This window comes from Tyto alba, unplaced genomic scaffold (assembly GCF_018691265.1).
Source record: "Tyto alba isolate M040663 unplaced genomic scaffold, T.alba_DEE_v4.0 Super-Scaffold_10, whole genome shotgun sequence".
NCBI classification, from domain to species: Eukaryota; Metazoa; Chordata; class Aves; order Strigiformes; family Tytonidae; genus Tyto; species Tyto alba.
In genome coordinates this window covers 4,268,776-4,326,076 of record NW_024881262.1, presented here as the reverse complement: position 1 = coordinate 4,326,076, position 57,301 = coordinate 4,268,776, and the positions used below count along the sequence as shown (strand labels likewise).

Below are 57,301 nucleotides of genomic sequence, written 5' to 3'. Positions count from 1 at the left end.
AATAAAATAAGATTGCTTTAAAAATTGCAGAGAAGAAAAGATGACAATTTAACTTCAAGAATGGCCGAACAACTTTATGATCACCCTCCCACCCTGAAGCTAAATATGCAGATTTCATGACATTCAGCATCAGATCAAATTCACTCCTAAATTCAATTGCATTAAGCACCTGGTTTTCAGACCCCGACCACAGTGGTCTATGGTGCAAATATAGGGAAAGGAGTCAGAGGGATAAGACTTTCTATGAAAATGGTTTCCCACTCCACATTTCTCTCTTACAGTTCTAGAAACCTCATTAAATGTGAAATAAAATGTCAAAATGTTAAAAAAAAAAATTGCATGTATTATTTATTTCTCACATAGTTGATTGCATCTTCATAAAAATGTGTGGAAAGGGTAAACAAAATTTCCATGCAAATATCCTTTTCCATTTTTGCAGGTACCACTAAAAATGGCAATGGTGAAACATCGGCATTACTGATGTCAGAGAATCTTTCTAGTGACTGGGTCCAGGATCTTTACTCAAGTTAAATGTCTCTGTTTCCATAACACGTTTTTATTTTCAGGAAGAGAAAACCACTGGAAGACAGTAATAATTCTATTAAAATAAGATTTTTAAGATAAAGAAACTATATATAAAATTTTAACTGTATTTAAGAAGGAATTGTACCACTGATATTAGTTTGAGAGCTGAGCTATACTGGCAAGGATTTTACCGCTAACACTTAGAGAAGTAAATAGAAAAATTACTTTTTATCTTTATTTGTCTATAATTGTGCTCAGACGAACAAAAGCCCCAGGGTTATAAGCATTTTTTGCATTGCCTATAATGTCCTCAGTGGATAATCTTCTGCTGTTGAACTGCAGATTTTCAGTATCTATTAGTTTTTAAGCAGACTTTTGTCTGATTTTGCGAAAGAATGGGCAAAACCTGAACTGTCAGTTGTTCATTTCTGTACCATGATATTACAACTAGAATGTTAACAAATATAATTTAAACTTTTTTTTTCTTGTTTAGATTGTACTAAAATAGCACCGAAATTCAGGAGCACCTGTTTTATTTATGGACTGGTGAACACCTTCCATTTTCTTCAGCAATTACCTTCACCATGATACTACAGCATCCAATACATCTTAAAAAGAAAAATCTTCTCTTGACTTTCATGTGTGTTTACACAAGTTAATGGCGATATGCTCACCAAACAAAGCATCAAAGTACAAATTGCTGCTTAAATACAGAGAAGCCTTTGATTAGAGAGAAGTCCATGCAAGAGGACAATTTCCTTCTCTCTCTTGTGGGAGTTTTCCACTTTTAGTTTAATGGTGTTTTCAACTGGAAAAGGAGGAGGAAAAAAATCATTCCACTGCTGTCCCTTAATAACTGCCGAGCACTGGCTAAGCAGTAGGCTGCCTTGAGATACTCTAGCCCTTTCTCACTTTTCCAAATAACTTCTACAGAGTTAATAAATAACTACAAACGTCAGTGACCACTAAAAATAGGAAAGAAAAAAGCCACACACAAGCCCACCAAACAATAACAAACCCCAACAGGTTTCACGTATTATTGAAGAACAGCTTCAAGTCCCCTACGTACACGAGTGAGGACCTGAGCTCAGCCCTCATAGCAAAATCCATCACACAGCCTGGTTGTCCTCAGGCATTTCTAATATGTGCAGGTAGATATTGATAAAACATCATGGGGAGTGATGAAGACCCTCCGCCAATTCCCCATAACTCCTGCAGAAAGGCTTCCTGGTCCATCACTGGTATGAAGAGTTAAGCAGTTCTCCTGGCCTGTTGGTGAGGAGCAAGTCAGCAGCCGAGCCGTGCAAGTGGGCTAGAAAATCAGTGGACAAGTTAGTAATATAAATCTAAAATTGAGCTCACAAAAAAGCTGAACTTGCAGTTTGAAAAAGCATCACAAAAAGAAATGCAGGACTTGGAGCACACATCTACTTACAGGGACACTGGGTTATGTGATCAAGAGATCTGCGCAGGTTTATTATGCTGACTCGTTGGTTTTGGTAGTAACAAACCCTACTGCTTTTCTTCTAAATATGGTAATTTTTATTTTCTCACTATTGTGAAATCATCAAGTATTTGATACGTTTGCTACAGAATTCTTTAATCTTTCCACCATTATAGCTTCCAAAAGTTTTTGTCTTCCATAAATGACACGAAGTTTGAAAAATATTGGGTATTTTATCAACCCTCTTCTAACGCATTCGCTATGCAATCATGAAACAGCTTTCAGTTTTATATGCTACACTAGAAATTTTGGCTAAAATCAGATTAAAAGAAATTTAAGATTAAAGGCAGCTTCCTGCTAGCTATTCTTAAATAATAAAGACAAAATACATGGAAGAGTTGACCCTACATAGATACTAAATCTGAGAAAAAAAATAACTTTTTTTACAAGTAAATTTGAATTTTTATGCAAACTACAGACCTTATAGGTACAAAACCTGTCACCAGGCTGCTTCATGAGGACAATTTTGTGTTCCTGCTCTGCTGCCTGACTTGCTTTTGCCACGAAATCATCAGATCAGTTTGGAAATCAAGAGTTTTTGCTGATGGCTGAAAAAATTCTCCTGGAGAAAGGCTCAATGTTTATCAGTCCGAGTGGGGTAAATCTACAAGAGAAAAGCTATTTTCTGAGCAGGAAAGCTGCGCAAGTTGTGATATTACTCCATCGATGGCAATAGGGACTTTTCCTCCCAGCCTCTCGCCACTGAGCAGTGACATGTTTGCACGGACCTGCATACAGACCTTTCTGAATCAGGTTGTATTTTCTGCTCTAACCTTTTGCATTTTCACCCTTCAGACTTTTTAATGAGGTAGATTTGTACAACTTTATATTACAAGTAAATGTCCTTGTGCTCTTCTAGTTGTTTTTCTTGACCCTAACAGTAATTCCTTGTCTATCTGTATCAAGAGGGCTCTTAAAAATTGTGCCTTTTACAAGCAAGAACACTGGTCTGGTGTTTTTGGTTTTTTTTTTTTTTTTTTCACATTTTTATTTCTCTTTATGATAAATCCAATCCTCCATGAAGTTATCACTACTGAAGAAAATAACAGAAAACAAAATGCACTGATGGAAACTTTAGTGCTAAGTTTCAAGCTACAACCAACCCTTATGGCTACATTAGAAATGCTATGAAACGTACCTTGCTTATGGGAAAGCTGACACATTCTTTTTGTGCCTGTATTCTCTCTAGACCACAGCTGCACTGAGTAATTTTGATGATTTTGCCATAAGAGTTATAACAAACTTCAAGGAAAAGGCCACCAGATCATATATTTTGCATCCAAAAATTATGTATGGAGTGTTCAAGTTTGCCATGTACATTAATTGCTACAGTGATCACACAATTAAATAAATTATTAAAGATGAAGACAATTACATAACAAGTTCTGGGCATTTCCTTTGCAGGCTCAGCTATTACGCATTATATTTTATTTTGCAGAGAATTTTTTTTGGTCTACTGCGGAAATATTATGATCAAATATTAATAGTTTTTCCCTATTCATAGTCATAATGTGATAAGTGTTTGACTCTTTTCCATCATTCTAAGAAAATATTCTGAAAGAAAAGAATTATGAATTGTCTTAGATGATAAAGCAATATTACACTAGCAGTCAAAAACTAAGTTCCATTTCTGAAAAGCACAATAGAGAGCAAGTCTATATGACTGATGGAAGAAATGTTAGGGCTCTCAATGTATAAATGCAATTTGTCAGTCTTTTTTTTTTTTTTTTTTTTTTTTTTTTTTTTTAATACCAGAACACTTCAGATATTCTTCTAGTTTCTTCAAACAATTCAAAACCCACTTGAACTTCTGTGGGATGCAATTAACAATAATGAAAGCTAACTTCAGTTTTGAGTACATTGTTTTTAAATGCCACCCACAGAAGTTCAGGTAGATCTTTATTACTTTAGGTGAAGAAAAACATCTCTTTCAAAAGGAAGATGGACAGAATCTATCATACACCAAAAACTTCTGTTTGTCTTCATTGAAAATTTAAAAACTTGCTCTCATAACAGAAGTCATGGTTGACTTTGAGAAGGTGAACACAACAGGTAGAGACTCATTTCACTTACAAAGACTAACCATAACATGGATAAGAAGGAACTCAACCTCCGGGTTCACCTCAAATTGAGGATATCTATCTACACCACATCTAGATTTCATGGCTGCTTTTCTTTTTCACTTGGATTCATCTAAAGACAACCAATGGAATGAAGTTTTCTTTTGCAGAGTGAAGTTTAAACAGATCTAATGTCTCATAAATGTGTATTTCTTTTTGAAATTCCTTTAATCAAAAGCTGCCTACAGAAAAAAAAAAAAAAAAAAGAGACTGTCAAAATGAAGACATTATTTCTATAATATTTTAGATCAAATTCATGAATCAGTAAGTGTGACTATTGTTGCTATTATGCTTCTACAGCATTTCATAAAAAGTTGATGTCTAGAAAAAATATGAAGATTTATTGATAACGAAGATGCGGTGTAACACATTTAAAGCTCTTGCCAACTACAAAAATAATAAAATTTGAAGAAGATAATACAACAAACTTAATGGTTCGCTTTTCATCTTAGACAGATAATGAAGCAATGAGATACAATATATCCAGCGGTTAATACACTTAGTACTACATAAATAACAGGTTACTGCGGTATTATTTAGTATGCTATTAAAGCTAACAGATGACCAAATTACACTCTTTCACTCACACCGTTGGATCCACTGGGTGACATTCTCCCACTGAAGCTAGTGGAGTTACTCCCATTAATAAGACAACCGCAAACTTTAGACGACGAGGTGGAGACAAACGGTCGTCTTAACGGCGGCAGTCAAGGCTGAGGCTGAAATTAAACAATCTTGTACCTAAACACTCTCTTCCCGTTCACACTAAGAAAATCCTCTTGACATAATTTAATTACACCTAAGAGGACATTATACCACAGCATAAGCAAGAAATTCTGAGAACACTGTCATAGCTGATGACATTATCTGAGTCACTTTTGATGGGATTAATGTTGTTTAAGTAAGCTGAAGAGAATTTCACTGCACAAGATAGAACAGCAACAGAACAACAGGTCCAGAGGGTGAACAATGCTGTTATAGGCAAAGGTGGATAATTATGAAATGTAATTACACTTTGAGTTTCTCAGGGAAAAGAGCAAGACTTGATAAACATTCTAGCACATTCTTGCTGTTAGGAAAAAAGGACATTTCAAGGAAATTAAAAACATAAGGCAGCAGTTTCTGCAGCAAGAATTTGAAATGCTGAATCCTGGGAATAGACAGGTCATTTAAATATAGAAAGATTATTATTTCATGTAACCTATAGCTGTACAAAAAAAAAAAAAGCAAGCAAGATGTAACATGCATATCAAAAATATATGTACATACGCGCGTATGATGAGAATTTTATAATCTAGTCATTGGCTAAACCTAACATGGAGACCCCTCTCTTTGCTGGTGGCTTTTCTTCTCCACCTCACTCAGGCAGTCCCACCGCTTCTCCAGCAGCAGTAGGTATGGAGACGATCTAGCCTGGATGGAATTTCCTAAAGTTTGCATAATATTCTGTACAAAATTATGTGAAAAAGCTCATCAGAGAAAGGAATAGAGGTAAGGAATCCCATTTATTCTATTTCACTGTACCTTTACTCTAAAGCGTGTGACATTGAGTAGTTCACACTGACATTGTCCAACACAGGCTGAAATGGATTTAACATGTCTTTTCTATTAGAAATTGTGAAAGAGTATAATAGGATGACAGTGGCTATGATGGCCAAAATAACCAAACACACATTACTGGATAAAGCAACAAAGCTTTTGTTCACTCCTTACCATTTGTTGTGAATTAAAATTTTGCACATAGAAAATCATATATAAAATTAATGATCTGCATTTCTGCATGCATGAAAAGTGGGATGTGCTTTGCTGAGGACCTTGAAAGTACAAAGAAGTTGTGAACATATATATTTAAATGGAAATATTTGTAAATAACTCTACTATTTGGGTAACATAGTTGGATTCCAAGAAATTTGATTCGTCAAAATTGTTGCAAGACATGGCCTCAGCTGAACTAAAATTTTGCTATTTGGTGTCGCTTGTACAAAACTGTCACTCTACCTTATGTTTATCCAATTTAGGACAGGTATTATAGGGCCAGAAATGCATGATGGCTGCAGAAACAGATGTGCTACAAATGGGAAAAGCTGTAGATGCTTTAACTGGGGTTCCTTGCCTTTTATCAGTTCAAATCAAGATTTGTGTGTGTATTTCTGCATGGTTTTGGCTATTTTGATGAATCTATTTTTTCAAATCATTTTGCATATTTTGAAAAGAAATCCAGCAGATCAAAATCTTCTAATACAATCAGTGACAGATTAAAAATATGTTTTATAAGGTTAAGAGAGAGTGACCAGAAGATACATCTGAGTGTGTATTTTTGTCATTTGGTGTCCCCCTTAACAATAAAACCCCGTAAATTGTCAAAATGTCAAAGTGTGTTGACTTCACAACAAGCAAGAAAAGGAAAAACCTTATGAAATAGCACAAGAATAGAAATGTTATAAGAGAAAATAAAACTTTGGCTTAGTGTTACTATTTTTCAACATTTACACAGGTGAAGTATCTAAAAATAAAAATGTCTGCCTTTTATACTAAATTAGTTTCAGCCAGAGTATGTTGTCAGATACATGAATTATATAAAAACAAAAGAAAAAGGGTATTAAAAATAGAAGTAAACAAATAAATCAAAAAATAGAAAGCAAGCAAATATCTTGCTTTGAAATAAGAGATTTGCTTTCATATGCATAAATACAAATGATTCTTCTATCATGACATATGTATCTTTAATTAGAGGTGTATGTACAGGTTTTTCCAAAAACTACAGAAGATCTATCAATATAGTTCACAATATATATTTGAGTAGTCACGCTGCACAGAACTACTGTGTGCAGCAATTTATTTTGCAGAAAAATGTGGAGGTTTGTTTGCAGCAATATATTTATAAATGTTGTTTTTAAAAACAAATAAAAAAAATTAAAACCCAATCAATTCTGCACTAAGTATTGCTTAAAGAGACCATCTAAAATGAGTACATTCACTATTTGATAATTTTTTTTTTCCATAAACTTATTTCTGTATCTACCTAAAATAATTTTGAAACTTATTTGATTTAGAGCAGCATCTAAGTGGAAGAAACTTTTACCATCCTGGTAGACTTGTATCTTCTGGTACACTCATATCCTCATTATCCATGAAGCTAGTTGGTTCTTTTGACCTGGGAAAACTCGTGCACGTATTGCACAGCTTGGCACCAATCTCCCAGAGGGACTGGCAGAAGGATAGGGAGAAAAAGACACACAGAAAAAAGGAAGGACAGACGGACAAAAGCATTGCTACATGTCTTGATTTAAGAACTTGGTCCTTTCAGAAAAGAGGTCACAACCAGCAGACTCGCAGAGTACTGCAGAACACACGGAGATGTAACATCTTTAATTTCAGCTACAGTGCAATTTTAGAGGATACAGAAAAAAAAAAATGAAAAAAAAAAAAAAAAAAAAAAAAAAGGAAAAGAAAGGAAACCAAGCACCCTGGATTACATAGAGCTCCCTTGATTTCCAACTGATAAGGTTAAAAGCACTGGCTGATTAAGTCAGTGGGGAAACCACAGGAGGAGAAAAGCCATACGTTTGACCTAATTATTTTCCTTGTTTTCCTGCCTTCCTGACACATTTCTTCAGGTAAAACTGGACATCTCAAACTGCACATCCACTGACTTCTTTAAAAACTCAGGATTAAATCTAATGATCATTTAGTGATCAGTGACTAATATAACTATGAACATATGAGGTATTTCAATATAAAATCACAAAGTATTGCCATCAGAGCTCAGTGGGTGGCTTTGCAAGAAATTAAACAAAATCAGGTAAGAAAGGAAATCACTCGCAGTGAGAAGAAAATATTTGGGCACAAAATATGATGGAAAAATAATTTTTTGGAAGTACTGTATCAGAAATTCAACAGTTTGCTTGTATTAATTAAAAAGTAATGTAAAAATGGAATTACTTTCCACACTGATGTTGGGAATGAATAATATTTTTTGGGCATTCAGAAATTTTCAGGATTTTATTTGCCTATTGAGATGTGTCTGAATTACTTCTGAGGTAAAGGAAACAGAAATAGTAGCAAACCAGTTCACTAGCAGTGAATGTGAAGATTTAGTGGTTCAGACAACTATTAAAAGGTCTGATCATTTAACAGCAATATGCATGGTCTTATAAACTTATGTGCCATTCTGTCTGTGCTAGATGGTATTCTTCATGCTACTAACGATGGACAAAGTGTTAGTCTAAGAAAGTATTTGTGGAAAAATGCAGATTCAGGTCAACAGAACTATTTATATCTCATCTAAAGAAAAAAGTTTTAGTAGACATCAAAGTGTTATATTTTGTTTCAACATTTCAAAGCAGAATTGTTTCTATTTTTTACCTTCAATATTTCATTTCAAATTACTTCTTTTTTAAAAGAGTAAAACATAAAGACATTTTTAAGATTTTTGTTTTGTTAGAGAAGATAATGAAAATAGTTTAGACTAACATAAAACAAGCCACTAGCTCTCTGAGGTGGTTTTGGCTCACCTAGCAAAAGAAGTATCAGTTAACCATATCATTTAATATCTTCACAATTCAACTGAAATAAGAAACTATGAGAAATTATATCCCATCACTTGATAAAAAACCCCACAATTGAATAAAGGTCATATCCTATTATAATGTGTGTATATGTCCATTCCTCAAAGTATACTTTTAATAAAGTTTCATTTGGTACCAAACAACTCAAGTGAGCAGGACTCAATGCAAACAGCAGCCTGCTGGTATATTCTGAAAGTTCAGAGCTTCTGGTGTTCTTGTGTGTGTGCGCAATTGCATGTGGTGCTTGTCCAATGTGTATTTCTTATTACGCATGTGTATTATAATTATATAGATATATCTTTACATATATATCTTTACATATAATTCATACAAACCTTTTTATATAAGGACACTGAAGTATTGAGAGTGAATATGCATTTTTTAAGCTTCTGCTTCCTTGTCTGGCTTAGTCACAGAAAAGTAGCTAGCATAGTTTAAGAGCTAAAATGTTGTCTGTGTGAGTTTTTTTTTTTTTGTTTTTGTTTTTTTTTTTTTTTTTTTTGTTTGGTTGTTTTTTTTTTTTTTATTTTATTTAATTTCCTTTGTAAGACTGTGTGACCTATTTGCTAAGGAAAGATCTTACCTGTTTGTTGGGAAGGAGTCTGCCTGCTTGTCTGACTCGAACAAAGCCATCAGCTTGATCATAGGAGATGCAGCTGTTTTCCCGAGCTAGACAGCACACAAGAAACGCTATGTCACATCATTTCTAAATATTTACTTTAGATGTACAAAACCCATCATTCTTTATTTCTAAGCCACACACCACAAACCAAATGTATCAGATTTTAGCATTATTCTTTTTCACACAAGAGAAACAAACTATTCAATCAGTCATCTTCCTTAAGAGAATTTTTCAAGCAACGTTATAAGAATTTGTAGGGTAGTACTAACAACTTTTTTTTTTTTTTTTTTTCCCATCCTGATCACAATTTCGGCATGCAGAGTTTTGAAGAGTTCACAAACCCTTTAAAAGACTGGGACAAAACCTGGAAGAAGATGTTGCTTCGCCTGCACTCTAGCTAGCGATCAGAAGAGAAACTACTTGAGAAAAACCTCTGGTTTCAACAGCTGTTTTTAAATTCGAACAAACATATCATCAGCCAGATTCATCCTCATGGCTTCTGCCTACTGATAGATATAATCCCAAGCCACCTCTCCAAACCTCAAAAAGTTAGTTCATTAGCATATTTATTCTTTGAAAAAAGTCTGAGAACAAAACCACACACAAAGGATGCTCTTGTGTTTGCAGAGCTAGGTTGGGAACTAAGAGCAACTTTTTGTAACAAACTCTCCTTTTAATGGGCCACCAATCAAACAGTAATAAAAAGGCATTCCTGCTTCTCATTGGTAGAGGAATTAAGGAGTGAGAACTCAATTCTAAGAAAAAAAAAAAAAACACAACAACAAACCTCATAAAGGATAAATAGATTAATATCTTCCCCAAAATCTAGGAAACAGAAAACAATTTCCAGAGTGGTATGATTACTTTAAAAACACAAAATTAAATAAAACCAAAATTCCCAGCAGAGTGCATTAGAAAAGAAAAATTAAGTAACAGACTTTCCTTCAATTCCATAAAATTAAGCCTAATATGTGAATTCGACCTTAAAAAAAATAATTGGGTCTTAACAATAGGTCAAAGCCTGAAACCATAATTCAGACATTTGTTCGGAGAGTTCCTTAAAGCTCATTGGAAAAAGCAGCACTTCAACAAAAAAAATAGAAAAAAGGACTAAAACTGAAGGTCTCAATCGTATTTACATCGAGAACAGGAAACCAGACCAACAAGAGAGCTCCCTGGGAAGGACGTGTTTCCATAGAGCTACTAACTTCTCAAGGCAACACAATAAATCCTGTAACAGGTCATAATTGGATTTCCATAGCAGAATCTCCACATTCTGATATTATTCTGATTCAATTTCTCAAGACACTGGGACATATTTCTCTGAGGGTCTCACAAAGACCATTTTTCTTAACTGCTGTGGGACTCCAGCAGACAGAAGAGTGCTGGGTAACAGATGGCATGCTTACTGCTTTGTAATATCACAAGAACGCTTGCTATGGTTTTGTTTTCCAATTTGTTTAACTTTACAGATCTGTGGATATGCAAAATTAAATAAAACCTTCTCTTCCCTCTGTCTAATACATAGTTAAGATTTATGTTCTAAATAGCCGCTCAAAATGTTCAAGGACTCCATTACAGGAGCAACTGCTCAAACATACAACGAATGACAGTCTTTGTTCCAAGTAGTTCGTAATCTGAACAGTAGAAAAAAAGATTAAATACTGGAATTGCTATTTTCTCATTCTAAAAGTGGCAAAAAAATGCTCTCAGTTGAGCAAAAGATGAAATTGTGTTGAATATGGGTCTGCCAGCTCAATGAAGCGATCCGTTTCCCTTTCTTTCAGACACTTTACATAGAGGTAGCTGTAGAAAATATTTAAATAACAGAGAACTAATTGTACACAGCTGATTGCATATTTAAGCCTAAGGGGGGTAAAAAAATCCAGAAAATCTGCAAGCCTCTCGCAACCCCATTGCCTCCAATCTATGGAGGTGGATGGGGCAGGCAGAGCTGTGGGGCTCTCAGGGATGCCCAAGAGCTGGGTGGGCAGAGAAAGACCTTGACGAAATCCCAGTGCTGCCCCTCCTGAAATCTGGCTCCACCGTGCAAAAAAGTGGAGATTTGAGTAAAGCCTCAGAATACGCCGGTTGTAACCAATATCCATTAATCCCTCTCTGAAATGCTTAACAGCAGGCACTGGCCTCGAGGTTTGCAGTATTGCCCTTGCTGACCACTGTTTTGCAACAAAATAGTTTGGTGGAGGAGGTTAGTGAGAAGTTTAAAATCTCTTTGTTGAGATGCAGTTTCCCATTTATAACCCACGCTTTTCTATTTTGGGTTAATGTAAAGGAACATCTCCTTTCTGAATCACAATCGCCATTAGGCTTTTGCTCCTCCCAGTCACCGTGGATGAAGAGACACACTTCACTCATAAGAAAGAAGTAGAAAAATGTTAACTGATATAAAACAATGATTTAACAAAGTTTGATAGTAAACGTGACAGTGGTTTAACAAGATTTGATTGCAAGGTTCATTTGATATTTACTTCATGTAGGACAGAGTCAGACAAAACTGTCAGGAAGACCCTCCCGTTGAGTCATGAGGTTGAGAAAGGACCCCCTTGTGTTCTAAACTCCTTTTCAGAGAGGAGTCTAGGTGTGACTGACATAGTCCCAGACTTGGTCAATGATTTATGTCTAAAGGACTAAATATGTGCAGAATCAATCTTCTACAACACTTAGGATCTCAAAGTTTAGCATTCTGTTAGTCACTTACCAAGAATCTGTTGTGGCAAGGACTCTTTATAACTCAATGAGTAACCTTGAGAGGTGTCCTTACTCAAAGGGAGATCCTGGCGTGCAGCCCGCTGCTCTGCAGGAGCCCAACGGGCCCTGGGCTGCCCAGTATTTATGGAGTAAGATAATTGATTATAGTCATATTTACATACCAACTACAGAAGTTTCTTTCAAATTTAACTTAATTCAGACATTGACCAGCACCGTAGCTAGGCGGGCGCATTGTTAAAATTAGCCCTCAGCTATTGTGCTGTTATCTGTCTCCCCCCAAACCACTTTGAGGGGTGTGTGATTTGAGTGATTTGAGATGCAGCCATAGCGACCAGACGCACCCATTACGACCACTACTGGTTGGTATCACTTCAACTGGGGGGGGTTAGAGGAAATACAGGTCAGGTTTGGGGGCAGGGGGGAGCACACCACCACACCAACCCTACAATAAATGTGCCAGGGATGGCAGCGCTCTGCTGCTGCGGTGCAGTTCGGGAGGGAAGCGGCGCCTCGTGAAGAGGCAGAGGTACTGCAGGCACATGAATATATCAGCCAGTGCCTCTCTGAGTGTCACTGGATGCATCTTTGTACTGCCTCCAGCTGATACTCTTAGTTTATTGGTATTTGTTATTGGTCCAAGGGAGCAGCAAGGCAGACTCGCTGGCTGCTTTGCTCTCTACTAAGCAGGCGGATGGGACAAGGTCAGTGCCGTCAGCTGCATCCGTGTAGTTGAGGAACCACAACTCCCAGTGCAAGAGTTGGAGAGTAATGACCAGAACAAACTAAGCACAGATGATTTTTGTAGTAAAGCAAGACAGCTTATCAGTTGATCTTACCTAGACGCCTGTCTGAATGTCAAAGCCATGGTTTGGCGTGGTGTTCGGTGCTCTGCAATATCTGGGAAACAGAGGTGACCACTTTGCTTGATCAGGTATCCCATCCTCCAACATCTAAACCAGTGAGAGCACTGCAAAGATCCAGAATTCCTGGAAAACATTGGCCTTAGCAACACAGAGAAAACTTTGTGGATATGGGAATTCAGGACCCCGATGCTACTGTGGTGTGAACTTTCGGTGCTCTGCAAGCAGACACAAGTGAACCTTGGCTGTCAGAGGAGTCGTTCCACCAGCTTTCAGAACAGACCAGAATCAGCTCAAATGAACTTTTTTTTACTGTTTTATACCATATGATGCAGATGAATGATACCAAAAATTGAAGAGGCTAGATTATATTTACGTGAATGTATGTGTGCATATATATGTGTATATATATAAGTATCACACTTCAGCTGTCTCCCAAATGCTGTGAGAACTGAAATAATTACGCTGTTCACAACTTTAATTAAAAGGCTCTGGTTTTGCTACTTTTCAGGAGCATTTTATTTTTTAAATGTTGGGTGAAAAGTATAGCATCTGATGTAATGAACTTCTGTGACTTATGCCGTTCTGGAAATTTCAAAAATATATTTGAATTTGCTATTTATGTTTTCTCTAAGTTTCTTTAAATCATGATTGGACTTGTAATGAAAATCTAGACCATGCATTTCACAGTAACCATTTACTGAAACCTCCTGCTCCCCTGCCTTGGCAGTAAATCACACTTCTTGTGTAGAACTACAAGGAATTTTTCCCTTTTCAATACCTACCCAGGAAAGCCAGCTAATTTTTTTCTGCAAAAGTCAGTCCCTCAACTTTTAAACTTCTCTCAGAGATACACCATGATACCATGAGTCATCCAGAAGACTATTTGGATTTAGAAAATGAATTCTGCTTGGTCTGCCCTCAAATCCAGGCAATCCACATTAGGTTTAAGGACTATCTGCTCTGTGGAAAGCACAGAATTATATTTACCACACAGATTATTCTTCTTGCCAGGTTGAAGAAAACAGAAACAAAACAGAAATTGTTCAAAAGAAATGTCTTTATAGCTACAGTCTCTTCACAACTTATTCTTACAATTAAAACAAAAGACTCTTACAGTAACCATGTTCATGGGGGGAAACTACTTTCCTGATTATCAGATTCTTTATGTACCAGTGACATCAGGAGTCATTTTGTGTTAGCTTACAGTTGTACATATTTGCAAAGGAAATGGCAAATTTCTAATCAGGATTCACCTGCTGTCAGACTCAGTGTGAGAATATACCAGTGACTGTCAACAAAGTGTCAAATGAAATTATGCAGTGTGTAAAGTAAATGTAGGGAAAGATCATTTGGGAGACATTACTAATCATGTTAAATACACATAGCAACACTAAAAGCCTGGATTTCAAAGGCCTAGAGATACCTAATGAGATTTTTAAATCTGCCTTTTTAACAGTACCGAAACATGGCAGGAAGTGCCTCGCTGCACCTATGTACCTTTGAAACGATCGCTTTATGTTTCTGTCTTCCAACTGAAAAATGACCTTCTGAAGCTGCAGAATGAACCAAGGCAACTCCAAGGAGCAATGCCATCTCCGTGTATTTGAGATTAAAGTAGCATTTAAAGGAGATCTCCTCTGACTTCAGCTGCCTTCAGACCAGGCCTAAAAAGAGGCAGAACTGGAATTTCTACGTATCCACCTGCACCCCCACTTTGTGCTGGCTCCTGGCACACATAGTTTCCAGGCTAAGATAAGACACGTCATGCCACATCATTCATCTATTGCCTTATTTCCCACTCAAAATAAGAGCAGCGAAATAACTTCAGCAACATGTTAATGGGCATCTGCATTAAATACACAAAGGTTTCTGCTCCAGGCAGCTGTCGGTGGCCAGCAAGCAGGAGAGCAGGAGGACTCAGAGGTGATCTCTTCTGAAGCCGTCTGCCATATCACAGCCCGTGACTCAGGCCATTTCTAAGGCTCACATATTCCCCCTGTGTTTCTTAGAAAAAGGTTCTGTAATTTTTAAGCTTGCTGTACACCTGAAACGAGGGGACTGGGCTTCAGCCTGGCAGAGTGGCTCAAAACATGGGTCAAACAGCACAGAGTGTCACCAGGGAGCCTTGGGCAGATTTGGTGCACTATGCAGATCAGTCAATTAAAAAAACAGAAGGGAAAAAATCACGGAATTTATTTTACTTTGAAACAAGCTAAGCCTTGCTGAGCAAAAACACAAGTATGAACAGAAAAGTGTGGAGGATTGGCGCTTGGGACCAAACCAGGGAGCTAAGTTTTTGACAGCACAGATATACTTGCAATTTCAAACAACTCTATTTTTTTTCCTTTTAAATTTTCTGTTTCCCTCTTGGTTTATAACAGAGATATATCCTCTTAAAGATGAAGGGTAAACATTGCATTTGAAAAATGCAATAAAAATCCATTTTCCATTTTTCCCCCCCAACAAAAAGCAAACTATTTGCATAGCAATGCCCAGGCCATCCTTTTCCTCCCCACAGGCAGGCTCTGATGCTTCAGAAACACAAAGAACAGAATACAAATCAGTTCCTACTTCCATGACATCCCATGATTTCAGCTGAGAGCAATTTACTTAAGATATATTTCTTCGTCTGGGAATACGCAGCACCAGTTCTCCTTATTGTCCTGGACATTTCACCCACTAAACCATTAGTTTCCTCTGAGGACAGAAGTAAATAGCACAATTTGTTCTCACAGAATGCTAGCTGTTTCTGAAATGTGAAGAAGCTCATGGCAAATGGGCAGAATGTTAGAAATAAATAAGAAAAATGGGGCAGCAGAAATAAATCTTCTACGATGACTTCTCTCATTCATTTAAATTGGAAACAGTCTTTGCTGTTGTTTGCAGGAATCAAGGCACAGCAAAGTTTGCAAGTTCATTGGTAATTTTCTGTGCAGATTTGAAATATAAACTTTAAAAAAAAATGTGAAGACACAGTCTTCCAAAACTAGCTAGCAATTTAAGAAAATTATATTAGCAAGGGGAGAAAAGATGTGTATTATAGTAATTTAAACAATAAATTGCTTTAAACATGTAAGTAAACCAATAAAACCACTAAATGTTACCCTATTTTTCAGAAGGCTACTGCTACACCAAGGCAGGTATTAAATGGTACATATTGTACCTGATTTTACAAAAAAGTTTACTCTCAGTCCCACTTCATAAGTATCTGAAACTCCATCTGCCAAAAGATTCACCTTTTCCAGGTACTATTTCATGTTTTCCCCCTGTAGTTTAATCCAAGTCTCTTCAGATGCTCAAGAGACTTAGAAGAAAATGGTAAGTCAACTGTCTTGATGCTTCTCAAATTATCAGGAAGAATCAGCACAAGTGAAAACCTGCCCCAGTTAGATTTTGTTGGGAATTGCCTGAGCAAAATCAGAAGAAAGATATCTCAATTCTCTGAATTCTTCTTGAATTTTCAGGTGATACGGTGATCTACACACTAGATCTAGATCTAGTCTTCTTTTCCCAAAAGACTTTCAAATGATCATATTTACTGGGGCAACACGAAGAGGGGTTATCATCAAAGCTGCACAATCAGAGCAAAAAGGAAGTATTAGGCAAACAAAACTTTGGTTGGAAACATTGGTTTCTAAGTATTTCTGGATTTTAGCTGATGCCAGGTAGAAGATGGCTCAGATCAATTGACACTGGAAGATGTTAAACATGAAAGATGTTAAACCCCAATCTCCCACCCCAGCTGAAAAGCTCTAACACCCTCCCCTGCGCATGGGGGCTGCTCCTTCCTGTCACCCCCAGCAGATGCCTCACCCTTGTGAGCAGCAAACATAGGGGGACCTGCAACATATATCTTTGATGTCTAAAGTGAATGTCTTATCCAAAGGGGTCTTTTAATTCAGTTTTTTCCGATCCTTTTGGGTCAGAGAGGAATTAAAAGAAACTTTCATAACCAAATGTGTCCAAAGAAGGTGGTTCTTCAAACATTTTATTTCAATAACAAAAATCCATGGGTTTGTTGAATAATTTCTAATTTTTTCTCCTCAATATACACTGTGATTTCACTTCCCAAACAGCATCTTTATCCCCAGCCTGACAAACTGATTGATGATTCTTGTTATCTGTCTCAAGATTCTTCATTGAATTCCTAAGAGAAGTTATAGGGTGAAATAAATTCAGAAGATAAAGTGGTTGAAATTAGAAACCTTCAGATTTAAGACCAATTTACAACACTTCACCTTTTTCTCTAACTTTAAACCAGCAGAGACGTGAGCATTACACAGGTGCTAAAGTGTCATTACTTGTAAGGTGCAGATCAGAGCAATGCAGAAGTTACATTAAAAATAACCAATTTAAATTTTCAAAACATTTTGCACTCAAATACCTTAGCAACTATACACCTTCCTTTTATATTCAAGAAGAGTTAGATTTAGATTCTTTTAGCATACGAGGACAAAATAGGTGACTGTAAATATGATTATGTGTTAGGGGGAGTGAGTCCACACCTATCTATGAAAATGGAAGCTGACACCTCACATGCACAAGGGGATTAGCGAAAAGCACAAGTTATGAGATATTTCTATTTAGATTCCCCTTGAACATGGACACTTTTAGGAATTTGGCCCATAAACTTTAATGATTATTCATTTAATTTTTCCATTCAAGTGTGTGCCCAGCACGAGAGCCATTAAACCTTTTGTCTGTAATCATGTCACCAGCCAGCCACAAGAAAACTCACCCGGCGAGTCTCTGCAGATAACACGTAGCTATTTTTGTGACAATGACTGTCACAGGAAAAGAAACGTCACGTCACAACTGCAGCTTTTCAAAGTGCATTAAAATGCAACCTCGTCACTAACAGACTTTTACAAACCTACAGAATCCTACAGAAGGAAGACTGAAGATTTTCCTACCTCTGAATATGCAGAAGCTGCCTTTCCAGAGTTTTATAGCCAATAAAATGTCACTGAGTAAAGGATGCCCAGTGCCAGTACTGGTACCAATACACAGGAGACCTATGCATCAGGCATGATGGTAGGGCGTAGCACACACCTTAGCAACAGGTTGCTCACCCACAGTCGCAGACCTGGACAACAACACTGCAAGGAAGCCCTCGGACAACTCTGGGAAAAGACAAAGCAAGAGTGATTGAGATAATTTGGTCGTTAAATGTGAATAAACACAGTTTTCAAGAAGCTGCAGGCAGAGAAATATAGGAGACATTTCACTTGTGTCTCTATCAAATCTTAACACTGGTAAGAGGAAAGCAAAGTATCTCTGCAATGTCATCCTGGCAGAAGATGTAAGACACGTGAGGCTGGTCTAGGCTGAAGCTCAGATGAGCCATTTCAATCGAAATGCCCAGTGCCGCAGCGAGTTTTGTGGTGGTGCTCATCACAGTGTTTGTGTGGAGCCCGTGGGATCAGATTCGGTAAAAATCTGAGAAACTATCCACAGAAATAGCTTTAGACGTGTTTACCAGCCCACACATCAAAATTTCCCACGTAATTACCAAGAAAGGTTGGTCTCACACTCAGCCTTGGGGCTGAACAGTAAACTGGGCTTTCTCCCTCCTCTGCTGCTGGAGGTGCTGCTGTTCTGCTTACATTTAATTCTGTTATTCTCATAGAGATGTGCTAGTACAAAAATATTAACAGAATCATAATTTTTAAAAGAAGCAGTAAAAATACCTTTGGCCAGTGAAACAGTAAATCAGGTTGTTGAAACACAGGGGAGAACCCCTTTTAAATTTGAGTGTTTCTCTACCAAACAAAAAAGCATTGAAGAAAAGACATACCAGGCAAATGCAAGATGAACTAAGCTTTATAATAATTTTTTCTCCATATTAACAAAAATTCTGTCTACACAGAATGTTGGTAGTGTTATACACTAACTTGCTGCACTTGGAGCTAACAAACTTGGCAAGCTCAAAAATAGGTGCATGTAGAGTATAATCTCCTTTCTAAATATATGTTTTAATTAGGATACTGTGGTTTCCAAAGCAGATGTCATGTAGCCAAACAGGAATAGATTTTATTCAGGACTTTTATTCAGGAATTCATGCTGCAAATAGTTTAATATAAATGTCAGCTAGGGAGAGGATTTCACCTTAGCAATATGCAAAGGTTAGGACAACATGTCAATGAAGATACTTTGTTAATGCCAGTACAGTGGTTATATAAACACCTGCAACAGAGAATCATGAAAAGCAACTTTAATAAACTGAAAACTCAGCTAGAAGATGTTTATTAAATGCATTAAATTTCTCTGTAAGTTATTCAGCAAAGAGAGGGAATCTGTTGTTGGAGTGCAAAGACCATTAAGTTGTTGAAAACAGCTATTTTGAAATCACAGCCAACACCCAGGCTCCATGCAAAGACTCAGCTATAGTGAATTTCTGTCTTGATCATTAATTTTCATGCTTGAAAGTAGTCTTGCATATTTTATTCTCATTTAGAATACCTGAGAACAATAAATGCTGAAAAAAGGAATGGATGCTTTGTAAGTTCACACAAAGTGATTAATACCTCTTAACTTCAGTGCAACAATAGGACATGTCTGACCTACACCACTGAAAGAAATGTTGAACAGACATGTAAATCTTCCTTAATTACCTCTCTTTGTAACATGGAAAAAAATGGGTGGTAACTTGAAGAAGAAGTAATCAGTCAGTCAAATCACAGAGTTCTGGAAAGGTCAGATTCTTACAGCCTAAACATCATGAATTACAAGAAATATAAAGCATTAAAATTCCAAACAGCTTCTTTTTGACAGAGGTTTTAATGAGAAAGGAAAAGAAGAAAGTAATCTGTCCTCATGACAAAAGCAGTAATAAGAATATTTTCCTCCTCTTTAAAATCTCTTCAATGAGGGAAAATATGCTTCTGTACCAGGACCATGAAGGATTCGATTCGTGTTTACACATTAAAAACATTTACATGATCAATTGATTTGCCTGTCAGTTCTCCATTTGAAAACAACTGTGCTGAATCATCTGGCGTGGCTTCCAGCTGCCCTCTGCCATGACTCCTGTCTCCCACTTGGTTTGTAAAACACACTTTCAAAATCTCTGGTGGGCAAGGAGTAATTAGGAAAGAAGCATGAACAGTTACAAATAAAAGCTAAGCAAGCCTATCTAAATTACAAGATTTTAAATCCCCCATTAAACGTATGTTCTTTAGAAAAACTGTCAGAAGAGCAAGACTGTATTTTTCTTCTGTAACGCTCCAAAACCCAGCTTGTCCTTGGACAAAGATGCCCGGAGCCCAGTGCCACAGGCACCGTGCAGGGGCTCCATCCTGCTCCAGCAGTGCCCCACAAGCTCCAAAGGGACTTCTCCAGCCTCCTTGCCCAGCTTCCAACAAGCTCCACTGAGGACTTCCCGAGTCCCAGAGGGCATTTCTGTACTTAATGACACTTGTTAGAAATGTGCCTAATGATTTTTATTCCATGTGAAAAGCAACAATTTTAAAGCTTCCCGTTTCCTTACTAAGGTACCTCAAATATGCCCAGGAGAACAGTGGCTCCTGAGTGTGAAAGTGTCTTATGCTGTTCTTGGCTTCTCTATTGAACATTTCATCAAGGATGTAAAAGTAAGTTTGGTTCTCTGTAAAAACTAAAAAATAGACTTCATTGTTTTAGGGGTTTTGGGGTTGTTTGTTTGTTTTGGTTTGGTTTGGTTTTTTTTTGTTTTTTTTTTTTTTTTTTTTTTTTTATATATCACTAATCATTATCAGTTTTGGCAAGTGGCAGACAAATTCCATTAATTACTTCAAGGTGATTACATTTGAGGCTGTCTTTAAAGGAGCCTCATACTGATACCATCACTGCTACTACAAGTGGGTATAACAAGTCCTCCTTTCTATGTTCAAAAAATAATCACAGTATCATGGTGTTTTACCACTGCACTTCCTTTTTCTCTTGCTCTCTTACTACATCAAACCCCATAGGAAGCAATCATTTCTATGCAAATGCTGTGTAATAGAAATATAACTTCTCCATAACCTGGCTTTCCTTGGGGAAACCAATCTGCTGTCTGTGTTTGGATACATACAAAATAAAACCACTGTGATTTCCAAGCAAAGCACTAAGCTGCAAAATTTTATGATATTAATGGCCTTCTACATCATTTACATATTCATGTATCGCTTCTGACTTGTACACACTTTATTATTTTTGGAGGAACAATAATAATGTAATTTACACAGTAACTGACATTGGCTAGATTCAATAACCTGAGGTAACTGGTACAAACACCACACAGACCTTATCAGCAATGCCATCCCCTGTAGTATTATTTCATAAACCACTCAGACAAAAATGTTTAAAAGATAATGACAGCTAGGAGGGAAACCGTCGGTAGGAACAATTAATTGCAAAGTGCTTCCTATTCCCTGATCCCAACAGGGAACGTCAAGGTTGTAGTACTCAGTGACCATTTTGGGTCTGCTTGTCCCCTCCTGTTCAGAAGTGAAAAGATGGCAGGTATGGATAATAATGGACAGGAATTATTAGCAGAGAGTACTTCTGTCATCTTCGTCAATGTGCAAAGCAGCTCATAATCTCTTGAGTAGACATAGTCTTGCTGATGAAGCAAATAACCCACTCCCTCTGGGTTGTAGGACACACTGCAGCAAGGTTGGGGCTAAAAGGGTCAGATTTGTCTTTTTTGCCTGGGGTCCAAAATGTCATGCTGGGGGTCTCACTGTGGGAGAGAGGAAGAGTCTCTGCCCAGCATCGCACAAAGCCTGCAACCTCCTCCTGAATGCACAAGCTGTGCTACATTAATTTCAGTCCAGCCATCAAAAATCTCTGTCTTTCTAAAAGAATTGAACTTCCAGGGAAAATTATAAGCATGCAGGAAATTTATTACTGAGAATCTTTGAATTAATACATGGAGTCCTCAGTGCTGATCTCAGCAATACTGCTGATGCTCTCCAGAGTGTAAGACACTAAATGTGAGTTGTGCTATGCAGCCTTTTCATATTTGTGCCCAATTACCTAAAGCAAATAAGCAAACAAACAACATGAACTCTCTGCATGTGTAACACCCAGAACAAATGTATTAATAGCTATTCCCAGTGAGCCTGCACTCTTTGCTTTTGCACATCTTACAGTCATATGGTGGATTTGATCTATCCCAATCTTAAAAGGTTTCCATATTAAGAAAGCAGGACCCTAACATCTTCTCTCTAAACATCAGTAGCATGTATAACATCACCGATGCGACTTTCTTTGCCTTTCATGACTGTCCAAGGATGTGGGAGTTAGTCTTCATCGCAATTGCTGCAAGCAGATGTAGAGCACATTCTCAAGCAGATGTAGAGCACGTTCTCAAGCGTATTTGTGGAGCAGGTATTTGGGTATATTCACTGGCATTTGGAGGCATCACAAATTGCCACGCTGCTTTACTGCATATTCTTTTTGTACTTTGGATAAAATAATGCCTGGGGAAAGGATTTCTTCATGTAAGAAGCCGTGGCTCCAAAGTAGGCTCTAAATGGAGAGAGGTGCTGGAGTACACATCAGTGAAATAACCTCTGTATAGCAAAGGTTAATCCAGAGAGGAATTTATGCTGTGAAACCTTAGTTAGACAATTGCCAGCTCACTTCCTGATATGGAAGATATTTTTTGAACACAGTCAGAATATCAGATTTCCTTTCTGGCCAGAAGTTGCAGCTGCTGCTAGACACACACTTTCAAAACAAGAGATCCAATTAATGTTCATACCAAACAGATACTGAGAAGACCATTTGTACTCACAATTACTGTGGATATCTCAGGCAAGCACACACATTTCCATACTTACCTCCAGTGACAGAGTTCAGCATCCCGAACACCCATCTCCTTATCTCAGTGGTTAGGGACCCAACCGCTTCTGATCACCAGTATCTCTCATACCTCAATTCTCTGTCTGAAAAAAAAAAAAATTAAAATAGCTGTGCTTTCCTATGTAACATGGCAGTTTGGAGAGAAAGTGCAGGGGAAGGTATGAAACCTTGCAGACGAGTAGATATAAGGGCTATGTAGGATTAAATATAGTTACAAAACAAGCACTAGACACAGATACTATGGCAGATTCTGAGCATCAAGTTGTTCTAAATGTAAGAGGAACACATGATGAATTGCTAAGAAATAAAACAATTAAATCTTCCACTTTTTAAGAAAATGCATACAATTATAAAAAGTCTGGAATAAAAAATTTCTTTCAAACAAGAACTGTCCAAAGGTAGTTGCATAGAAATTCCTATTTTCTAGATTTTCAATGTGAAAAGTGATAACTGCACAACAATCAGTAAGTCAAAAAATGGGTCATACAATATCTCATAATAAATCTAGATTTTTGTCTTTCTTTTCATCAGAGTCTTGATTATACTTCACCTGAACTTGTTGATCTCTTTAATCTTATCCAAGAGGAGTTAAATGAAACCAAATGCATTGTTTCTGGCTGATGAAGCATTTTAACTTTCCTCAACAGGGTCATCTTTCCATTAGTGACACAGTCTTATTTCTAACAAAGATTATATTTTCAAAAGAGAAAATAAAGAAGAAAAAAAAAATCAATGCATAGGTAACATTATTTGAGGAAATAGATAGGAAAAAACCTTTCCAAAAATCAACTAGAATTAAGGCAAAACAACATGAGAGTCAGCAGTTTGGAGCCAAATCTCCATCCCTTTGCCATTTCTAGTGTCAGCAGGTGTCTCTAGGTTTTTATTCTTTCTGTCTATTATTTTGGTTTGTTTTTTTTTGTTTTGGCTTGGTTTGTTTTTTTGTTTTGTTGTTGTTGTTGGTTTTTTGTTTGTTGGTTTGGTTTGTTTGTTTTTTTCATTTTTAAGTATTTCTGTGGCTAAGTAAGACTTATGGCAGGCTTATGTGCTAAATTACCATATTCTTCCACCAACCTGGATATGCCATTTTTCCTGCTGCTTGTGAACCAGAGGCCTCTGTTAGAAGAGCTGTGATCACTGCTGGGTGCTCTGGGTGCTGCAGTTGGATGCAGTCCCTTATTCAAACTGGAAAGAATTAAGCCCTGATCCATTTGTGTTTGAAATGGCTGGAAGTGTACTTTTATAACCTTATAGGAATTTAAAAACATTAGCCTAATTAAAATTGTTGTTGTATTTGTTTTGTCAGGCTCGCCCTTTTATCTGCATGATAATGATTTTGCCTCCATTCAAGAAGTGTCTGTGGGTGGAAACGGTGAGTGATAGATTCATATAATGAGGCTCTAAATGACTACAAAAGACTTTACATCGTTGTGAATCATCCATCTACAGTGCTGCATTATTCAGAAATTAATGCAACCCTATAAATGAATAATGATTTAAATGTACTTTTAAAAATTGTTAATGCTTCAGCATTTTTTCCTTCTCTACATAATCAGAAAATTGATTACGACTATGACTAGACCTATGTTCTTAATTTAACTTATGTAATGGTAATGTAGAAAAAGTCTTGTGGCAACAATGAAAATGGAAAGATTTCCAGGAGACTAGAAATGGGTTTATAACCCCTTCAGAATTCCCTAGCCAAATACAGCTGGCTTCAAAGGGAACGAACACCAAAAAACCATTCTGAAAGGCTGCAAGGTCTAGAGAAAAATTAAATTATTGTCAAAGTTGGTGAAAAAGACCCAAAATAGATTAGAATATATGTCAAATAACTAAGAATAATATGACCATAGAAAACATCTTTCTTGTTATTTGTTTTCTCACATTCCTTTTTTTTTTTTTTCATTTTTACAAAGAATGAGTGATTAAGTGAATCATAAAGCAAGGAGTATGTGTGAGCAGTAGAAATAACACAAACTTATTTCCAAGCATTTGTCTGAGGATGATCTCCTGTGTAGTTTATCTGATGAACGAAATAGGGTGAACGCAACCACAGCCTTCATCACAGTGGGATCTATAACGGGATTTCACTCCTCTATCTAGATTTTTATTTTTAGAAAATACTGATAACTCTCTCTCTTTGAGACAATATTGACAAACAGATTCAAAACCTCTAAGGCAAACCTAAAGGCAGGGAGTTGACATATAGATAGAGGCAAAAAAAAAAAAAAAAAAAAAAAAGTACGGAACCGTCATATAAGTCTTCAGAAACCAGAATAAATTCAGGTATGATGTTACAACATTGGTTCCAGCACTTCTGAGATTCAAATACACAGGCTGCCCCTCCAGCTATGTCATATATTCAGCATATGCTGGTGTACTGTAACACAGACTATGTTCTCAATTCTAGCCCTGTAAAGCTTATTATTCTATTAAAAATCACTAGAGGTATTCTGGTGATTTTAGGAGGATGGAGGATATGACCAAGTTTAGAACTGGGTCTATGCATTTTACTGAACACTATGTGAACAACATATAAACCAATTCTTCAGGCACATGTTTCAAAGCAGATATTATGGAAATTATTACGTGCTTTTTGTGTTCAAGTCATAGAAGCAATTTTTCAGAAGCAGACCAAAGATGAGAAATTGTTCTCGTCACACTAAAACACATGAAATGTAATAACTTGCTTCACCAAGACTGTTGAACAAGGTTTCTTTCTTGTGCAATAGTAAAAGTATAAAGGACATGTATTTAGTGTTTCATTTAAACTAGATACTTAAAAGAATCTTCAACCGTAGAAGATGGTTTCCATAAAGTCGTCTTCCACTAGGATTGTTTTATATTCTGCAAGTCCCTATTAAATTATCGTACATTACTGATGCTATAAAGGACATGAACTCTACTACGGCTACAGTCACAGATGTCCCTCTTATTAAAACTTTGTAAAAATCGCTACCACTCGAGCAGCAGAATTGAGTTTGCATCAGAGACACAGTGAAATATTGCTATCCACCTCTCAAACCGCTATTCCTTCCAATTACTTGGAGTTTCATAAACTTACCAGGATGTACTTTCTTTATTACCTATTTCTGCTGATAAACTGTGATCTCAATATTTTTGTCCACAAATGATTTACTAGACTGAAAACAATATTGCCTGTCTTAATTCATCTTAGCCAGGGAGGCTTTATTAGAGGACTGGATGAACATTGGGAATGTGCTGTTATCTGATTCTTTGGTATGGGACCACCCTGCCTGCAATGAAAACAATTTCAGGGGGTACCCCAAAGAGATCTGCCTTACCCTCACCCATACTAGCTACTCTTCTAATTATGTAGAGATGTGATTTTGCCCTTTATCATATTTAACACTACAACCGAGATTTTGACAATACTCAGGTACACTAATGACCAAAACTGTTTCTTTTTCTGTTAGCTGCCAAACAGTACTTCTATTTCTGCAATTTGATTACTTGCACTGAGTAAAACAAAATTTCTCAAGCTTCATGTGCAGGATTATACATTTTTCATAGATGGTGAAGAAGAGAAGCTAGTGTGTTCAAATTTTTATAGACTTAAAGGGAGACACGTGTTTGAATCTGTTTTTTCCCCTTACAAGAAGAAAAATTTTTATCTCAGTGATAAATATTAGCCAGCTATTGAAATGCAAGTGTCTCATCTTAATATTGGATAGGATCTTCAGTGACTCCTCTCACAGACGACTAAACAGTTAAGTCAATAACACCAAAATCAGGATGGCTGCAATTTTCTAAATGATTCACTTTAACTTTTTTTTTTTTTTTCCTTTTCTTCCCTCAATGTTGCTTTGTCTATTTTTCAATCGTCAGCAGTAGTTTCTTACTTCAATGCTCTCTTGAGTGAACTCATTAATTAAGAAAATACCAAATATCTGCTATTGTTTAGAAATTATTTTGGGATTTATTCCAAAACAAAATGTAGAGTGATCCTTTTGGTATTCAGCATCAAGGAATTAAGTAAAAAAATCCTGAACTATCTCACATCTCACAAGTGCATGTGGTTCTTCTGTTTTAAATAAATTCAATACATGGATTAAACTAGGGGATGTTCCTCTTTATACAATTAACTTTGATTATTTGTATGAAAAGCATACAAAATCTGGCTGTCTGGCTCATATATTTTCAGGATATCTGGGAATGTGGCTATTGTATAAACTCACACAGGGAGAGACATGAGCAATAAGCAACTAATCCAACTCATTTAGTACTTCCTGGACACACACACAAATGGAAAGTAACTCATTTGTCTTGTACTGTCCTGATCTTCATCATTAAAAGCTGCCAACCTTAAAATAACATTGTATTACTTGTTTTTAAGAATTCCAGGTCCTAGTTCTTGAGATCTGATCTCACAAGGTCTAGGAAATGCTTTATCTGAAACTTGTACAATTAAACAGGGATTGCCATAAATCATAAATTATTCTCTTTTTAATGTTTAAGACTGACAAATGTGCCAACTTTTCAATTTAATTAGGGAAATTCTCTGTAGGAGATGTATTTTAGTCAAGTTCTATTCTCGTAGTTTCATCTTAAGTTTCATTCTTTATATCAGCCAAAGAAACACACTCAACTTGTTCTCTCAGAAGTCATCTCATGTAGATAAAACAAAATTTTTCATTTTACATATTTACATTTATCTTAAAAGATGTCTTCAAATCCTCTTCTGTCTGTGTCTGGCAGGGAGACCCATTGCTCTTCAGAGCTTCTTAAAGGGACAGCTTCCCAATGCAGGAACTCACCATCATGCAATCACCTTTCACAACCACTTCACCTTCCAGCTCCAGTCCATGAATTCTGCCACTGAATTTCATTTGCTGAAATCTGCATCATGGAAAGGCCAATCAAAAGAGGGCAGAGAAATAATGAGGGAGGAATAATTAAATTAATTATGTTGGATTTTTAAAATAAAAAATTGTATATAGCATTTCTGTATTAATCACAGATTTTGAAAAGAAACAGAAAATATATTTTAACTGGAACAATTTCAGATATTAAACTTTCATTACCCCCTTCTTTGCATTTTTCTTCAACACCCTGAAACACAGAAGTCATTGGATCTTTATGCAATGGCTTGCAAGTTATAGTCTTAACTATGGATTTACTACTATTGATTCATAATATAGTAGCCTAGGAGAAATATATCAAGTTGATTAAAATTACCCATTTTTATTGAATTCTTTTGTAATGAGTTTTCCTCTAGCTGAACAAAAAGCACATTAATATAATCTAAACTTCTCCTGTAGTGAAGAATCAGAAGCAGCAAAATGGACAAATTGCTTTGAACTTAACATGCATTGTCTGTTCTAATCTCAGCTATGATTGCAAAAATAATATTTCCCAAATTACATCAGATGTACATAGTTTGAATGCATGTATTACTGATACTGCAATGCAGCAGCAATATTCATGACATACACAATAAAGTGTATTATTCTAATATGATTAATTTCATAGTTATGATTACACTAGGAGAGTCTCTTTTAGTGAGTTATGGAATATGCAGGGACTGGGATTCTTAGATATGAAAAGTGTTGCTTGAGACTAGTTCTACAATTACAAAAAAAAATCAGAAAAAAAGACAGCTTTTTAACACAGACAAAAATAATAATATAAAATTTGTAGAAAGTCTGTAATGAACACACACGAATGTTATTCCTTTTCTCCTCTGTGTGAAATTAGATAGATTAATTTCATTCCCAGGTATTGGGTTTTTCCCTAATTTCCCTGTTTCTAGGTTTTCATAAATTATAATGCTTTGAAAATTTTTGAACTACTGTAGCTTGAATTTTCTAAAACTTAGTGAGCTGTAAGTGACATGACATTTTAAATATGATTTATTCTACTCCTGAATTACATATGCATTACTTTTACAACTGGCAAACTCACAAGGATTTAATAGAGTTTTTGTCATCCTGGGTATCCCGTTTAGCCAGGTATATTAGTGTATTTTCTAGGACCTATAGAGTTTGGTGAAATTCCTTTTTGAACTATATGCTTCTGCAAACTTTAAACACCATTAGCTGAGTAAATGTGTGCATATGAGAAATTAATCAAAATCAGCCCTCACTAAATATCCCTCCATTGAAGCAATTAACATAGTTACTTAAAATAAAGAATTACCAAACTGGAGATCAAGATGTTGCTCGCTACAAACATCAGGGCAGTGACAGGGAGCCATGGACTAGGCAATGAAATCTAGAAAGTGTGACCAAGTTCACAGTGAAAGTAAATATTTTCAAAGTTTTTTTTGAGGTTGGATTTACCTTCCCTCCTCTGATGAGTAAAACTTGCATAAACATTCAGATAATGGGTTTGGAACTCATGGGCCAACTTGAACCAAATCTGACAGCTGAGTAAGATCCAGTAACTATTTTCCTATAAATTTTGTACTGTGTGTAACTCAGAGAAAAAAAAGAGAGTGCTTATACTTGTCCCCTATTCATGAGCAATGAGACCTCAAATCTTAGTCTTGCATTTAAGCACAACTATTTTCCAAAAGTTTGTAAAAGAACAGGTTTTTGTAAAGATAAAAGTGTAGTTCTCTATTCCAAATCCTTGATTTAACTTCCAACATTTTTTTTTTTTTGTCTTAGTCATAAGCATTTTCTTCCCAATACTGTTATCCTTTGGGCAGCTTTCAAGATTGCTCTGTGAGACATCTCTGGATAGTTTCTTCTTATTCTCACAGTCCTGCAGATTTTATTGAAGGACATACACTTTATTTTATTTTTTTGGTCTTTTTTATTTATTTATTGTATTTTATGGTATCATGGTTTATCAAGCTCATGACTATGTTTCTGTGCTTTTTCCCAACAAAATGTAGCAGCAAAAGATGCAAAGAAAATATTAAATCATTCCAATTTTGTAAAACTAGGGGGCTAGGTGAAAGAGAAACCAGGATGTGAACAATTTTGTCCTAATAACTATTGATCCTACTGGGGAATTTCTGCAGCAACCAGCATGTAACTGCAAAAATATTCAGCAGAAAGGGATTATAGGCATATTCAGAGATAACATAATCTTCATATAAATCAGTTAAATAGTCAATCAACCAAGAGACACAAATCCATAGGAATCCTGCCTTCGTTAGCTTCACTGCTCACAGAAGTACTTGGATTTCTTTTTAATGGTGCTTTAATCCTGTTAGATTTCAGAGGCAAAGCAGTTACGAGATTGATCTAGAATCTATTCCTTCTTATGCATCATTAAACAACTCGAGAGTGAATTAATTACATCTGATCAACCCACTGAAGTCAATGAGGCCACGAAAGGTACAAGTTAGGGGCTGCAACATATTTATTACTGATGACAGGGCACCAGAAAGAGAACTCTGACTTTTAGATCCAACCATGAGCGAAAGATCTAAGCTTGAGTTAGTAGGGATGGTTTTAGTGAAGTAACTCTTTTAATCTATAAACTGGTTGCATTTGAAGTGGAAAACCAGAACAGAGAATGCTGTGACATTATTTTCATTTTTACAGAACTGTTCTTGAGTGTGATACTACAATTTCACTTCGATCCTTCAGGCTTCACCACTGACCTCAATTGTAGGATGACATTCAGCATTCAAAAGAGCATACTGGGCAGTATCTCAGGAGGCCCTAACCCATCTGGATGATGATCCAAGAAGCTACTCTTGAATAGTAGAGGTTGCAGTGATGATTGGTAATCACCGTCTCTTCATCTTTGTTCAGTCTGTCACTACATTCCCACCAGAATCTTGGTGGTTCTCACTCTCCGTACCAAAACCACATGGATAAGCACTGCAAGTCCTGTGAATATGCAAAGGCGTATATCTGCAAGGAAATTAAAACCATGGATAGGATATTGTCAGGAGTGTTAACCATTTAGATGATAGCAGAGCTTTCGAGAGCTTCTCCCTTCCTCCCTAATTGGACAAGGCTGTAGCTTCTTTCCAGATTGATATAAGACTAAGATGTCACTCTGCAATGCTGAGACAGCTCTTACCTGCAGTAGGAGTTGGACCATAAAGGAATAATGGCAGATAACCCACTTGGTTTATCCAGAAACTGAACCTGTAGGAACAGGGCTGGCCTCAAAGCTGGATTTAGTCAGCTAGCCACAAATTATAAGCCCTATGGGACAACTCGGGTGCCATCACAAGTGGAATGCCACACAGATCCATAAGGCTACCTGTATCCGTGTCTCTCAGAGAAAAGCTTCCCTCTCCTTATCTGAGCCATGAATCCACCAGGCCTTTTGTTCTTCACCCCCATGAGCTATGTCGTCCAGCCTCAACCTCTGAACACAAAGCCTCCTCAGAAAACCAAGAGTTTTTACTGCTTAACACAGCAAATATGTAATTTTTTTGTCCCTCCAGAGGCCAGGACTAACAGGTAGGCCCATGGGCCAGTGGTCCCAACAGGCCTATATGGGCCTGCTCTAAATACTGCATGGCTCTTTGAGCTGGATCTTCTGGACGAATTTTCTTCTCAGTCTGCTGTAAACTCGTTACAGAAGCTGCGGCTTTCTACAGGCACCACATCACCTTGCTGTTTCTGCTGTCAGGATGGCAAATAAAACTCCACAGCCAGCTGAACAGTGCAACCTGTCCCTTCTGCCTACTGCAGATCAGCATCTGCAACCCCACACTGGCTTTGCAGTCACAGAGTAAAACCCCTTTCATACGCTTGCTAAACATATCAGCTAAAATGTTGAGACCTTTACAATATCACAGTCACCAGGAGACAGATCTGAAACACCTCTCCTTGGGCAATTAAAATTAATCTTCCTTCTGGTCCCTGTTTATTTATGACCCATTGGTTATTGTTACAACAGCAGCATCATAAATTATTTTTTCCCAACTCTTAACCCCTTGAGATATTTGCAGATAAAAGTCTTTTCACCTTTCATTTTGGTAGGCTAAACAAATCAGAAATTAGGTCCTTTGTTCTCCCTATCAACCTAATAGTCTTTTGCTGAACACATTCCTATTTGAATTCACATTTTTTAGCATAAATACACTGCAATTAAATGAATTTAATTAACAGTCTGAACTATATTTTACATTAATACTATAACTGCATACCTGCACAAAGACAACATTATGTGGTCCTAAAAGAGTAACATCTCTATTTTATAATATCTTAGATCTAGCAGTCTAATTCTCTTTTCTGTCAAGACTAAGTGGATAAGAAAAATTATGATAAAGCGATTTTGTTGGGGTTTACTGACCTCTATTACATGGAGATTTTTCAGTGTCCTTAATGCTGGCAGCGTTCTCACAGCAATTTGTCTGACCAGCTCCCCAGCAGCTGTCCTTATCCACTGATGAGCCAGCTTCAGCCACGTGCTGCCCAAGTGCTGCCTGCTCTTCCACGAGGATCTCCAAAATTCGAGGGTTTCACAGTTTACAAATACAGCTACGCTTCAATATAACAATATGCTGTGCAAAACAAAATGGCCTGTCTTTAGTGAGTTAATGTGTTAATGTAAGACTGTGACCCGGTCAGTGATGGGATACAGGATGCTGACAGATTTATATATCGGACCTTCCATCTATACCATCTCAATTTATACAGAAAGTATATCTAATCTTTGGATAGTTCTTCTTATACATTTTGCCAAACCTTTCTTAAAATACTGAAATTGACAACATTTTTCACAGTAATTTGAAAATGTCTATGAAAAAAGTTCATTTTTTTTTAACAGGATGTGTTACAGAATTAGCAGATCCTTCCCCTTTTTTTCTCCCCATCTTCTGTCATAAACGAAAAGAAATTTAACACGTACAGCTAGTTAAACGTATTTAACACAGGTACCTAAAGTAGATTTTAATAGTTTTAGTATTCCTAAAATATCTCTTCTGAAGAACATGTAACTAAAAGAAATACATTAGCATGTGGTGCAGTTTTCTTTAGCATGTTTCTTCAAGAAGGTATCACCACAGATCATCCTTGTTACGATGGATTATGAAGACCTTTTGAATTCTGCTCAAGAGGGTACTTCACATCACCTGTCACTGGCTGCGTACGACACGAATCCTCATGTTCACTTTGCAGAATTCTAGTAATTTTGGTAAGCTATCTTTATATTTGCTTTATATATCTTGTGAATTCTTGTGGGAAGGATTAAAATTACTACACTGTTCAATGCCTTAATGTAGATAGAATCAGCCATTTTTCTGGTGTTTCAAAATCCTGTGCATCCCCACCATGGCCATTCTGGTATTACACCTCTGTGTTGTAGAGGAGGGAAGTTCGTACAACTGGTGAGAGTACTGAGAAAGATACCTGAACCCATGGCTTATTTCACGTACTTGAGCAGTCTCACTGTGGAGCTGAGACACGTGGAACGGAAAGAGCTTTCACTGTCTCACAAAACATCAGAGGTCGGTATGGAAAGATACTGTAGAGAATAAATGGCAGTTTCTTTATAAATGTTGGAGCCACAGATAAGGAAACTGTCCTTCAAATCTTTGCTCATCAATAAGAGTGACAAGACATGCACATTATTGCTAACTGCAATTCCAATTATTCAGAGACTTTTTAACCTCCTCAAATGTCAAGCACCATGAAGAATCCCACTAAAGTCAATGGTCCTCTTTTATAAAATTAAGTATAATGCAGGCCTAGAGCTAACATAACTCAACCACCAAATAGATTATCTTCTTCAGATCTTCAGCATGTCCCAGACCTTATCCCAGGAATTTTTAATATACAGAATAATCATGCCAGTACTTGATAATGACTGACACAAAATACTGAAAAGAAGCAGCACTAATTACAACTGTGTGTGTTTTAAACTTGAACTCTTAATACAAATACAATTGTAAATCAACAAGCACATGTTTACAGAGGTTACACTCGTTATCATGTAATGGTTAAATGATGGCACACTCAAAATTTCATAAACACCAGAATTGTACAAAACTAAAAATTGTAACCTCTTAACTAAGTTACCTATGCTTTCATTACAGAAATAATTTCATGAATAAAAAAGAACTGTGACTAATTCATTGTTACAGAATAGTAAACCTTGAGCATTACTGCTTGCAGTAGAAACAGTTTGCAGTCTTTGACTAAAGCCGTCATGCCTCTGCATTCATGTTAAGCTGGCTGAGTGTCCTGGGTACCAAGCAGTAGGGATAAAGTCATTCAGTAGCTAGCCAATGTGCACTGTAAAATAAATGTGACGATGTCTACACCAGATTAAAAACCTGTAGTGATAGACAGTGAAGAAGAGCATGATAAAAAGGATGCACATACCGGGTTATCAGATTTTCAACAGGAATGAAGTTGACAGTTATATCAGCAAGGAGACGGAAGGGACACAGCACCGGCAGGATCATAGTCACTCCTGTGGCGGGTCTGCCCGTGGGTGATGTGAACAGCAAGGCAGGGGTGGAACTAAGTTTAAACAGCCGAGATGTAGGTACCTGATCACATAGAGGAGTAAAAAGCTACAGACAAAACATACCTGCCAGATTTTGCAGGACAGGCCAGTTAAGTGCCTGGAGAATTCTCCATCCTGTCAGTTTTACAAACATGATCCTGTGTTAAGAATCTTAAAAAATTATATTTGTGTTAAATCTCCAAAAATATTGCATTTGGAAATGACTAGAGATCCTTTTAGCTCCCCTTCTCTGTAAACTCAGACTTCTTGTGTTCTAATTGCTATTTACATTATATTTACTAGCATTGGATCCTGATTTCCCTGTGAAGTTGCTTGCTTCCATTTCTAGAGCTGAAATTAAAAAAAAAAAAAAAAAAAAAAAGTAAAAATACAACTGCTACTCTACTTTGTTTAACTGATCACGAATGTGTGTTGGCATGATGCAAGTTCCACTGACTATTCAGACTTCTTCCTGAAACAGAGAATATAGTTTGTTTTTATTTCCCTTAGGCTAGGAGTTTTATTTATGGATGCTGGTGAAAAAAAAATTAACTACTGTTTAATGGTTATTGTGTATGTGCTCACACAGACTCCTCTTAGAAAAAGAAAAAAGCAGATTTAATTAGTTAATCTTTTATAAATGACATAGATATTCCATTTCCACAGTTGTCCAAATAGTTGGTAACGACAAGGCATTTCAGTATTTTCTTGGGAAATCAATAGTTTCAAAGTAGAAATTGTGATTTTCTGCCAAATTGAATGAATCTGTTGCTCTAGAGGTCAGGATGTCATTTGTACTGTAGTGTGCAGACTGTGAAAGAAATAATTTCTCAGTGTACTTATTCACATTGAATTGTAACGTCTGTCCAGTGTGAATATTAATAGATGTATGAGCAAGAGGCTAGAAAGTATAGACTTGAATATAGGGCAACAGATGCCTAAAGTCAGGGAGATATCTGAACTAAAAAAAAAGACATTATTTAAGTGTTTGTTGTAACAAGAATAATGAAACCAAGTACATCAAGACCCAAGAGTGGTATTTTTTTCTGTGGCTAGCTCCCTAAGAAAGGTAAAAGAGTTATGAAACAGCTCATGTCCCCAGCTCATTTCAAATGTTGTCTTCTATCTCAAGTTGAAACAACTCCAATAAACCCTCTAGACCTCTTCTGCTCCCAGATCTCATTTCCACAGTCTTGGCCAGCACAATAATTCTGATGGTCCAACATGTGAGAAACTGTCAGTTGTGTTATTTCCTGAGTTGTGGTGCCCATGCTGGAGGCTGAGGAAGCCATCTCCTGCTCCAGACTGCAACTCCATGTTCTTTAGTTACAACCTGGAACTACCCATGCTGTAAATCCCATTGGTTTCATCCTGGAATTACCTGTTGTACGATTACAGAGAACCCCAAATCTAGACTGCATTGCACGATTGTGCATCGTGATTTTGTGTCTGAGGTCTGCATATTATTCTCTCTGACTTACTGTTAAGAGAAAACTAATGCAACTAACTGCAGTGATTTCCAGAGTCAGTGGCTAGTTGGATTTTAAATGCATTCCTCCATTTCAAAGTATTATTCAAACTTTCTGTAAATAAAAAAGTTTCCTTTGTCCCTAGGCATATTTTCCCAAGGTTTCACAGCTCTAATTATTATGAGCAATATCTTCATGGTCTCCTGGTACATCGCTCAAAAATATAACGAAAAAAAGATCTATTTTGAAAGTTTCTTTGAACTTCATAAGTTGATGATTTCTTATATAACTGCAATAAAAACCTCTGGGAAAGAACCTATTATGAGTACTGTGTCAGCAGTTTTAGCTTATTACAGATGGCTTGCTCCCCTTTCCACATAACTATTTAATGAATTTAAACTAAGGATTGAATAATTTCATAGCCGATAGCAGCCATGAGCTTTTACCGGGAGGTTTTTAAACTGAGATTACGGACCAATTTAGGGAAGTGATTTAATGAAGAAGGTAATTCCTAAGTACAACTGAGCAGTCTTTGACTTCGGCCATTTCAGCGGGAACTCAGCACCGGACAACATCTTTCAGAAGCTGCCTCAGGGATTCTACAACACTTTTCGGCGTGAGGGTAGCGCGTGGGAGATGCGTTGAGGATGTTGGCCATTGGCACCCCGGCATGGGGAGAGCTGCGATGGGAAGGACTGGGACAGCACTGGCAGCAGCGAGCGGTGGTGCAGTGGTGCTGTGTAACACAGCCCTCCTGGGAGGCAAATGTCTAAACGCTCCATAATTTCATATTTTCAGGGGGCTGGTGTGAGTTTTGGCTATTAAAGGCGAACCTCCAGGAGAAGCTGTTAAAAGGCAGCAGATTGCCTTATTCAGGCATACTAGCTATTAGACCTCATCAACTAGATGTTTCCTTGTTTTGTTGTTTTTAATTTCTTATCCATTTTCCAGCCAATTATACTTACATTTAAAAGCAGTTACTGTAGGAAGTATTCTCTGTCCTCCCTTCCTCCCTTCACTCCTTCATGAAGCAATTGTTACCGCTCCTTGTTAGATCAGCAGTTATCAATAATATATCCTTATGGTGTGTTCATTCACTGGTCAAAGTTTAATTGTGCTAAGAACTGTAAATAGGATAAAAATAAAACAAAGCAGCTCTCCAACTTCCTCTCTCCCTCACCATTCCCATAAAAGCATCCCAGACTCTTTCCCACAGAAATCTTCTTTCTATGATAATAATAATAAAAAAAAGCTGGTGAAAGAAGCACAAAATAGGGACAGAACAAGAGTGAAAATATATTGTATCAACATAATTCTTTACTCGCATCACAATACCATCACAGGCTTTAGTATCAGTAGGAGGAGAATGAGGTCTTTTTACAATGTGCAGCCCTCTGGCTTTCAAAACAATTGTGATAACAAACAATAGCAGAAAATACAAAGTTTTGAAGGTTTAATGTAATTTTTCAGATTCTCCTTTCTCAGAATGACTTTTGTATGGCACTGTTTCTGCACAAAAGTTTTGTACAAATTGTTGAAGCTTTAATATTTGATGTAAAGCATAAATTTACTGTTGGCTAAAGATACAAGAAATATTCCATCTTTAGGGTGACATTATGCTTTTATGAATTTAATTTTGCCTTTTTCAGTTTTGACATCTGTGGATGTGAAAGATTAGACCAGAAGACCCAGTCAGGAAGATTTTGGTTCATACCCTACACTGACATTACCTACACCAAAACAATGATCCTTTTGCTTTCTAAGTCATTAAAACCAAATTCACTACTACCCACTGACTTATCTTCTTCCCTTAACAGACACATATGTAACATCACTGTTGACACATATGACACATATAACATACGTAGCATCACTGTTGGCACTCACTGTCTTAAATAATACCAGAAAGCAATCTTAAGGTGTGTTCTCTAATTTATAGGAATGAGAGAGAATGGATTTATTTGAGTGTGATGTTTTTCATTTGACTAGTATGTGGAAAGAAAAACCAAACAAACCTGAGCACCACTGAACTGGACTGGCTCTGCAGAGTTGGGGGAAACTATGCAAAATGTTTATGTGCTCCAGGTTTCTAGAAATGATCAAGGATTTTAGAGAAGACAGAGGAAGAAGTCATGCCAGACTTAAACACCTATGAATATAAGTCAGAGAAGAGATTATAGCAAAGTACTCAATACCCACCAGTTGCTTAGCGATCTGCAGAAGAACTGCTTCTCTGTGCAACACAGCTACTTTTCCAGGCATAATGGCTTTCTTGAATCTGTTGTACTCACCGTATCAAGAGAAAAAAATTATCTGTATTAGTCATAGGTAGCCAAACGCCATCTGTTAGCCAGCCTGAAAGTGAACATTCACCACAAACTCTTTCATGAGTACAGTTTGCCTTCTGGAGGAGGTACCACTGGGGGTAAAGCCGTGCTACAGAAATTGTTGAGAGTTTTTCCATCCCACACTGGTAAACACTAGTTGTTCTACATATTACAGATGCCTCTGCTAATGTTTTATTTATTTGTTTAATTTTATTTTGCATTTTATTGGGAAATCACAGTACATTAACAAAAAAAAAAAAAAAAAAAAAAAAAAGAAACCGAATTATTGTGTTTCTTCAGAAAAAAATGAGAACTTAATGTCAAAGGGAAGAATTGCTTGATATCTACTTTCCTTGTGAAGCTGGTTTCATTAGCCTAGGTCTATGCAAGGTCTGTCTAAAAGTTACAGATCTGCAGAATTTGGTCACTACCCATAAAAATAGCTTGACTATGGTGAATCAAAATGTGGCAAGGAAATAAAGTTATTTTTTACTGTCTGGTATCTTCGAAATGCCCCCGTACACCATTAATAATCCACTACTAACCATGTGAACACATACTTGACATCATCTTAATAGTAGTACTTATATCAACTATCATCCTTTTGCAACCTAAGTGCTAGAACCTTGCGTTCAAGTAAAGTGAGGTTATTAATACACAATTCAAGAACAAACCTACGATACTCATAAAAGTAATTTTTTCATTTCTAGGCTAAGCTAGGCAACAGCATCAGAACAAAATGGCCAAATTGAAACATTTTTGCAAACAGACAACTAAAATCAAACAAATAAATCCATAAACATTAACATTTTAATTACTTACCTTCTAAAGACTGTGATAACAACTAGATAAAAACACAACAGAGATTTCTTCAGCATCAGTATTATTAGCTCTAAATATTGCTGTAGTAAGTCAACAAGCAATGTTTTTGTTAAATATGTAATTAAAAAAGAAAACATTACAGTCAGCTAGGAAAACCTGAACTGATTTGAAACAAAAAATCTTAGTTTGAATCAACACTCCAGAATCCAAGCAGAAGCTCATACCACTGACAACTCAATAATTTGGTTTGTCTAATTTTTATTACTCCACAGTCCTCTCAGTGAAAAAAAATAGATTAATTTGAACTAAAAGAGTGCATGCTTATTTGCATAATAGTAGCTCTGGAAAAAAACACCTTAGGACTATCAGGTACAGGATGAAACCAAAAATTAAATTAATATACAAATTTTTTTGCAGTTTTTCAGCATTTTTGTGACTAAGATTCTGACCTACTTTCTAGTATTTTTCTGAAGCTGGTATAACTGTCTAGTAATCTCTAAATTAGAACTGAAATATTTTGTCGTTTCAAATGAACAAATCCTTTTGGAAGAACAGATTCTCCAATACCAGCTAAGTCTCTACAACACTTTTCATAGTTAATTTGTACATCATTGTAATTTAATCCAGTTTCTATATTGTCAACAACATTTAATGGTAGACTCATTACTAGGAAGATACTCTCAGGTCTGTCTGCTTTTTTCCTTTCTTTGTGGATTCTTTTATACCCCTGGTTAGTAGGTACCTCAAAACTTTAAAACCAACAGATATCCTTTAGGGATTTCTACTAAAATGAGGGCTTTACTTGGTAAACACAAGGTAAAGCCCACACAGCTGTACAGGAGGGTTAGAAGGACAAAAAAAAAGTTATGCTAAGTTTCACTAATGAGCTGATATTTATAAATGGCTTCCACTATTCAAATTGTTTTTATCATGTTCTTAAAATACCTATTTAGGCATACTAGCCTCTTATGTTACATTATGCTACAATATGACATAATTTCATTTATTACATGAGTGATAAAATTCAGGCATGTTATTAGGATGTGAGATAAAGAGATAAATTGTCCTATTTATTGAATGCTTAGTGCAATAATTAATATTGAAACAGATCATATGGAAAGATGTTTCAGTAAATACCTATAATTTTTCCAGAAATATGCCTATGTTGAAAATTAAGATGATGTGATGTTTAACCTGTATCTGCATCATTGCAGCTGTTAATCTTTTCCAGGTAAAGTGGCAGTTGAGTGCCCAGTTCTGCAATGCTGTTTTCTTATTATTAAAAACTTAGCTGCAAACACTGTTTTTGTATCTGTTCCTTTCCAGCCTGGGCAAGACTGTCTCTCCACAACCTCTGCTGGGATATCTCTTTGCTATATCGCTCCCTACTGTGAAATTCTACAGTTATTTCTCCCCTTGCATCTGATTCTGCTCCTCTACCTTCCATTTTTGACATCACTTCCTGCTTTCTTCAGCGCCTAGCTGTGAGGATGCTGCATGACCAGTTACCCTGCCATGGCCACCTCCCTGCCTGTGGTGACACCAGAGCTGTGCACGGGAAAGGGATGCTCCAGTACGACCACTATAACGAAAACGAGTGGGCTGAATGAGAAAGAATCATGTTGAAAAGGAATCTAAGAATATCATCCATGCACAAAGACTCATTAAAATACATGAAGGATTTCCCTTGATATACATTCAGACACAGATTGTGTTTACCTCTCTAGGATGTGAAGCTGATTATTCATCATCAGTATCTCATCAGTAACAGAAGTTTCAGCTTCCACCCGCATGCAATGAAAATGATATTATGATCGCATCAGCATTATTTTATTATTATTGTTACATCAAATCATCCTCCCTAGGTACATATAAACACTTTTTTTTTTTTTTTCTTTCACTGAAATAGCTCACTGGGTGGCCTCTTTATAAAATAATGAAGAATAAAGGTGTTCACATAGGTTTATGTCAAAAACTATTAATCCATCCAAGGAATAGAATGAAACAACATCTCTCTACACCTGTAATAAAATCTGCATGACTGTTTTGATAGCACTAAGTCCCTAATCAAATAAAAGGGAGTCAGCATCATTAAACAGAGACATCCTGAGAGGCAGTGATAGAACATATTCACCCTTTGTTCAGCCCTCGCAGATACCTAGAAACAGAACTTTACACAATATTAAACACAAGTTCAGACTGTCCAATATTAAACTTACAAAGATCTATAAGACTAAGGAACACCTTCTAACACATGACAAAGATCAACACATTTGTGGAATTTAACACAGTGAATGAATCCTTTCCATACTAATGACAATGGGAACTTCATACAAAAAACCTGCAGCTATAGAAAGTCACCAAGGTCTCTGTCTAAGCCATTCCTTTACATTGACCCAGGATCTCCAAGGCCTAGACGACACAAGTAAGAGCGATAGAGTTGTGATGGTACAAGCCTAAAAACGAGGGAGAATTTTGGGACAGGGGATTCTGAGGCTTAAAAATGCTTCTGAGAAGTTCATTAAGGAACTGAAATTCATAAATTTCTTGAGTCCACTGATAACAGAAATTCAGACTGGTACTCCTGTCCCAAAGAGCACACTTGTCTCTGTTGATAAGCCTCAAAGCAGAGAACGCAACCACTCCCTATCCTGAACTGTCTCACCAATTAACATAATTGAGCTTCACTTTCAAGGCACTGTTCTGAGTTAAATTAGCTTTGCTGCTGCATCTATCTTCAGGGATGTTTCTCCAGCTCTGACAATCTCCAGTGACGCAGCGTCTTTAACCGCTGTCTGTAAACCATTTCTGTGTCTTTCACAACCCTGGGTTAGAAGCCTTTCTTCCTAATATTCAGTCAAAATATTTTTTCTTGAAAATTATTCACCCTATTGTATCATAGTCTATTTTTATAAAAGCCCTTTTTATGTCTGACAGCTGTCCTGCAACTTTCCCAAGACGTGACAGCCCTTGGAATGTGCATTCAACACATGAAACACCTTCAGCCGACTAATACCCGTATATTGTTCCTTTCCATGCATGTATATGCATGAATTCAAGTGCACACATACAGCCTAGAGACTCAAAATGAAAGAAATCTTGTTTTATGAAGCACATTCTTGTGTTCAGACTTAGAACAATATTTCATTGCTGACATTCCAGGTAATTTGAAGAGCTCAAATATGAACAAGTCTAATGATACAATCCATGACACTGGGGAAAGCAAAAATCATTAAATACTCAGTGCTGTCACTTAGAAGCTGCCACCACAAAATACACAAAAGCATACCTGAGAAAAAATTTCCATTTGGACAGGAACATCAACTGGATGATCTACTGTCAATTTTTTTTTTGCATAACATCTGTGATTTTTTTAATTACAGGTTTATATCCAAATGCAAATTCATTATTACACCAGCTGTCATTCTAATAATAAAAACAAATAAATAAAGGTGAGGGTTTTAAACTGTAACACCAAAACTGTAGACTTGAAAATGTTATCCATCTCTCAAATAAAAACTTTTCCCATCTACAGCTATTTAGATTTTCTGGGAATGACAGTTATTGGTATGTGAGTAAAGCTAAAAAAAAAAAAAAACAAAATGAGGAGTAGTTTGTTTTGCTTGATCGAAAGGACTTTTTGCTGCTCATTTATCTGAATCCTGAGTGTATATATGATAACATATCGCCCAATGCCATAAATAAGATCCATTGGATATAAAAACAGAATTACACTTTCAGTCCAATTTTTAAATTGCTAAAGCCATTTATTCCATTCTTTGTTTCCTTCCTTAATCAGCTTCTAGTCCATGAATGTCCATTAAGTCCTGCCCTATGATTACTCTTAGTTTCCTTAATAGCCTCTTCAGCTTTTTAAAACCCAAAATAAATTATACTTCTCACTTCTCAGTTATCTGTTATTTTGCCGACACCCTGAAGGAAAGAAAATTTCCCTTTTGATAGTGCTGTGATTTGCCCTTATATTATCACGGTCATTATTCCCCTATAGTTATTTTTCAGCTAATTTACTAAATACTGAAGTAAGGCCCATTGGTTTATAACTCCTGAGCTCAAACATAGCAGGTATTTTAAAGTAGAGAAAACATAGTTCTCCCTCTGGTTGTCCAGATTTTAACAATAAGGTAGTTCAGGAAACTCACGCTTTAGATACTGGAGAAAGAGTTGCCACCATTTCCAGGAATATACATTAATAATGCCGCCAGTCATCTTTTGTAGTTTTAATCTACTGAACCCATTGGTGTGTCAAGAACACAGAGCATAGGCAGTAGGGCTGTAAACCTAGGAATAAATGTGATTATTACAAAATTATTATCTGCATCCTTAATCAATAGTTCAAATGTTAAATAATGCATATCGAGCATTGAAACATGGTGTTTACTGCTAGTGGAATATAATTATATTTTGTATACATGAAAGCAATTTCATTTGTTTGTATCAAGAGAGACACTTAGGTAATAGTCAAAATAATAATAATGTGCACAATGATCCAGACAGGATTTAAATGTTTTTAACAACTCTGTATTAATTAACACATCATTTTATTATTTTAACATACTATTTGCATTCAGTATTTTAAAAGAAAATCGGGAGTGATCTCAAGCAGAAGTGAGAGACAGTTTGATTAAAGACATGTTACTTCACTCTTCCCCTGAAGTAAATCTGTTGATTTCAATGGGATTAGATAAACCAAATATGTGATAAATTAAGTGTATCTCTCTCCCATCCTCTAGGCACAGGATTTAAACTCATCGTGACCTAAGAATGTGTCTTTACATGAAGAACTTACTGCACATGCTTGCCTCTGCACAGAAATCTGACATGTTTTGCTGCCTTTCTGGTTATTTTATATAAGCATTACTCTTTGTAGGGTTTGGGTACATCTCAGACAAGGAAATCAAACACCAAGGGATCTACCTTTCACTCCTTGCCCTCGTGGAAGTCCACTGTGGTTCTGAGCCTCCGACCTTCTGCCACAAAGAGGCAAAATGAAAAACAAAACTCATGGGTGGCTGACGTGGAATAAGACTATGTTTGCTATTTTTTTCTACGTTCTTCCTGTAGATTTTGTTATTAAAGTATACACAGAGAATTAAAATGTCCTGTGTTCATATAAATGTGAAAAAAGAATACACTGCTGACCTCTCCTCCTTTCCCTTTCCCCCCAGGGGTGTGTTACCTGTCCCGCTCCCGCTCCCCAGCCTCGTGCAAGTGCTGCGGGGCCGGCACAGCTTCCTGACCCTCTTCCCATCGCTGCAGCCCAGAGGAAAACCAAAGAATCAAACCAGCCACTACCATTGAAGAATTTGGATAATAGAGTTCTATAGTGACTAAGTGATCAGTTGTGACGTGCAATGCAAATCTGGTGTTAAAAATATCGTTTTCCTGCAAAGTTAATTATGAATCATTAGAAAGACTGAAATAAAATCTCCTGTCACTTTCCTTTCAGCTTTTCTGAGCAAATATGGAAAATAGAAATCACTTTCGAGAACTGTTACAATGTAGCAGACACTTGGTAAGTTTTTTTTTTTGTTTTTTTTTTTTGTTTTTTTTTTTTGTTTGTTTTTTTTTTTTTCCTTAACTAATCTAGTGTCTCTAAATCATATGATTTTGTTGTTGCATCTGGAATTACTACAAGCTAACAGATGTAAATTACTTTAGTATCTAGAAATATCTTCTGCTGAAGTGTATTAAAACTAACAGGTACATGAACAGACACACAGTTCATGAGTCTGATGAAAATTTGATACTTACATTGAAAAAGTACTAATTGGTTACAACAAACCAAAAAGAAACAAAAAAGTAAAATATTTCTCCCCAGAAAGTAGCTCTTGGTAAATTTAAATTCAACTGCTTTCTTGGGCTGTAGGAGGAAATTATCAATATTGCTGAAGCCACAGAAAACTCCCCCTTTTTTTTTTTTACATCTTCTGAAATCCAGAAAGAGCTATTGCTTTCTTTTTCTCTCTTTCTTTTAAGTTGCTCAAAGAAGAATGATGTTTCAACAACACCAGAGATTGGCATATTGGTGGATTTTTTTAAAGAAAAGCACAAGAAGATAGAAATAGAAAAGTACACTTCGCTCTATTTTCTTAGTATTGTACCTTGACCCAGATCTCTGAGAAATCTTTTTCTGCCCTCAAATGTACCCCCTATTGCTTGAACACTTAAGCTAAATTTTGCTCTGGATGGAGAAGAGGCAATTGAGAGAAAGGACAAGGGGAAGAAAAAAGGGGGAAGAAAAGTCAAAAGTATTTAAACTTCCAGGATCATACTAAAGGCAGAAATGGTAAATTGATACATGTCTCTATATACAGGGTGACATCAGTAACCTGTGAAATTCTCAGCCACAAATATCACAGAGACTGAGACTTAAGGAATTCAAAGGATTAGAGACAGATAAATAATTCATGAGTATATCCACAAGCACAGGTGAAAGAACATAGTAACAAGGAGATATAGTCCACCAAAAACCATCAGTCTGAGCCCTTCCCCCATGAGCATGGGCAGGGGACACCTTTCACTAGAGCAGGTTGCTCAAGCCACATCCAACCGGGCCTTGAACCCTTCTGGGGCATGTTTGCAAACAATCACATTCACAGTCTATAGAGGAAAGCAGGCAGGAGGTGCTGAGCAAGCTGAAACACATTTTAACTCTGCATTTCCAAACCCTGCTGTACTTCAGCAGCACCATGTCAGGACTCAGGGTCTGCTCTAGAATCAGCTCCCATGCAAAATCCCCCCAACGTCACAACTTTTAGAGTGAGGAAGATGTCATGTAGCCAACTGCCACAGCTCGTGGAGGTGTTGCTCCACAGCTTCCAAAAGTTTGTCTTGGGGTGAGGCAGCTCCCTGATATTTGGAGATTTTTCACTCTGCACGGCAGAGCACTCTTTGATACTCCCGCAGCTGTAAGGCTCATGTGGGGATTGGCAAAGGCAGGAAACCTCTTCGCTGCTTCTCCTTCCAGCATTATGAATGCACACCAAGACTTAAAACACGGCGTTCCAAAAATATAACCTGTACCCCTCTCAAGCGCTGCAATTAGCATAACTTGTTGACTGATTTCCCTTACCACGTACCTAAAGCAGTGTTACTCTATTAAACGTGCTTCAGTAAGTACTTGTCTCATTCCGAGGATAAAATATCATTTTAACAACCTCAGCAATAAACACAATACCTGCAAAAACCCCACATGATCTGGAAAGCAGCACAAGATGAAGAGGATGCTGCACACTCCTCAGAACGCACAACCTCTACCAAAAGCACAGAGAGGTCAGGGAAGGGGGTGCCTGACCCTACCAGACTTCCATGGGAAAGACTAAAATAAAATGGCTCAGCTGAGCATGATTAAACCCTCTGACAGACCCCGGGAGCCAAGAGGCTGCTGTCACTCTGCACTCCCAGTGACTGAAGGGACGGCTGATTAGATGAGCTTGGAAGAAAGCTTCAGCTCCTGAGATCTAAATAAAATTGTCACTCACCTGGGTTCCCCTTTCCCTCATCCCGCTGCCCCTGGCAGCTGCGCTTCCCTCCCGAATGGCTCAAACCCTTCGGCAACCTGCAGAGGCCCTTTGGGGAAGTACCAAGGATACAGGACTTTGAGAGTAGTGATTTTATTTAATGCTTGGCTCTATTAATTTAATACTTCTCACACTGGGCTCTGTTATGCTACAGTGTTCCTCTGTTTTATTTAAACATTTATTTTTTACCTCCTTGTGGGCTTGTTTCCCCATTCTGTTTTTACTTTGGTGCAATTCTTTTGATTTTAGAAGGACTGTTGCAACATAATGCAAAATCATGATCAACTCATGGTTTATTTATATTGAAAAAATAATATGGGTAATTTTTTTAAGAATGTTGTAGGTTTTTTTTAAGTATTTTGACCGGAAAAAAAAAATACTTATTTTTTCTAGTGCAGGCCTCCAGATTGCACCAGTAAAACATCTCAGCATGAATGTAATGTAGATGCAATTTCTGTGAGGTGTTACAGTAAGCCAGGAGTTAACATGTGCTGACAATAAAGCTGATTTTCTTTACAGACACATATAAGGTGTTCTGGATTTCCATAATTTCTCTGTCAAGTTCAAGCACAACACAAGGATAAGTAAAATTGTGCCTTCCTTTCCCAACGTCAGTTCACATTTACTAATTGATAAAAACTAGTTTACCTTTATTTCAGTGGAAATTACCTGCCTCAAAAACTAACCTTAGTATCATCTAAAAGCTGCTGTAACTCCAGCAAAATTAAGATAACTTTTTACACACTGCTGCTGTTTTTTTTTCTTTTGTTTTTCTTGGTATGGTGGTCAAGTGCATTTTTAGTTAAAAAAAGAAAACTCAAATCTTAGCTGCCATGCTAACCACTGGGCATACAAGTGTGGCCTGAAATAACAAACAGTTTTTTACTGAAATTTCATTTTATCACGTTGTAACACCTACTTGTTCTCTTGAGTAAATTACCTGCAGAGATTGCATTAAAGAATTTCTGGGCACTGTATTGAAAAATAATAATGGAAATTTCATAGTGATTTCACAGTATTAACCATGCACCACACAAGAAAATTATCACAGCAAAATCCAATTTGTTAACTTTTCCAACACGGAATCTTACTTCTCTTTGGTTTGCAATTAGTTATTAAAAAAGTTTAATCAAAGTCTCAGTATCGTCTTCCTCTTTAAATGCAACACGGTCAGAATAAGATGTAACCAACAATTAAGTAAATTGGACTTGACTGAGTACATGGGAAATTGAGAATAATTCAAAAACATTACCCATTAACAACTTCTATATTCATATAGTACCTTAGTTACTTTTAGAAGAGACAATATTTAAATATGTGATTAAAAAATAAAAGCATTCTCAAGTCTATCAGAATGATAAATTCTTTTGCCTGTACGTAGAGAGGGCTGCACTAGGATTTTAAGGGAAACTGTAGTTTAAATAAGTGGAGATTGACCTGAAAGAGCGAAACATAAATAGAAAAGCATTACAAAACTACAGTATGAAAGAATGATGCAGAATCTTTTCAAAAGAAGAAAAAGCATGAAAAGAATGGAGGAAAAAAAAAAAAAAAAAAGAAAAGAAAAGAAAAAAAAAAAAGATTAGAAAGAGAAATCCCTACAGCAACAGGGAAATTAAAGACAAAATTCTGCCTTTCAGACTCCAGAAGACTCCAGTAGGACTGAAAAGAACATTGCAAATAAAAATTATGTAGAAAATGATAAGGCAATGTTTGGCTGGATTGCAGTTCTAACTTTTCTTTGCAAAAATGGAATCTGGTTTAGCAGCCAGATAACAGTGCTCACAAGTGCTGTTCAATCAATTCAAACTGTTCTGCATGTAGAGGAGTTAAAAATTGAGGTATGTCTTTGAAATATGTAAAACTTTTGTCAGAAGGGATCAGAGTCTGAAAACAGTCACTGACTTAGGTGTTCTGTTAGAAAAGGATGTCAATAGCTGTCTGAACTACTGACTCTCAAATGAAGGAACCCAATATTCAGAAGGTAAAAGTGGGATCTGGAATGCTCTCCTGAAGATGGGACACTGTCACATGTCCTGAAAACTCACCAAGTCTAACACTTAGACAATGTTTTCTCCAGAAGGAAAGAAAAAAAGTAGAGGTGGAAGAGCTGTAATTTCTTCTACTTTTCATCCTTTATTTTATACTTTAGGCAAGTGGTTGGACCAGGCACTAAGGAAATAGAAGGCTCAGATTCCAAGACTTCCCTGACCACAGGAGGTTTAAATGTTTACCCCCAATATCCCAAAGTCTCCGTGGCCACCAAATCCCATCCCCATGCCCCTAAGCACAAAATGTTTCTGACCTGAGTTTGATGGTGCTTTCTAAGATGCTTCAGTGGGAGGATGCCCTCCACCCAACACAGACTTCAAACTGGTGATCACAGCTCCCTGGAAAAAATGAACCGTGCCCACCCTCAGCTTGGCAGACTGTTCAATCACTGTGCTTTTAGAAAAAGTTGTGCACAATGACCTACAGTTTCTACAGTCGCAGTGATTGGAAGGAAAGCTGCTATAACTGCAGGAAAGTTGGTCCTGATGGCTTTGATCATTGAATGACTTCCAATGACACTAGAGAATGAAAGAACGTCTTGTTTCTGGTTGAGGTCCATGCAGGCATATGTGACAAGTTGTGTACATCACAGTAGCCTGGGCATGTACAAAAGTATAATTCCAGGTCCCCACAGAACTTGAAAACCACAGGGAAATACCCAGTTTTGGTATACAAATGGTAACTGATGCATTTTGGGGCTAGTAATTTTTAACTTCAATACTTCAGTTCCATCTTAGCTCTGCTTTAGGTATCAGGTCTTTGTATTGACTGGAAATATATTGGATTGTGTTTCATAGAATATCTACTCAATCATTGAGGAATGGCATTCTGTGGATAAAAACCAGAAATGTTTAATTAACATCTCCACAAAGAGAAAAAATGTTTTGCGTGTTCTCCATTTTGCTGTAATGGTTGGTGGATGTGGCAGCTACTCTTACATTTAGAGCTGCCAACTTTGATGTATATTTGCTCAATATGTATGAAACCAGACTGATCATTATGGAGTTCTGCTATTTCAGTCAAATTCATCCCCATTTTCTCTTTGATTTCTCCTCTTTCTCCAGTATATTAGTTTTCAGCTGAATGAGTCTGAGTTGTCATTTGGCATTTCAATGCTACATCTTTGATTCATGTGATAAAACAGCAAGTGCAGCAGACAACATCAAGAACTGTCTGTGGAAATGCTGATTTACTATTTCATTGTTTTTTTTCTCAAAAATATACTGAAATAATGAATCTATGACACAGAAAGAAATCCTGGACTAAATTTTCAAAAAATTAGAGAATGGTTTACAATATAGTTAATGAACTTTCATCTTCAAGTACACAGACACGTAGTATGTCTTTAAATAGGGTTCATATCCAAGCCACTGTTGTCCAGAGTCTAAAACAATATGATATTGTGGCTGTAGTTCACCCTCTCTCATTCCCCGGATAAATAATTTGCTAGAAACTGACTAAATTCCCGGATAACCATCTGCAGTTAAAACTATGAACTAAATTATGGGCACTCTGTGAAGTTATAAAAATAATAAATTAACTATAACATATAAGATAAACACCAATTGTCTATTTTAACATTAAAAAATATTTATATTATTTACCCTTGGTGCCTAAGAGTTGCTAGACTATATTTAAGCTTCTACATACCAAAGATTCAGCAACAGTAATACAACAGTGAATTGTGCTGTTGCACAAAGTTGCACCTCATGGTCACTTTACTATTTTACCACTTTATTCTAAAAGTAAAATTAATGTGGCATTAGATACACACCAAATACATGAAAAATTAAGTGGACAGAATAGATTTCATTAACAAATGCTAATGCAGTCTGAAATTACTTAAATAGGTAAGTTCATAAATGCATCATTTTAACCGATACTGCAAGGTCAAGGATAGAAACAGAGGACCAGGAGCCCATGATTTTGTTTTTGTTGCTTATTGTGATTTTGATGCTGACATTCTTCTGATTTTTATGACACTGACTATTCTTTTGTTTCATGTGGAAAACACAGGTAGGATTTGATCGTCAGGATTATCCTGAAAAGTGAATACTCACTTAAAGAAGAAAGCTATTATTATAGCTCGCTCGGTCAGCTGAGTTCACCATGTGGGAGGATACCAAGTCAAGGCAATAGCAAACACTGCAAGAAGGGAGGGAGAGTCCACAGTGTGTTGTGCAAGATTGAGTGCATCTGTTCTAAACAACAACAACAATAAAATGGGAGAATAAAATGTTACACTGGCTTACCTCAAAACGTGGTCAACAGAACAATACTGAGAGCTTTATTCCAAAAATATCCAATACCCACTTTGATTTGGAATTGCAAGCAAGCATTTTTACATTTCTAGATTAAAAATAACTACTGAAATGTCAGAGCTTGTGGTAGGACATAAAATCCAAATTTCACTCTGATGGTCATTTGCAGAGAAAGGTTAATTGTTGATGGGTATAAGAACTCACACTGGTGCTGACAGCAATACCTTTATACGCATATCTAATGTCTTGCAATTGAAGTCCATAAAAAATGAGACAGATTCTTTATTAGCTAGGAGAGACTAGTCTTTTTTTAAGTCTTCTTAAATTGCTGTAAAAGAACCTACACAAACGTTTGCTCATAATATGTTGCACATAGGGGATCATGCATTTACACAGCATAAGGACTGGTCACTGGAGCACAAGATGATTTCCTTCTTTTTTAGTTCATGCTCTACAGTAATGTGTTTTCATTTTAATAAAACAGTGTGTGTCCCTGAGCTATGATTTGTATGTGAATTTTCCAAGGTAAACTTTCCTATTTGAAGAGAATCACTTAATAGCTCTCTCCATTTTACTACGCATTACCTTCTCTGTGTTTACCATTGCTTTCTCCTCTGCTGCATGATATAAGCAGTGGAAAAAAAAACAAGCAAAAAGTATCCTCGTAAAAAAAAAGATTGCCAAGGGATATCAAATGCACTTTGAAAGCTGTTATCTCCTAAATATGGATACTCACTCAAGTGACTTTGGGACTCAAGAATTTACGTAGCCAAAATCTGGCTCAACGCATGCATTAAAAACCAAGTTATAACCACTTGGAAAGGCTATAAAGTTTGCTTTTTTGAAGTTTAACAGTCATCAATATTGAGTCAGTGCACCACTGCAGAGACAGGGATAGGAAATCAGCAAGTGGCATGAGCAGCAAATGGGTGAGGCAAACAAAATGTGTATTGGTAGGTGTGGGGAGCTCAGACTTTGATGCACTCGCGTTTGAGGCATTTTATTTGTCTGCCGGTTTATTTGACTGTCTCTATTTTGCGGGGTTTGAATACCTGAATGAAGCAGAGCTGACAGGCTATTTTGGTAGGATGCTGGGGTTGTTACCACCACTAAGAATTGCAGCATTATCACTGCTGAGTCTTTGATCAACTTGTTGCCTAAACTTTGAGTGATTTGTCATTTCTTTCTAGCATGGAGATGGAGTGAATCTTAGAGAGAGTTAGCAGCTTGTCAAAACTGTGACTAATGAACAAAGGAGTCTGAAAAATGACTGAAAGAGGTGCTTTTTCTTGGCAGCTTTGCTCCACGCCGGGTGATGGCAGCGGCTGTGAGCTGTGGATGTGTCATGTTTTACTCACTTCCTTTCTTTGCGGTGTAAAAATGAACAAGGACAGACCTGGAGCAAGGCAACCAAGTGAGTTACTCAGGTTTGGGAGGCACTGCAAAATCATTTTGAGGGGCCAGTAGCACCACCTCTGTCAGGAAATACTCAAGGATCAGCATGAGAGGAAAAATGAACGCAAGGCAATTCCACGGCCATTTTATGTTCAATCAGTTCCAGGTCATCTGGTGAGCATCAAGCCCAACCTGTGAGGATCTATTTGCGAGGAAAGAAAGAAGAGGGTTCCAGGACATGGCTGAGGAGGGCCAAAAGGCACAGTAGAGAGATGCTTACATACAGTTGGGCAGGAATGCCTGTGGGATGCCATAATGTAAATGACAATAGCCCTCAAATGAAGACATGACAGCAGCAGGATGGTGTGCTATTGTTCCAGAACTAAAAAGATTTCTTAGCATAAATTGCTGTAGATTACTTTAGAGTAACTCTATAACAGTAAAAGATGAATATTTAAATGACTTCTGTGGCAATATCTCAACTCTCACAAACAAAGAAAAGCAGAAGGCTAATGATTAGAACATGAAGTAGTGTCTAGGTGAGTAAGTGGATGGTTTTGCTTTCAAGGCTATCAGTCCATCATTGCCAAACTGATATGGTATAATAAGGATTAATTCAGACTGAAAAACTTCCTAGAAGACACACTGTGTAGAGATGTACAGAACCAATACAAAGTTTGTTACAGAGAATGGTTCGAACAAGGAATGAATGAATAAGCCCATTACACAGAAAATCACAATAAATAAATAGAAATAAAATTAAGCAAATACTATAGAGCACTTCAGTTGCACATATTCCAGTGCTAGGATCTTAGGTGATATGATCCATTATTTTTCACCTCAATTAGTATTTTTGACCCATTTGGTTTTAGTAAATGCCGCTGAAAAGTCTTCATGGGAATAGTGAAGATCACTGACTCAAATTTATAAATTTATAAATTAGGAAGGACCAGTGAGCGAAAAGGAAGAAGGAAATAGGATCTTGTAACTCCTCACAGTTCTTAAGAAAATGCCCCACTTAAGGAGCAATGTGCCAACACACAAGAAGTGTACTTCGTAGCTGCTGTTCCTTAGGACACCAAATCACTTAACAAGAAAGCCATAACCACCAATTTATAAACTAATAGAAATCTTTTGCTCTTTAACAGTACCAGAAATCCAGACTTCATTAAATTAAGTAATATCTGCTTACAGAGTCAAAATATTGCTGTAATACAAAAGAGACACACAAAAAATTGTAGACTGGAAAGAAGAAGTCATTCATCACAGCGTGTTGATATGCAGAGTTGAGCAGAGAGATGAACAAGTAGGTTCCGGGACTGGAAGTCTGGATGCCCAACTTCCTGAAATACCATATAACAGATCTGGATTATATACCGCAAAGCGTAAGAGCTGGTTCAGGAGTTTTCTTACAGTTTAGCATTTAAAATGCTTCTGCCCATTATGAATGTGCATTATGAATGAAGCCTCAACCAGTAGGCTATGCTCATGTTTGACTTTTTTAGACTGAAGTTGCAAGTGTTTCCAATAATAAAGAAAATAGGCAACATCATTAGAAAAATACAACCAAAACTAAACAAAATAATGTGGAAAAAAACTTGGGCAACAAAAGAATCTATATAGCATACATGACTGTGAGAAGAAATTGTTAACCAATGTAGTGAATTTGAAGCAGAAGCTGGAAAATGTGGAAAACTGAGAGGGAAGGATCATAGGGTTAAGCCTCTGACTATCTGCTTTAAAAAAACATTATAGTTAAAACTACAACATCCTTCCCAAAGTTCAGAAAACTCTGTAATGCATGTCAGAGATGTAGGGAATTCCAACAATGGCATTTCTCCATTACTAGACAAAAAGCGTAGCAAAATTAACACCAATAAATTCACTGTATAGTAGCTTACCTGTTATTTTGCTAAAAGCCAAGTGATTTACTCTGTTCATGACTCACTCTCTTTTCAAAAATAATCTGAAGATGCCAAGCAGCAGCTATTAAATATAGGCATCATAAAATGAGGAAGGCCAAAATATGCTCCTTCTGTAGGCTTCAAACAAGTCTTATTTATTATCATTGACTTTTAATGCCTATTCAAAACCTAACAAATTTCTGCATTAGTAAAAGAAACGTAATGTTTTGTCAACATATAAAGGAAATAAACAGAATGACAAAGTAATTATATAATTATCAGTTTGACAATAATTCCAGGCCAAGTAAGGGAATGACTGATGCAGAGCTCATTAAGCACAGAACTAAAAAAAGTGCAATTAATGCCAATCAAACTCAAGTTTATAAAGACTAGATCATTGCCCAGCTAACGAGATGCCTCTTTGTAAGATTATAGGTTAAATAATGAAAGGTTAAAGCATAAGAAACATTTATTTTGGATCCTGGTGCTTCATTTAAAAAAGTAAAGTTAGGAATGAATACAGTAAACAACAGAACGAGCTTGATTAACTCCCAAGACTAATAACGGTGAACAGCCAGTCAGGATGTGATTTCCCAGGGTGTGTGTCCGAGAGGCTCTTTGTGGGTCATCACCACACACAAGGCAGTTTGAACCAACACTCTGTGCAATGCAACAGGAGCAGAAAGTGAATGCGTGCAGCACAGTTCTTGTGACTAAGTTGTTGAGTGGTAATGTATTAAGCCACTATAAATTGATCATTTACAATGTTTACCCATATTCATTTGCTCTCTATTCCTCATCTCTCCTTCCTTTTCTAAGTTCCCTATAGTTTATCTCCTACACCTGTCCTAGTTTGAGTGATGCATATACGTGTTTATCAGTCATGTTCACCTGATAAAGTCTTCCAATTTGCTCATTTTTAAATTGTTCATCCTTCAATGTATAACACTTCACTTCATCCTCTTAGGTTTTAAACAGTGTCTACTATTTATTTGTCAAATGTCATTCAAGAACTTCTTTGTGATATTGCCACCCTCCTCTTTTTACGATATATCCCATTTTTTCAACCAATTCCATTAGCATGCTCCCATTTTTCTCCAGAGGACTAGAGAAAACATCAAATCAGATCAGTTCTTAGATTGATTCTTCAGAAATTCCATATCTGAGTCTCGGAGTTCCTTGCAGTGCAAATCAAAACAAACTTAAAAGCCTAACTGAAACTACATGGTGAACAAGATTGAAAATGTATTATTCAGGCCAGCAGAAAGAAATAAGATTCAGTTTTTGGACACTGGTATAGAAAAATATACTTAAACCTAGAGATATTTTCAAAACAGTGACTAGAATTAATCATGATGCTCTAGTGGTTATTTAAAGCTGAAAATACTCTAATCCAGGAAACATTTTCTAAATAGCATGAGTTAACTTAAACCAGTAAATTAAGCCATAGCTGTTGGATGACACCTTAACAATAGTTTTTTTCATGTTTTATGATCTATATAGAGTCCCAACTTGTTTGAAGACAGAGGCAGAATTCCTAATGGACTGAGAATATACCTGCTTCCCCTATGTATACAGATTTTAAACAAGGACATCCACATACAAGCTTCTTAGAATTCCCAACTACCTTTTTTTTTGACTCTATATCTTCTATATAGAGTTATCGAGAGCTCAGAGCAGATTTTTAATTTTATGTTTGCCCTCTAATATTTCTTTTGATGCTGTATTAAGTGATCTAAAGATGTTAATCATATATTGCTTCACACTTACGGTATTTTGGATTAAGCAGGCACGCCACCAATCCTTTTTCTTTTCTTTTTTTTTTTTTTTTTTTTTTCCATAAAAGCTCATTTGATAAATTTGGGTAGAAGCTGGCAAATCATTTATAGGACTGATTTTCAGAAAGGTTATGACTTCATTTCATTTAGAGTCATACATGAACACCACCTTTGATAATTAGACCTTAGAATTTCTACAGAACACATAACTGTCCAGTAAAATCAGTAACATCCATAAATATGAACTTGAAGAAGTGTGAAATTGTATGTAATATCTCACATCCATCACCATTTTACTATGCTTGCAGTTTCACGATACAGAGTAATATTTTTTGAGAAGTAATGGTTTGTTCTGGACAAGAAATTTCATTAGCATACTTAACTATTAGGTGCTATTGATGTATCAGTCAGCATGTTTTTCCAAAGAAGGGGCCACTCTTTGGCATGAAATATGAAGCAGAGACATAACAGAGAAAAATGGTTCAAACACTGGGAAGTTTGGATAAAATAAGATTTGGCAGATCTATACCACTTTTACTTTTAAGATGCTGAAAACTTATTCTAGACAGAGCCAGGTATTAAAGATAACTTGCAGGCAGCAAAGAGCCAACTGCCAGAAACAAATGAGACACATGTATTTTATAAAGAAGTTTTTGTGATACTTCACACTTATTTTTTTACTGAACTTTAAAATAGGATAAAAGAGGTCATGGATACAGGTAGGCAATCCAGTGCAGTTGTCGTGAAGACTTCAGTAGAAGACAGAATCCTTCTCACTTTCTCTTTATTATGAAATAAAAATAGAGCTATGAATCATCACAGCATAGACAAATCATCCGAGGCATCTTAAAACAGCCGCTTGACTGACTGCTGTAATATCACCTGTCATTCAATAAAAAGAACTGCAGTACTTGCTTACAAGTTGATAGAAATGTGCCCAAAGCCAAATGGAAACCCTTCACTTCATTAAAATAACATGATTTTAGAAGTTTCTTAATTAAAGTATTTGAAGTCCCACCTCAGATGCAGTGACTTTTGTGAGTCAGGTGCGTACTGACACTAAAGACAAGATCAGGTCAAATGGACAGAGTTTATATCAAAAATGACTGCAAATGCATCAGGGATGGGGCTGCAAATCAGACACAGCATCTGCAAGGGTCCTGGGTCACCCGAGAAACACTTCATTCAGAACCGCTGCCAAGTTTAAAAAGTTTAGGTTGGAAACAAAATGGAAAAGCACAGGTTTATTGACAATGCGTGCTTCCCAGACTTTCCATCTCATAAAGCCGACACAGATAAAGCACGCCAGCCACCACATCACAACCAATCTGGAGGCCCACTCTGAATTTCAGATTCTACCACTGCCCCAGAAGAAACAGCATCACATATAAAGCCCTTCCCTCAAATGATTTCCACCCTCTGAAAAAACACAAATTCTAAGACTTGATATTCCTATGTCAGTGTATTCACTTTTTCCCTATGGCCAGTGTCTTCATTTCTGCAAAGACTTCTATCTGTGAAAACAAATACAGCCTCTACCAGAGAACAGAATTTTAGATCATGTCAGTACCCTTCTCCCTCGCTTTAGAAAG

General features: G+C 36.8%; 1 long non-coding RNA gene across 2 annotated transcripts; it reads right to left on the bottom strand.

Annotated features, from left to right (window-relative positions):
• Window positions 1–17,313: 17,313 nt before the first annotated feature.
• LOC116964824 lies at window positions 17,314–38,130 on the bottom strand. 2 transcript variants are annotated; one of them, XR_004408968.2, is made up of 6 exons: window positions 37,829–38,130; window positions 31,997–32,211; window positions 30,346–30,601; window positions 27,437–27,626; window positions 22,742–22,846; window positions 17,314–18,055 (listed from the first exon to the last, which is right to left on the bottom strand). It is a non-coding gene; the product is annotated as an uncharacterized LOC116964824 (long non-coding RNA). The 2 variants fall into 2 exon arrangements; XR_004408969.2 differs by having other exon boundaries at window positions 27,545–27,626.
• Window positions 38,131–57,301: the final 19,171 nt, after the last annotated feature.